The following is a 55563-nucleotide window of genomic DNA, read 5'->3' as shown; positions in this document are numbered from 1 at the left end:
ATTATTACATCAAAAACAAAATTTGGGGGTTAAGGAGAGAGTAACAATGTAGAGCTTTTGTATTCATTTGAAGTTAAGTTGTTATCATACTAAAATAGACTATTGTAAAATAACATGTTTTATGTAAAATTCATGGTAACTGCAAAGCAAAAACCTATAGTAGATACACAAAAGAGAAAGAGAAGGGAATCAAAGTGTACCACTACAGAAAATCGTCAAATCACAAAAGAAGAGAGCAGGAAAGGAACAGAGAAATTACAAAACAACCAGAACTCAATTAACAAAATGGCAATAGTAAGTTCACACCTATCAGTAATTACTTTAAATGTAAATAGACTAAATTCTCTAATCAAAAGACAGAGTAGCTGAATGGATTAAAAAAACAAGACCCAATTATATGCTGCCTACAAGAGACTCACTTCACCTTTAAGGACACACGTAGGCTGAGAGTGAAGGGATGGAAAAAGATACTCCATGCAAATGGAAACCAAAAGAAAGCAGGGGTAGCTATGTTTATATCAGACAAAATAGACTTTAAACCAAAGACTGCAATAAGAGACAAGAAGGTCATTATATAATGATAAACTGGATCAATTTGTCAAGAGGATACGACATTTGTAAATATTTGTGCATCCAACATGGAAGCACCTAAAGGTATAAAGCAAATATTAACAGATATGAAGGGAGAATTAGACAGCAATACACTAATAATAGGGGACTTGCATACCCCACTTTCAGCAATGGCTAGACCATCCAGACAGGAAATCAACAAATAAACATTGGACTTGAACCATACATTAAACCAGATGAACTTAGACATTTACAGAACATTCCATCCAACAGCAGCAGAATATACATTCTTCTCAAGTGCACATGGAATGTTCCATGCGTACCAGGATAGATATGTTAGGCCACAAAACAAGTCTTAACAAATTTAAGAAACTGAAATCATGTCAAACATCTTTTCCAACCATAATGGTATGAAACTAGAAATCAATTAAAGGAAGAAAACTGGAAAATTCACAAAGGTATAGAGATTAAACAATATGCTCCTGGATAGCCATTGGGTCAAAGAAGAAATCAAAAGAAAAAAAAAATGAGACAAGTGAAAATGGAAATACAACATCCAAAACACATGGGACGCAGCAAAAGGAGTTCTGTGAGGGAATTTTATAAACACCTACATTAGGAAATAAGAAAGATCTCAAACAATGTAACTTTACACCTTAAGGAAGTAGAAAAATAAGAACAAACTAAATCCAAAGAGAGCAGAAGGAAGGAAATAACAAAGATCAGAGCACAAATAGATGAAAGAGACCAAAAAGACAATAGTAAAGATCAATGAAACTAAGAGCTGGTTTTTTGAAAGATAAAGAAAATTAACAAACCTTTAGTTAGGCTAACCAAGAAAAATACAGACAGGACTCAAATAAAATTATAAATGAAAGAGGAGCCATTACAACTGATACCACATAAACACAAAGAATCATAAGACACTGCTATGAACAATTACATGCCAAAAAATTTGGACAAACTAGAAGAAATGGATAATTCCTAGCAACATACAACCTACCAACACTGAATCATGAAGAAATGGAAAATCTGAACAGACTAGTTACTAGTAAGGAGATTCAATCAGTAATCAAAAAGCTCCCAACAAGCAAAAGTCCAGGACCAGATGGCTTCACCAGTGAATTCTACCAACTATTTAAAGAAGATATCAATACTGATCCTTCTCAAACTCCTCCAAAAAATAGAAAAGGAACGCTTCAAACTCATTAAACAAGGCCAGCATTACCCTGATACCAAAACCACACAGGGATGCTACAAGAAAAGCAAATTACAGGCCAACATCCCTTGTGAACATGGATGCAAAAATCTTCAGCAAAATATTAGCAAACCAAATTCAACAGTACCTTGAAAGATCTTATGCCAAGATCGAGTAGGATTCATTCCAGGGATGCAAGGATGGCTCAATATCCACAAGTCAATCACTTTAATATGCCCCATAAACAAAATGAAGTTATCCTTCATTGATCATTTCAATAGACGCAGAAAAATCATTTGAAAATTCAACATCTTCTCATAACAAAAACTCTCAACAAACTGAGAGGGAATGTACTCAATATAATGAAAGCCACATATGTAGGCTCACAGCTAATATTATACTCAATTGTGAAAAACTGAAAGCTTTTCCTCTAAGGTCAACAACAAGACAAGAATGCCCACTCTCACCACTTTTATTCAACATTGCACTGAAAGTCCTAGCCAGAGCAATTAGGCAAGAATAAGAAATAAAAGGCATCCAATTCAGAAAGGAAGAAGTAAAATGATCTCTATTTGCAGATGACATATTACATAAAGAAAATCCTAAGGACTCACCAAAAAACAGAAATAATAAACGAATTCAGCAAAGTTGCTCAATACAAAAACCAATATACAAAAATTAGTTGCCTTTCTATACACTAATGACAAACTAGTAGACAGAGAAATTACAAAAACAATCCCATTCACAACTGTATCAAGAAGAATAAAATACTCAGGAATAAATTTAACCAAGGAGGTGAAAGACCTTTACACTGAAAACTATAAGACACTGATGAAATAAATTGAGGAATTCACAATAGAAAGATGTTCCATGCTAATGGATTGGAAGAATTAATATTGTTAAAATATCCGTACTACCCAAAGCAATCTACAGATTCAATGCAATCCCTATGAAAATCCAAGGTAATTTTTCACAGAAATAGAACAAACAATCCTAAAATTTGTATGGAACCACAAAACACCCGAATAGCCAAAGCAATCCTGAAAAAGAAGAACAAAGCTGGAGTCACAGCACTTCCTGATTTCAAACTATGTTACAAAGCTATAGTAACCAAACAGTATGGTACTGGCATAAAAACAGACACATCAATCAATGGAACAGAAAAGAGAGCCCAGAAATAAACCAATATATATACATATATATTAATTGACAAAGGAGTCAAGAATATACAATGGGGAAAGGATTGTCTCTTCAATAATTGGTGCTGGGAAAACTGGACAGCCACATGTAAAAGAATGAAACTGGTCCACTATCATACAGCATGCTCAAAAATCAACTCGAAATGGATTAAAGACTTGAACATAAGACCTGAAACCATAAAACTCCTTGAAGAAAACATAGGGGAAACTCCTTGATGTTGGTTTTGGCAATGATTTTTTTAATTTGACACCAAAAAAGGCAACACAAGCAAAGAAGAAACAAGTAGGATTACATCAAACTAAAAGCTTCTGCACAGCAAAGGAAACCATCAACAAAATAAATAGGCAACCTGTAGAATAGGAGAAAATATTTGCCGATCATGTCTGATAAGGGGTTAATATGCAAAATATATAAGGAACTCATACAACTCAACAACTTATGAGCAAAAAAACAATCCTATTAAAAAATGGGCAGAGAAACTGAAGAGACATTTTTTTCGAAGGTGACATCCAAATGGCCAAGAGGTCCATGAAAAGATGTTCAACATCACTAATCACCAGGAAAATGTAAATCAAAACCACAATGAGGTATCACCCCACATCTGTTAGAATGGCTACCATCAAAAAGACTGGAGATGTGTTACCAAGGATGTGGAGAAAAGGGAACCCTTGTGCACTGTTGGTGAGAAAGTAAATTGGTGCAGCCACGATGGAAAACAGCATAGAGGCTCCCCAAGAAATTAAAAATAAAACTACCCTATGACGCAGGAATCTCACTTCTGGGGGAATATATCCAAAGGAGATGAAAACAGGATCTCGAAGAGGTGTCTGCACTCCCATGTTCATTGCAGCAGCATTCACAATAGCCCAGATTTGGAAACAACCTAAGCATCCATCGATGGATGAATGGATAAAGAAGATGTGGTGTATATATATATATATATACATATACACACAATGGAATATTATTCAGTCATCAGAAAGAAGAAAATCTTGCCATTTGCAGCAATGTGGATGGAACTAAGGGCATTATGCTAAGTGAAATGAGTCAGAGAAACAAATACTGCATGAAATCACTTATATGTGGAGTGTAAAAAAAGCCAAACTCATAGAAACTGAGAGTAAAAGGATGGTTACCAGGGGCTGGCGGGTAGGTGAAATGGGGAGATGTTGATCAAAGAGTACAAACTTCCAGTTGTAAGATGAATAAATTCTGGAAATGTAATGTACAGGACGGTGATTATAGTTAACAATACTACATTGTATACTGGAAAGTTGCTGAGAGTGTAGATTTTAAATGTTCTCACCACGAGAAAGAAATGGTAATCATACGACAATGGAGGTGTTAGCTAACGATCTTGTGGTAATCATTTTGCAAAATGTAAGTATCAAATCAACAGGCTGTCACTTTAAATTTACATAATGTTATACATCAATGATATCTCAATAATTCTGGGGGAGAGATTACAAAACAAGAAGTAACCATCATCTTCCTCCTGACAGATAAGGTCGTGGAACATGTGGTTTCTCTTCAGCAGCATCCTGGTGCCTCGATAAAAAGATAGAGATTTTGAGTGTTGAGAGTTAGTTTTGAGGGCAGGAGCACGGAATTCGGGGTTCTCGTGTCCGGTCCCTGGCTTCATGGTGTAGGGAGACAGTTCTGACAGCAGCAGGGGCTGGTTCCTGATGCCTGGATTGCAGCCTGATGGTCTATTCTTCAATTCAGAATATCCCGGGCTGCCACAGACTACCATAGGGCCCCGCCAGCATCCCCTGGTTCCATCTCACTGCCTTGGCAGAGGTCAAGGTGGTCCCAATCAGGGCTTTTGTTCTGGAAACCACCTCTGGAAGCCCCACCTAAAGTTCACTTCTCCATCCCCTCCAACAATTTTGTAATCACCTAATTCCCAGTACTGAGTCCTTTTCTGCCTAAAATAGCTAGAGATTTTTTTTTTAAAGATTTTATTTTTCCTTTTTCTCCCCAAAGCCCCCCGGTACATAGTTGTGTATTCTTCGTTGTGGGTCCTTCTAGTTGTGGCATGTGGGATGCTGCCTCACCGTGGTTTGATGAGCAGTAAAAATAGCTAGAGATTTTTTGATTCCCTGAATGATACAGAGGGACTTTTAGTGTTTGCTATTTATATCTCACAATTGGATAGTTGTCAGAGAATATTCTGCATGATATCGAATCTTTGAAATTTGTAAAAGCTAGGCTTGTGATCCACCACGCGGGCAATTTTATTAAATTCCTTATGTTCTAAAAAGAAAGATGGGTATTCTCCAGTTGTTCATATATGTTCTTTATGTAATGCTTGCTCATCGTGCTGTTCAAATCTCATGTCTTACTGATTTTTGCCTGCTTGATTCAAAACTTATAGAAAGTGATGTGTTAAAATCTTACACTGTAATGATGGGTTTGTCACTTTCTCCTGGTAGATTTATCATTTTAAGTATTGCAATGCTGTGTTATCAGGCACACAAAAGTTTAGAATTATAACAACTTCCCAGTGAAGTAGGTCTTTAACCATTATGCAATAACCAGCTTTTCTATCCTTTGACTCTGGACATTTTTGTGTCATTTAAAAGTATGGTTTTATTTATTTTTAATCCAGTCTGACATTCTTTGTCTTTTACCTAGATTATAGTCCATTTACTTCTCTCTCCCCGTTTTCTTTTAATGATTACCCCCAGAATTTTTAAGATGCATATTTTTAGAGACTCAAGTTAATCAATATCTAACCTCCCAAATAATACAAGAAGGATAGAATATTTTAACTCCAATCACACACTTATAACTTATAAACTATTTTTGTTCAGTATCTTGGTTCCTATTTTGATTTGGCTCAGCAAATACACACTTATTAACATCATTATTTTAAGGGGCCAACATTAGTTTATGTATATCCACAGATTTACCATTATCTTTGTTCATCATTCTTTTCTGCATGTCTGTAAACTTTCCTCTCTTCCTAAAGTTTATCCTTTAATTCGCTTCTGGTGAAGGTTTGTTGGCAAACTCTCAAATTCTGTTTCTCTGAAAATCTCTTTGTCCTAATACTTGAGAAATAATCTGTGAATATAGAATTATAGCTTGAAAGTTATTTTCTACTAGCAAATTGAAGCTATCATGCCACTGTCTTCTGGCTTCCATTTTTGCTGTTAAGAATCGGGCTTGGGACCAGCCATGACCGAGTGGTTAAGTTTGCACGCTCCACTTCAGTGGCCCAGGGTTTCACCAGTTCAGATCCTGGGCGCAGACCTAGCACCACTCGTCAAGCCATGCTGAGGAGGTGTCTCACACAGCACAACTAGAAGGACCTACAACTAGAATATACAACTATGTACTGGGGGGCTTTGGGGAGAAAGAAAACAAAAGATTGGCAACAGATGTTAGCTCAGGTGCCAATCTTTAAAAAAAATAAAGAATCGGGCTTCTCTAATTGCTATTCCTTTTTAATACAGCTATTTTTAAGATCTCCTCTTTATATTGGCATCTATGGTTTGCTTATAATGTATCTGGGTGGATTTCTTTTTATCTATACTTGTGAATTTTTGAACTTCCTGAATATGAGGATTGGTTGCTTTCATCAGATTTGGGAAATTCTGAGCCCTTGTCTCTTTGAATGTTGCCTTGCTGACATTGATGGTGTCTCCTTCTAGAGCTCTGGCTGGCACCTGTTCGATCCTCTCTCTCCTCCAAGTCGTGTCACCTCTCTCTTTTCTTGTCTTTGTCCCTCTGATCTGCATTATGGGTAATTCCTTGAATTTATTTTCCAGTTTGCTATTTGTCTCTTCAGCATCATCTAAAATCTGATATTTAAACCATCTTTGGAATTTTTATTTTTAATTATTAATTTTTTATTGCCAGATATTCTATTTGCTTCTTTTTCAAATTTATTTGGACATTCCTTAAAATCTCTTTTCCAATCACATTTTCAATCTTCTTTTATTTAAACACATTAAATATGTCTTTTATAGTTTGTATCTGATAATTCCAATACCCAACATCTTTAGGATCTGTTTCTGATATCTATTTTTTCAATTGGACTTCAGTCACGTACTTCCTTCCTTTCCCCTTTTTGTTTTTAATTTTTGACCTTGAACCACTCACTTACTTAGAAGCAAAGAAATTCTCTATAGAAAATCTCTGAAGCTGCTGCTGAGGTTGCATTCCTCCAGAAAAGGTTTATGTTCGATTCTGCCATTTCCCTGGAGGCGCTACCAACGGACAACCACTCTAAATTTAATTGTGTTTGAGGGTTTTTTCTTAACCGCACAGGGTACATAAATTTGGACCACAACTCAGAGCCAGCTTGTCATCACAAATTCTCAGGAGAGATTTTTTTATTCCCTTCCATCTGGTGCCAAGATTGAAACAGTCAGGTCTACTTGTCGGCCCCTGCAGCACGTCAGGTTTATAGCCTGTTGGGTTCCCATCCTTCTGCAGAAGGGTCTCCTCGCATAAACTTCCCTTGGGCATGCCCTAGACTTATCCCCTACCCCTTGGGCTCCCTGCAACTATCGACAAGGAAGCTCAAAGTCTCCACACCTTAGCAGAAACCCTCTGTGCAGAAACCAGTTTTGTCATTCAATTACCTTACAAGATTCCTGCTTCCCTTTCATTTTTTTGACCTCTGCAGATTTATCTTAGGGAAGCTCGACAACACATTTTAAAAATATTTACCTAGTGTTTTGGTGTCTTACAACTAGAAGATCATTCAGAGTATCTAACCTGCTATATGAACAGAAACAGCTATCCCACCCCATGGAGAGGGGGTGACCAGGAGCGTAAGGGGCCTTTGATTCTGGGTCCACAAGTCTCCAGTGCCAGAACAAGTGTGGTGTTTCTGGGGCCAGCTTGGGCTTTGCAAAGTCCTATGAGAGCTGACTGCTAAGGGGTCAGGCTTAGCATTTGAGTCTCCCAGGATTGGGAAGGATGTTAGCATTACCTTTCTGTAAAGAACCACGGTCATGGGAAAGCATCTCCTTAAAGAGGTAGTCTAACTAATAAATGACATGGAAAAGAAAGGACGGTTTCAGAATATCATTTCACAAGGCCCAACAAATTAGTGGATCTAGGCATTGATAACCACTGGCTGCTAACATCACACGTAAGAGGTTATGAGATAGAAGAAGCCTCTTGCCTAGCGTCTTGCCAAAGGGTTCAAACCCAAGTGTGATCCAGTCTCTGGATTCGGCTGGCAATCTGCAGGGAATACCGAGGGCAGAGGAACACGAGAGACAACACACACACACACACACAATCACAAGATCCAAACCACAGTCAAGTGCCCGGGTCCTCAACCAACACATTTTAAGAAAGAGAAAGGGATGGAGGGAAGCTAAAGATTAAAAATGGCTTGAGGGACATATCAAATCATTTTTACTAGGGGGAGACACTGCTAGAATACAGTGGCTAGAATCACACACTTGGATGACCAGCAAGAAAGAAATGCAAGGAAGAAACTGCTGTATAAGAACACTGGTTTCTTGGGGCTAAGGGAGGCCGTCGGGTCTGGGTGCTGCCACGAGGTGACATTCACCTCATAATGATTCATTAAGCTGTACTTTTGTGTAGTTTTCTTAGCTGGTTTAAGTTTATAAAAAGATGAATAAGGTGGGGAAAATTATTCATATCTCAAGATATTATCTCAGTGCATGGTCTTTATTGGTTCAATCCCATATGAAACATTTGTTAGATTTCCAGATTCGTCCCTAGGAAACCCAAGGAAACTTTATACCATTCTTTTAGAAACATATGGGTACAGATATATATAGGTCTTTCATACTTGTGTGTGTATATATATATGTACATAGAGTTAGAGTGACAGTAAGTGAATTCAGTTTATTAACCACGAACTTCAAATAATACCAAAACCTAGAATAAAGAGGAAAAGAAAGAATAAATTCCTGCCTGCCTTCTCCAGCTTCTTCCTGCCCCTCTGTATGTGCTCTAATCTCAGGACACCCTGGACCACTCCCGGATCCCAAACACGACCCATTGGAACACTCACGCTTCCTGCCGGCCACCTGCATTTGCTGCTTCCCCAAGCCCTCCCCTGATAATCTGGCTCTCCTTCCTCTGAGCCCCATCACTGTCTGGTACTCTCTTCATGGGATTTATCTCGATCCGTCTTATTTTATAATTACTTCCCCTGCCCCTGGATGAGAGGATTATAAACTCGCTGCAAAGAGAAAAACCGTTCAGCACATTCTCTGTGTCCCTCTAAGGATGAGCAGGATATCTCGGGTAGTACAGCCTCAATAAGCATTTTTTTAAGTACAAGAAATTGGGCTTTTCTTTCTCAGTTGATCATTAAGTTCAGTTGACTGTCTTTATCAGTTGCTTATTTGACAGTCACGTTGCTCATTCTGTAATAGAGCATTGATTTTACTTAGTACTCAGTAATAAGTCACAAAAGTCTATAACTTGCTCATCAGCTTCTCTCTGTTGTAGACCAAAAAGAAGTACCAAGAACTGGCCAAGAGCCCTAGAAAGCTCTGAGGAGCGACTGTAGTGATGCTGGCAGCACATTCCAGCAGAGGGCCGAGGGAAGGGCGGGGACCTGCTGCGGTACTCCAGAAGGCATTTCCGAGCTGAATTAGGGGCAGTTGACCCAGGGAAATGTCCCATTTCAAGGCAGAAGGTTTCCAGAGTTAGAGAGAATTAAGCAAAGCTTCACAACCTCTTGGATCTCAAAGCCCTGATAAGGTCTGCACTTGTTCAGAGTTCAGACCGCTGCAGGGGAGGCAGCCAGAGGGGCTGCCAGAGACTCAGTTTCCTTTGATGGAACCTCCTGAAGAGACCTTCCTCCCACCTCAAAACCGGCCTCCTGTGAAACCACCTTCCTTTTGAACACGTTTCTTCCCAGGAAGTCCCTGAGGGGCAGCTCCCCACCGTTCTCTGAGAGCGGGGACAGTCTTTGGAGCAGCCTTATCTTTTCCCCTGTGGACTGTCCCCTCCTTACTTAATTCTGGTCTGGTACAACAGGACTCACCCAGCCCGCAGGTGAACAATTCACTAAAGAACACCCCCACCGACGAAACCTGGGTTTATAGCTGTCTTTACCGTACTCACCAGTGTGAGTCAGGGCATCTCAAATGAACCGCAGGAGTTTTCACCTAGTACCGAAATCTGAGTTACCTAAAGCCTAGGACCTAAATTCTGAGGGAAAAATGACCCCCACCCCAAACCCACACTGATTGCTGGAAATTAAGTCATTAGAGGTCCACCTAACGGCAAACCCCAGGCACTGCATCTGGTGGGTTCACTCCCCAGTCGGGCGTGTGGGGAGAAGGGAGTCTGGCAGGTGTCCTCACAGAGGCAGGCGCTGAGCTGTTCAGACTCACGTTCAATGCCACGGCAGTTTCAGTGCCTGTGGATGTGCGCCCTGGGCTGCTCAGGCCCCGGACTACTAAATGTCAGCTTGACGGTGGCTCCACTTTACGCTTTGGTCAGCTTGCTCTCAGAACCGAGGGGGCACTTCACTTGTACCCACACACGCTTCCCTCACCAACAGAAGAAAGTCAGCATTGCACACAGGTGGAGATGGGGGCTGGGAGGGGAGGGAGACACACAGAGGGTTAGCATTGCAATCAGTGTTCACTGTTACAACTACAGCACGCGAAAGCCCTAAATGGGGAGGGATCTGAGTAACAGCATAGCAACTACGTGTGTAAAGTATGACTCAAACTCCTACATTTATAGGTGCCAGATCACCGTCTACACAATCAGCAAACTCAGGGAAATGCTCAATATTTTCTCTCCTAGAGCCACATCAATGTCTCAAAAGGACTTCAGAGAAGACCTGTTTGGGTCCATTTCCAGAAACGAAATGTCCAGCCTCTCTGTGCTTAGATTTTACCCTCCTTTCAAGCTAATAGGTTAGCCGGTTGCTGTTTCTTGCATGCTGCCAGAAGACAAGGGATGGATCAGAGACTAGAGACTTTATTATGCAGAGCATGGCACCCAGCATGAACACCAGCGTCTCTGGTGGGGCCTCTTGGAGTCTCAGGGGAGCAGCCGGATGGCATAACCCAGAGGGTGACCACACAGGCAATGAGCTGAGGATCTTGGAGCTGGGGGGAGCCACTGCTTTTATAGCACGCAAGCCTGCTCTTTGTCCAGGGGAAGACAGTCCCTTGTCCCACAAGGTCACCAGCTGTGTAAACAACCCCGAGAACTGGCTGAGATAAAACAGTGGTTAGGATTTTGCATTCTTGGCACACACAGCAGGACGTGAGGGACCCAGGGAGGCTCTCTCCCGACAGGGACCACCTCTGTGGCTGAAAAGCCAGAGCCACACAATTAACTGGCCCGCCAGAACTGTGTGGAATGGGAAGGCAGCAGTTCCCAAAGGAGAGGGTGCGGGGCTAAACAAAAACGAAAACATAGCAATGGCAACAGCAAGAGCAGCACGTGTGCACCAGCCTCCAATGAGCCAGAGGGGGTATCACCCAAACCAATGTACTCACGTGTGCACACAGCAAGTCCTGCCGGGAAACAAGTGTCCGCCACTTTCTCTTCTCCTGCTCTGGCTGTCTCCAGGAAAACCCGCCACCAAGGCCTTCGCTCCCACTAAGCTGTGGAAATGTGGCTTCTGGGGCCACAGCAGAGCAGCTGTTGCCTGCGTCCGAGGTGCTCCATAGACGCCCAAGGACGAGTCTTCCGGGCATGTGACATTCTGAAACCACAAGTGTCCTTCTCCCCAGAAAAGAGGGAGCACCCACCTTTTTCTTTGTGTTACGGTCCATTAGATGTGACCAAAACAGAATTCTTCCTATCCATGGTGACAGCTTTCAAGGAGCATATTTTGTCATTTTTACTTCCAGATCTCAGGCCTGCTCCCATCTCCAAACTGGACGCAGAGATGGGGCCTGGGGTGAGGAGAGGGCCGGGGCTGGGGCAGAGCAGCTGACGGACCTCCAGCCTCTGCAAGGCCTGTGGAGTGGCTTCCCCAGGCCAGCTGGTTTGTTGTGTTCTTCCCTAATCTCTTAGCTCCTGTGTAAGGACTCAGGCTGGTCCCTGATCGTTAGTGGGAATTGCCCAAACCTGACAGGGTGGACTCTATTTAGGTTTATATATTTAAGCATATATATATGATACATGCTCAGCATATATAAACACTTTAAATCTTTCAGACCATGGTTTTCCCTCAGGCTCTGCCTTCCTTTTCTCTTTACCTCCTTTATCAGCTCTTACTCCTTTTCTTCTTTCCCACTTCCGATGGCTGGAGCCAAAGAGGAAGAGATAAGGGAGTGTTGTCACAGTTGGGAATTGTCAGGACGGGGAGAAATACACCATTTCAGTTCCTTTCCCAACTACTACTTCAAATCTTTTTTTTTTTTTTTCCTTCTTCTTCTCCCCAAAGCCCCCAGGACGTAGTTGTAGATTCTAGTTGTGAGGGCCTCTGGTTGTGCTATGTGGGACGCCACCCCAGCATGGCCTGATGAGCGGTGTCACATCTGTGCCCAGGATCCGAACCAGCGAAACCCTGAGCCGCCAAAGCAGAGCACACGGACTTAACCATTGGGTCATGCGGCTGGCCCCTCAAATTTTGAATTAAAAAAAAAATTCCTCTTAAGAAATCCGAACATGTCAGCAGAGATCCCCACGGCCCCCTTGGTGATATGCGGCATCTTTGCAGCCCTCTGGTGGTGGAGGCCTCGGGGCTGCTGGTGTCACCTGTGCTGAGGAGCACCACAGCCACTTGGAGGCAACTAGCAGAGGAGCTGAGGGTGGAGTGGACCCTGCTGACCATACTGTGTAGGACATGGACTTCAGGTGACCAGTTTCATCCACATTCACTTCTGGGCCCTTCTGACCAATGGATTCGATTTCTAAAAAGCTAGCAAAGATTAAGTACCCACAGAAGAAAGCAAGGCCAAGCTTGACTTCATTAGCACAAAGAGGTATTCTCCAAAGTCTAGCCTGACTTGAGAGCAGGGATACCAAATGGTTTTTTTGTTTGCTTTTTTGCTTGAGGAAGATTTGCCCTGAGCTAACGTCCATTGCCAATGTTCCTCTACTTTGTAAGCGCGATGCCTCCACAGTGTGGCTGATGAGTGGAGTAGGTCCATGCCCAGGATCCGAACCGGCGAACCTGGGCTGCCAAAGTGCTGTGGACAAAACTAACTACTTGGCCACAGGGCCAGCCCACAAATGTTTTACCTTTCATTACCAACGCACACTTGACTACCTAGAGCAGGGGTCAGATTTCTTGCATTTCTGTAAAGAGTCAGATAATAAGTATTTGGCACTTTTTGACCTAAAGAAAGTAAAACGGCCAGTAACTTGACCAACAAAATGGGTTTATTCAGGAATAGCAAAGGAATTGCAATTGAGGACAAGCCAGCTATAGCAAAAGCCACAGGCAAGTCCAGCAAGCAAAGGAGAGGAACGTTATTATGTAGAGAAAAAGGAGGAAGTTGGGAGTGGTTGTTTTGAAGAAAATCCACTGTTGGAAAGTGAGGGTTCAGGGCTGTGGTGGTTTCTCATTGGCTGTGTCCAGGGCAGTCGATTTCTTGTTGGGGATGCAATGTACATCTCTTCCTGTTGGGGTCTGTCATTGAGGATGCTTCCTGTTGAGGACTTCTTCCTGGTGAGGTCTGTAATTGACAATCCTTCCTGTAGTTGAGGTCGAGTAGGGGCACATGAGGGCTCTGCCTTCTGGCCCCCCAACTCCATTTTAAATGAGGTTTCCCCTTATTAATTTTCACAGGCTTTTAGACTGTATGGTCTCTGAGGCAGTTAATCAGCTCTGCCACTGGAGTACGAAATTGGCCATAGATAATATGTAAACAAGTGAGTGGAGCTGTGTTCCAATAAAACTTTATTAATAAAAACAAGCGGCAGGCTGGATAAGGCCCTCAAGGCACCGTTTGCCGAGCCCGGACCTAGCAATCACTGCATTGTAATGGAGTATGAGAATGCCTCCAGGCTCAGGGGGAGCGTGGTAATCAATTAGCCTTGCCTGCACAGCTGCTGTAAGTGGAGTAACAGATTCTAGATCAGTGGTCCACAAAGTGGGCTGTGCCTACCCCAGGACACGTACAATGTGATCTATTGAGATATGGGGGAAATCATTAGAATTTCTATTAATTTCTGTCTTACCTGTTTTCATTTGAGACTACTGATCTTGTCCACCCCACCGTGGATCCATGGAATTTGCAGTGAGTCAGTCCATCTATACTACTCAGGAGTCAGGCTTACAAACCTCTGAAGAGACCATCACATCAGATGCACCCTGGAGTGGCAGTATCTGCTGATTGCCTCTGCCCGCTGGTCTGGTCTGGGCTCTGTCTGTCCCCCAGGAATGCCCCCAAGAGGAGAGCAGTGTTCCATAATTCCTTGCAGGCAGTTTCTTTGGGGAGTATGGTGGACTTGCCAGACTAGAGGAGTCTTGGACTCATAGTTCTGTCTTGACTCTGATCAGTGGCTCAGTTATTGATCAGAACCCAAAGAAAGAGAATACACCCTCCCACCCCCTCAACCCCCCCCCCCCACACACCCCCCATTCACAAGAGCATTGAACAAGCTGTGCTTTTCTGGCCTCTGGTGGCCTGCCTCTCCCTTGGTAGTTCAGACCTGCTATGTACAGGTGGACAAATTGTACGCTGCACAAGGGTGCCGTATCTAAGGAGGCATCGTTCACATTGTAAACATGGTAGACTTATTGCGACAACTTTCTGGTATATAGCAGCACCTTGTTCTAACAAAATCAGTACATGATGACAATTTCTGACCAACGGATGTAAGGTATCTTGAGGAAGGGGTGCCTTTTTAATTCCACAAGGGCACACCATGGGTTAGCAACAGCCACAGCTACACGACACCTCTAGTAGGTAAAGAAGGGAAAAGAAGGAAAATGCATGGAGTCCAATAGATTGGAACTCTTCTGGGGCAGAGATGTCTTGTGCACGCCCTTTACGGTGTAGGGAGACTTTTCCAGAGTGAGGCAGTGTTTGAGTGCTGAATCAATAGCATGAACCTATAAGAGCAAGGGCCAGAGCTGGTGGTCAACCCTCCAACAGCCACCTCTACCGGTGACTGGAGGTGAAGCGGCAGAGGGACAGAAACGATTTCCCTCCCCACCCCTGCCACTCTCCCTTCCACATGGAGGAGGGGAGCTGGAAGAGGCAGGCGGAGCAGAGAGATGTTAAGCCACACACAAGCCACAGAGAAGCAAGTGACAAAGTGGGACTCCCCCGGAAGAAAGTGAGTGCTGTCTTGTGGCTGCCCAACATCCGCTCCTCTCCCTCCTGATAACAGCTCCCCACTTGTCCTTTGGGAAATGGTTGTGCCCCACTGTGCAAAGGCTCCGACACTGCCAGATAAATACCCTGCCTTCTACTTGCCCAAAGGACAGTCCCGTGACTCAAGCCAGGCCAGCAGGGCCCTCCCTCCCCATCTCTGGGATGGTCCATTCTATGTGTCAGCTTGACTAGGCCATGGGGTGCCCAGGTATTTGGGCAAGCATTATTCTGGGTCTTTCTGCAAGGGTGTTTTTGGATGAGATTAACATTTCAATCAGTGGAGTAAAGATTGCTCTCCAAATGTGGGTGGGTCTCATCCAGAATAGGACAGAATAGAACAAAAAGACCTATCCCAGGAATAAGAGAGAATTTTCCAGCAGACTGCCTTTGGGCTCCATCTGCAACATGGCTCTTCCTGCCTGACAGCCCTCCAGCTGGAACATAGGCTCTCCCTGGGTCTCCAGCTCCGACCTGCCAGCCCACCCTGCACATTGGGCTTGCCAGCCTCCATAACTGTGTGAGCCAATTCCTTATCGTAAATCTATGTGTGTGTGTGTGTGTGTGTCTCCTATTGGTCCTGTTTTTCTCTGGAAAACTCTGACTAATACACTCTCCTTCCGGATTTTGACTCATGAGTATAGACACTCAAAAATATAGGAATAGTCAGAGAGCTTTCATTCCAGTAGCGAGGTCCTGCTGACTGTCATGAACCAAACCCCTCCAGAGATGCTCTCAGCCTCTTCATTTTCTGGAACTGGCTTCAGTCTTCCTAACAATTCTTTGATCACCCTATATCTTCTTTTCGTCCACAAACATTTACTGAGTGCCTACTATCTTCAAGCTTCTGTTCCACCAGAGAAACAGTCGTGAACAAGCTGGCCCCTGCTCTCATGGAACTTAATTTCTAAAAAGTGCTCTTCTTCTTAAGTAGGTTAATTCTGATTCAAAGAGTTGATTTCTGTTGCTTGCCACCAAAGCATCCTGACTGACATTAACATTCTCCCTTCAGAGACTCTAGCTCTGCCCCTTCTCTGGGTCATGTTGGATAAGCCGGGTACCAGGACTCCACAGGAGTCAGAGGAAAAAGTCTCTGGCTCTGTGCAATTCTCAAAAGCCACTTCTCTATGATCACCCCAAGGAAAACCTGGGACCCCACCAGCAGACTTGTGTAACATACTCACTTTAGGATAATGAACAGCTCAGCAGGAGCACCTTCATCAGGGTGGCTTCTCAACAGGATGCCCTCCATCTAAATCATCTTTGCTCCCCTCCTGCCTATGACCTGAGAAGACACATGACAATGAGCGTTACATTGCTTGTGCCTCATTATGACTTGTTTCAAGTTTAATCATCTTCACCAGAAGCCTGTTTAATGCCCTTCCCCAAGCCCACAGGATTTATTCTGGGATTAGGCAGGAGACAAGATGAGAGACGCTGATTGAAGTGGATAGACACGGCTTTCTTATCAAGTAGCGCCAGACAGGTATTTAACACAATTGAAATTCTATCTCGCAGCAAGCAAGCGTGCTGTTTGTTTCAGTTGGGGTTTCAATGACTACAGCTGGGAACTGTCACAGTTTAGTTCAGCACTCCTGGCAGACTTTGGAGCCAGCTTGCATAATGCAGTGTCTAAGGAACATGATTCCAGTCGAACAGAGCGTGTTTGCGCTTAAAAACAGAACTCGGTCCCATAACAACTCACACATAAACCGTGAGGCAAGGGGAGGAATGAAATGAAGTAATAGTCACTGGGGGCTCCTGAACGCCTGCCCCAGTCACTCAGAGCCCACGATCTCTGGGAATTGCCAGCACACTGAAGCCAGCCCTGCTCGGAAATCAAATGGCAAAAATAACCGCACTGACCCAGTTAAATCAAGAAATATGAGCGCACCTTGAAGCAGGCGGCCATTCAGGGGGCCTCTCCAGGCCAAGCCTCCTGGGGGATTTAGCTCTGTGTCCTAACAGAATTAACTGTTGTAGGTCCAGTGGCAGATGCGCTGGGTTTACAGCTGGGTTGAAAGCTGAGCCCGAGTGAGGTCTGAATTCCACCTCGCTGACGCATCCTCAGTGCGTGTGCACGTGCTCTGCTCTGTACAGAATGCACCAGACGTGGTCCCCAGCTCCTTCTAGATAGATAGGGGGGTCTCAAGACCCACTGCTCGGGATTGCAAAGAGCTAAGAATCACAAAAGAAAGATTTGGGTTTCCACACCAGGAGACACATTCGAACAGTAGTACAGGTCTAATTGGAAAGGTCGGCCAGGGAAGGAGTAGAAATCTCGTGCCTGGGTACATGGAAAGCTAAGCCATCGGAATAAGTGATACTGTAATACACTACCAGAAGGAAGGATGTGGGAGGACAAAGAAAAAGAGGCTGCCTCCTACCCCAAACTTGCCCTCACCAGTCCTCTGGCCTGGAAAATCCCTTCCCTCTCTTTTCCTTTCTTCCCCTCTTTAAAATTGGTCTACAATGCCCGTCTCCCTTCCAAACTCACCAAAACGGTCTAAAGTTCAATTGGACACTTGGGCCAGTTCTTTATTTCCAAGTGTGAAATTCCAGAGCATAATACCCTCTGTGCTTCACCATCACCTGGGGAGCTTATAAAAATTACAGTATGTGGTCCACGCCCCGCAGAGATGCTTGGGTGGTGGGTCCCATGCACGGGTCGATGGAAAAAGACCCCCAGGTGGTTCTAAGGTGCAGCCAGAGCTGAGAATCATGAGCTATGATGGAGAAAAAGCGCTCCACCGCTTCCCTAGGGAGTGGGCAAGATGGAAGACACGTGGATTCTCCCACTGACATCCCCCACCCCTCTGCCAGTCAGTCAGCAAGGGAATGAGCTAAATATCACAGAAAGGTGGTTGAGGACTTTCTATTATTTTTTATCACAGTAAAACTCTCAGTGTATTATGACCTTTATCTCAAAGAAGTTTATCTTCTAGGATTGACTCAGGACTGGAGCATTCGTAACCAGCTAGGGGGCTTTCAAGCCTCGGCCTGGGCTGCCGTGTTCAGAACACGCCGCTGCCATCACACCCAGCCGGCAACGCTGCGCCCTCTGCTGGGCCTAAGGTCATAGGTCGTTCCCAGGAAGGGATGACTTGGTGTTAAGCACTCATTCTCCCATCCAGTGCCAGATTCAGGGCAGAGGGTCCAGAGAAAGTCCCTGCTGCCTCAGCGCGGGTTGGAAAGTCTGGTGTTTCCCCTTCCCGCACTGGGCTCCATGCCCCCCTGACTAACGCCTTCCTTATTGTAGCTTTGCGCCAAGGGTCACTTGTGGTTCCCACTGGTATAAGTCCTGGAGGCCCCACTGTCCATCCTGTGTGCCCTCCCCCAGCCTGTGGTTCAGTCCTTTGCCCTTGAAAGCACCATATGTGCTCTGCTGTGTTGAATCAGACATTTTCAAAGAGCCGGAAACCTTGAAAGAGAAACCAAAGGACACAGCAAGGTCACAGAGTAGAGTGGTTAAGAGCTGGCGGGCGAACCAAACAGGCCTGGATTTGAATTCTGTCTCCATCACTTACTGTTATGCATCTGGGACAAGATACCTAACCTCTCTGAGCCTCAGTTTACTCAACTGTAAAGTAAGTTCAGTTACAAACTCTGTATCATAGGATTGGTATGGGGATCAAATGAGATGTACCTGGCACCATGTGACTACCCCAAAATGTCAGCCATTATTACCACTGTTATTATTAGTAAAGTAAGAGTGAGGGGAGCCTGATGGACAACTGGCATCTCCTGAGACTCAGTGTGAATTGTGAAGCAACAGGACTTGGGGCCAGAAAACCTGAGTTTAGAGGCATTCCCTTGCTCTATGATTTTCAACAAGTCACATCACCTCTTTAAGCTTCAGTTTCCACAGCTACAAAATTGTGATGATAATATAATAGTAATGTCTACCTCCCAGGATGATGGGGAGGACTAAATGCAATAACGCACGTTAATATGCTTGGCAAATGACAAAGAACCATATAATATTAGTAATTATTATTCACACCCAGTTCTCAGCAATTTCTGAGACTGGTCCTGACAACTGATGAAAGGAATAAATGGATTCTCTAAGATTAGAAATGGAAGAAGATAAGGCTCAACTCTCTCGCCTTTCGTCTGGCAGCTCAAGAAAGTCCAGGCCAGAGGGTGAGCCCCAGAGAGAGGAGGAATCTGATTAAAAGGGAGCATCTGGCTGGGCTACTGCATCCTTAAACGCTCCCATCCTTTGATTCAGGATGCCTACTGTTTACTTACCACGCCATCTCACATTGCCTTACATTGACATCCTAACATTAGCCAAAGTTATTGATTTTCATAAAAGATGACCTTCACAGAAGATGGCCCAAAACCACGGGGCAAAAAAAAAAAAAGAGGCAGAAAATATCATAGTACGTGTTTCTTCCCCCAAGGAGCCTTTTTTCTTGGCTCGCAAGTTTTTTATTGTTCACCTTTTTTTTAATATTGCATTTTAGGTGACATTTTTTCTGGTATTTAATTTTTTTGTGGGTTCGCCAACCTCTGCTAGTTCGCTAACCTATGCTATTTTCCATTGCTACCATAAACAAACATTTCTAACTGGAAAGTTACAGGCAGGAGCAGCTATGTGAGCAAGAGACGGGGATTTCAAGGTCGGAGTATTGCTTACCACCTGTAAGCAGGTCCTTGACGCCCCTATTAAAACGGAAGCTGCAGGAGCTCCCTGTGGGTCCGGAGCTCCCTAATTACAGCGTCTCCTCCTCCATCCAGCAGCTGTCAGAGCCTCCACTGACCCAGGCTGCCCGCCATTCACGGCAAAGAGATAGAAGACCCAGGACAGCTTAAAATGCCAGTCCTCCAGTCCATTGATCTTTAAGGAACAATCAAAATTGAGCCAAAGGAAAGGAGTTCCGATAGTAGAATTCCAGGCTTCGCTCTTGGGGGCCCAAGAGGTATTATGGGACCAGGCAGAAGATCATTTCTCCAGTGACACTTTAAGTCAGGAGTGTGAAGTCTTTAAATGACTTCCTACTGCTTTGCCCATGGCGTACTAGAAAGAAACTGGGGCCAACTGGACCTGTGGACATAGGAAGCGAGCCAGGAGGGGGAGGCCAAAGGAAATTCGCGAAGAACGTGCCGGAGTGCTGCTCCTCCAGAATTTTTTACATGCTTGTGGATGCCACGGGGTTCACTCAAAGGGAAGAGAGGAAACCTAGCGATTAGGAATGCTGTCGTGAAAAGGCTCTGAGGAGGAGTATCTTGGAATTGGGTCATGTGTAAAATATGTACTAATCACAAGGAGAGCCCCTTTTGAGAGCTTCTTCTAGCCCCCAAGTAACTTCGTTTTACCTCCAAATTAGAATGCAAATTAAGAACAAGAAAGGGAAATTTTAAGTCACTCACCTAAATCTACGAAATTAAATCCTCCACCTACACAACACTACATTTCACCAGCAAAATAGCAGGGGCATTTATTGCAGTCCCTGGTAAGTATTCAAACACAAGAGCCTAGGGAGCTGCTACAAAAAGCACTGGCACTTGATCGTATCAGGCAGGCAAATCAGGAAATGGACATTCTTATATGACCGAAAATTAAATTGATGAATTAAAGTGGTGTCTATCAGCTACCAAGAGCTCAGCTGACCTGATTCCCCTTGGAGGGGCCCTAAACACATGAAGGAATGACCAGGTGGACAGGTGGTCAAGGCAGCAAGTCATAAAGGGGTTGACACATCCCTGAAATGAACTGGAAATCTGCCGTTGGTGACCTCGGGTCCCCATGCCCAACTCCTGACACACCGGTGAAAGGTGGTTTTGTCCTGCTGGGACCAGCTCTGCCCTCAACCAAAATAAATATTGGAAGACTATCATTTTGAGGGAGTGGCAAATTATTTGCCTGCTTGAAGCATCTTTGTTTGAGATGCCTCTTTAAACCCAACTTTTTCAAACTAAGAGCACAGAGGAGAGGTACAGCCCCAGGACTGTCGACGTTGGGAAGGGGGTAAAAATTGTTCTCGTTCATCCTTTACCACATGGCCAGTGCCTTCGTCTGCCCACGGTCAGGAAAAGGGTAGGATGGGACGAGGAGAAGAGAAGGAGAATGAAGCCAGGCCTGCCCCTCACCCAGTACTGTCTCAATTATGTTTCATGGCATGGGGTAGAACAGAGGTGAATATCGGGTTTTGAAGACTTCTTAGGTGCCAAAGACTCTGCTGGTCGCATTATGTACGTGCTCTCCTTTGAATTCTCACAACAACCTCTGGAGGTAGTTACCACTATTCTCGTATTCCACATGAGGTTCAAGAGGATTTAAGGGACTTATCCAAATTCACATAGGGATTCAAACCTGGGTCTGACTCCCAAGCCCCCCCCGCTCACACGGCACACATCTTATGCACCTCTTAGCTTCCTCAGTGCCATTTTGGCCTGGACCCGCAGCTACCAGCTCTGGCTCAGTTGCCTCCACAGCCAGGAACTTACTCCCCCAGGGACCAACCAGAGTCTTGCCGGGAGGGTCAGGGCCTTCCCTTTGTTGCTATTGCGCAGCTGGGCTGATAAGCCATGTGCCCTGAGATTTCTGCTTCTCCCACCACTTGTGGACTTGGCTAAAACACAGCCCCTGAGATGGGCTCTCCCCAGCTGCCAGCAAAGGGGGCCAGAGAAGCAACGCAGAAGTGGTGCCCGGGGAACCACCTTCCCTTGGAGAGACCCAGTGTAACAATTTTCCTCTCCCTCCTCCCTCCCAAGGATTGCTCCAAGGCACAATCTCTCTGAATACCCTCCTGAGTATGCTCCATGTGGCTGAAAAGGCTCACCTGCCTGTGTCTTCAGAGCTCTTCAGGAAGCAGCGCTGAGGCATCCTCTGCCTTGCTCCCCGTCCTTCCCTGCCTCCCTTCACCTTTTCCCTCGCCATCATTGTGCTGAGGTTGCCCTTTCCGAATGAAGCACCAGCTTCAGGCTGTTTCCTAGGCAACTCTGGCTTTCTGGTTTTGTTTTTACTTATTTATTTCATTAATAATGAGATAAGTACCTGTAAGCCTACCATCCAAAACCAAAGCTAGAACCTCAACATAACCTTTGTCTAACCAGTGGTCCCTCATACCATTCTCAGCCTCTCCCCACACAAGACAACCATCACCCAGAATTCTTTGCTTTTATTGCATCCATACGTACTTCTACAGAATATATTCTTATATTCATTATTTCCTCCTCTATAAAAATTATATCCTGTCATACACATTTGGGGCATTTACTGTCTTCACTTCACGTTTTATTGTTTCCTTGCTAGGATTTATCCACACTGGTGTGAATTAGTGTAGTTCACTTCTTTTTGTTGCCATATAATATTCAACCATGTGAGTATATCACGGTTCCTCCACCCACTCTCCTGTTGACAGGCATTTGGTGAGTGTCCAGGTCTTGCCCTGTGATCAGTGCAGCTGAGAACATCCATGCACATGTCTCCTGTTGTATATCTGCACGAATTTCCCTTAGGTCCATCCCTTGTTGGGTCATATGGACGTGAATGTTAAACTTGAGAGAGAAACCCAAACTGCTTTCCAAATTAGTTACACAAATTTGTGCCCTTTCTATCATACTATGAGTGTTCTCTAAAATCCAATTTTTATGGTTCCCCTTGTTCGGATAGCTGCCAAAAATGAGAGTTGCTGGTTGACAGAGAAGACATTGTGTCTCCTCTGCGTATCTGCCTTTTTTAAGGGGATGCTTGACGAAGCTGTGCTTTTAATCCAAAGCAATGAATTTCTCAGGCTGGATACCTCAGGGCCCCTCTCTCTACATTCTACATCACATTCACTCATTCAGTGCTTCGCTGAAATGCTTACCGAGTTCTGGGGCTGAAGGTCCTATAGCGGGAGACACGGGCCCTGCCTTCAAGCTTCTTAAGATCAGATGCGTGAGAAAGACAAGAAAACGAATTCTGTTGGACTTGGACGCTATCTCAGTCTTCCTACTTCTTCTTCACTCTTTTCACCAGATGAATTGGGTAACTCAGGTTGACCTGAGGCAGTGGGGGACACAGGAATGCTCTGGGGAGAGCGGGCAGCGATAAACTAATCTTGAAGTCACCCAAAGGCCAGTAACTACAGGTAGGCCCAGCTGGCTATTTGCTGTCGTCAGTCTCCTTCCACTGTAAATTTCCCGGGAGAGCTTGGCCCCTCTTGACAAGGACAGCTGGTTCCAGGGTGAGTCACAGCCCTGACTGCCCCATTCTCAGAGGCTGGTAGAAACCTGCCCTTCTACTCAGGCACATCCACACAAGGATCCCTTAGAATGGATACAGTATCAGTTAGGGCCTCTCTTCCCCACTCCCTACACACTGCGTGCCTCTGCTTGGCTTCATCTTCAAGTTGACTCCACGTGGCAGGAAGATGGACTCCGGCTGCCCCCAACCTCTAGAGTTCTTAGAGCCTATGATCCTAGAGAAAGGGTATTTTTCTGGATAGCTGATAAAATATCCAGAGAGACTTCTGACTGGTCCAACTTCTATCACATACTCTTTCATCAACTAATCACTGTGACTAAGAAGATAAAATCCTCTGATTGACTGAGCCTGGATCACATACCCCTCCTTGGGCCAAACCAGCTGATCGGGAGTACTTTAGAATGAGGGTGGAAGATGTGTTCCCCCAAAAGGATGCTGGGCAGACAAAGAAACGTGTGCCCACTCAAAGGCCCACGAAGACAGTAGTTTTACTCGATTGCTCTCGTTCATTTTCCTCATATTACCTCTTTCACTAGCACAGATGTGAGAACAAGGCAAAAATATATTTTACATTGTTCTTCAGTGTTGTATTAACTATAGCACAATTATCCTTGTAATGTACAAATAACATAAGTCACCTACTGACTTCCTATTTCCAATGGCCGTCGTAATCACTTACAGAAAAGAATGTTTACGAGCATGCATGCAGCCTCTCATAGGACATATTTACAGTCCCCCTTTAACAGCAGAGCAAGCAAGGACCTCAAGTGGCTCCCCACACGCTACCCTTAAGTTTAGAATGAATCCTCTTCTCCACTTTGCCTCTTCCCGCTACCTGGGTTACTGATCCAGAACTGCTATGACTCACTCTCCTACTTGGAGCATTTCAGTCAGTTTTCTTGTTAGCTTCGTTCTGGGGCTCTGGGTGTATTCCTTAGTCCTCTCTCTCACCAGCAGCTCCACGACTAATCACCTTTCTCTGTTTTCTTCTCCTGAGGCCAGTCTATTAGAATTCTTAACCCTGGAATTTCTGGAAATGTAGCCGAGGGATGGGCATTGTGTTGGGGGTGGAGGGAGCACACAGCAAGTAGGTCTTAAACCTCACAGGTAGCGGTCAACCTGACCTACTCAATTATTAGAATTGGCTCTGAGGAGCCCCTCAGTGTTTAGAATACTGAGTCTACAGAATTCCAGAGTTCTGGGAGTGTCATAAGATTATCCCTAGAAATCCTACATAGGATTTCTTACATAGGATCTAACTTACTCAGGACCTCAGTCAAAAGTAACTGATTATATAGATTACAAAGACTACGGCCATTACCAGTTTATCTCTGTTTTACCACAGATTTTGCAGGGTAGTCAAATTGTAGAGCAGAAAACAAAAAATATAGAAAATGTATGTTTTCTTCATTGTACATATCACAACTTGAAAATATATTTCTTTTTTCTTCTTTTGGTTTATCTTTCCTTTTAGAATGTAAACTCACTGAGGACAAGAATATCTTGTTCAGCTTTGCATGATTAGCACTTAGCAAAACACCAAGTCCGTATGAGTGATCAATACACATTGGAAGGAAGAGTTCTCATTTCAGGTCTCTCTGAAATTGAGTATGCTGAGAAAATCCAGTTCTCCCAAAACTAAATTGTGCAGGAAGCCACACTTACTTTATCTCTGCTTCCCATTTTCCTTTTCTTCCATAATGAGCAGCTTCTCCAACATACTTCCCAGGCATCCAGCATCCCTTTTGCAACTTCTTGGCAGCCCAGAACTTCCTCCTTCGGGTAAGCTTGTCCCCCTGGGATGGTGCCTCAGATTCTAAGATGGCCCCTTCTTTCCTACATGCCTATGAAAACTCCCATTTGTCTCACTACTGGAGAAAAATAATCAATTTTCCATTAAGTATAGTGCTGTAATAGACCATTGAATGCAATAATTCTCCAGGGTGTTTGTATTTTCAAGCACACAGCAGCTAACCTAAGATAGAGAATGTGTTACGATGGTCTTTCAGGATCTGTGTTACGGCGCCAGAGGATGGATGAATATTTCCACAGGCAGGTGGCGGGGTGCTTGGGGTTTCCCTCATTCTCTCAGGGTTAAGCCTCAATAACAAAAAGTCAATAAATTCCTAGGCTTCTCATCATTTGGTCAGTCTAGGAAATGAAAAAAAAAAATGAAGAGAAATAATAAAGCAGAGGAGTTTAAATACAAACAAGCAAAAAAATCTTGCTTTTCCTTCTAAGAAAATAACAAGAATAATCAAATATTGTTTCAGAAGGCAAAGACCAATTTATTTAGCTTGTAAGAAAATTACAAATGATTGTTGCTTTAAAAAAAAATGGGGTGGACAGAGGGTATAAAACATACAAAGCTATGAAGCATAAAGAACGATCATAAGGATGTTCTCCAAAAGAATCCTTTAAGTGGCCAACTCCGAAAGTGTAGTTAAAGTAAACATCCATTTACATTTACAGTCAACTTTCTAGAAACCAAGCTACTGTATAAAACAGCTTCTTCTGCCTCCTAGAGAAATTGTAAACAAACTTCCATTGCCATCATTTCATCAGCATCAGAATTTTCCCTGCCAGCTTCTACTCAGGCATTTCTTTATTTCTCTTCGTCGTATCATTTTAGAAGACTGATTTTTTGTTGTTGATAAGATTACAGACTTCCTGGGCATGTGACTGGTCAACAGTGAAAGGGATCATCTTTGGTGATCTGTTCTCTCTTAATAAATGCTACAGTGTCCCTCAGAAGATCATGGTGGTTGGGCCCGGCCCGGTGGCGCAGCAGTTAAGTGTGCACCTTCCGCTTCTCGGCGGCCCAGGGTTCACCGGTTTGGACCCCGGGTGCAGACATGGCACCGTTGGCAAAAGCCATGCTGTGGTCGGCGTCCCACGTATAAAGTAGAGCAAGATGGGCATGAATGTTAGCTCAGGGCCAGTCTTCCTCAGCAAAAAGAGGAGGATTGGCAGCAGATGTTAGCTCAGGGCTAATCTTCCTCAAAAAAAAAAAATCATGGTGGTTCCAACACAAAATCTACAGGGACAGAATCAGGAAGGAAGGGCTGCCATGCATTTTCTTGGGTTTCCTACATTCGACACAGGAAGTTCAGATCCTGGGGTGGTCCTGTCCAGCATGCTAAAAACAAAGCATGAAGATCCGCTCCGTTTACTTTCCCGGATTGCTCACACCCTGTTCTCTCCCTGGCAGGAAGTCAGGGTTCTGCACTTGCAGAGAACAGAATAAACAAGCCATCCATACAGTACTAGGGACATTTTGTTTTGTTTCGCATCAGACTTCCAGAGAGAGCCCTGGGTACAATGCAATGTTAAGCTTGAAATCTCCGTGTAAATCTTTTGGGCCCTCTGCTTCTCAGGGAGACAAAACGTGGACTAATTTGAATAACTATTATGACAGAAGCAGCTCAAAATTGGATTCTAAAATCTCCATATCCACCCAGCTACGTAACTTAGGCAGTCAACTGAACCCCGAACCCCTGGATAAGATTCTGGGACCAGCTAAGACATCTTCACATTTGTCTTCATTCCCAAGTCCTGATGTGTCGTTGGAAGTACTCCATTGGTGTTAATTAACATATACATGAAATTGGTGACCTACAAACACTCTCATTACACAGGCGTAAGTCAAAGGAGATGAAATGGTAATGCTCCAGGAAAATTTGTAGCTCTGACAAAACCAGGGCGGGAACCAGCGGTTTCTGAGTCTAAATCTCGTGCTTTTGTTGCTGGCAGTATTGTGCTGGTAGTGCCACCCTGGCTGTCTACTCTTGCTCATTGTCACCACATCTGGGACCTGAGATTGCAAGACCAACAGGTTTAGAAAATATCAGCTATCTTGAACCCACCTGCTAACAATCTTTTGAGTTCGCCTTCTAAACTACTGCCACAGGGATCTTCCTAAACTGAAATCTGATGTTACTCCCCTTTGCCTCCAAGCAACTGACTGCCAGAGAATCCAGTCCGGAGTCCCAGCTGGCGTAGAAAGCCCTGCCTCTACACTGCTCCCCTTACCCAAAGCATCAGACATATTGAGGAAGTTAGTCCCACAGAAGAACCCCCCCTCCTCTATCACCGTGCCCTACCTCCTGCTGTACCTGTGCCAGGAACCCCCTCCCCCCAACCCCCCCCCCCCCCGTGGAACCCCCTTCACATCTCTCAAGCTTCAGGCCTGTGTCATTTCCTCTATGAGGCCTTTCCTGATAAGCTTTCTTCTTTCTGGGCTTCCCTCTCAGCAAAACACGCACCATAATTCCTACACCCTCCCTTAACTCAAGCATCACGTGAAAAAAATGACTACAGAAGGTCTCTGAAAGACGCAAAACACTCTACAAACTCCAACTTATTTGATGATAAAAGCTATTTTACAAGAATCCTCTTTTCTTTAGAAACCTAATCACAGTACTTGTGAGATTATTATAAAATTAACCTCTCCAAATTAGAACATTTTCCTCATTGATTCACTGCTTACACGTGAGCTAAGCTTAAAATCGTGATGAGAACTCTGCTCACTTTAGCCACAAATAGATTAAAATCAGAGCCAGGTGAAGAGGATTAGCATGAACTTTGCCCCACATGCTTTCAGTAGTGAAAAATTATGTTTTCTTTGCTTTCTAGAATTCTATTCCCAACTTTCCTATTTCTTTCCTTTTACCAGTGGGATGGTCGTCCTTATAACTCTCTCTTCCAGCCAACAAATCAAAGTTTGATTTCCTTAAATGACTTTGCTCTGGCATTAAGTGTTTGTTGCTTCTTGACCACCCAGTCAGGAGATTGACCCACCCTCTGCTTCTGGGACACAATGATCATAACGGGTAATGTTTACTAGGTGCCTGTTCTGCACCTGGCACTCTTTTATATGATATCTGAAAATTACAAAATTTAAACCTCACTACAACTCTCATTTCCTCTCTGCAAAACGGGAATGAGAGCATGGAAACTTAGGAAGGTTAAACCCCTCGCTGATGGTCACAAAGCAGAGGCAGGATTTCAGCCCAGGAGACGTGGGAGAACACAGCCCTGCTGCTGAGCAGTGAAACTGACCGTGGCTGTAAAGGACTGCAGAGCAACCAGAGGGCTCTCTTGCTCTCCAGAAACTCAGGCTTAGTGCAGTGGGGGTGGGGCCCAGGGCTGTGAGAGCAGACACCAGGCTTCAGGCCAGCACCTGAGTCAATCATATGCCACAGTAAGTCGCAGCCACAAATTTGGACACAAAAACCTAAGGGAGCCGATAGGGGGCAGGTACTAACACCCAGACAGCAGTCACAGAGCAAGGGGCCCCTGGGTCAAGGCAATTGGCCATATACTAAATCCTTCTCGTGCATTTCATTCGGTTTTCAACTGAATGGAAAATGATTCTGTCTTGTTCATTTCCCTCCACTCCTCAACACCCCTTCAAAAACGATCTCGTTAGATTAAACGTGGTATGCTGGATTGGATCCTGAAGCAGTGAAAAGCCATTAGTGGACAATTGGTGCAGTTTGAAAAGTTCTGTAGTTTAGTTGATAGTAATATGCCAAAGTTAATTTCTTTGTTGTGACAATAGCATCTAGGTTATAGAAGATGCTAGCATCAGGGGAAACTGGGTGAAGCGTACACAGGAACTCTTCGTACTCTGTGACTTTTCTGTAAATCTAACATTATTTTAAAAGCTGAAAGCTAATTTAAAAAGACCTCAGTTTAATTATTTTGAGATTAATTTATGGTGCCCACTGAGTCAATATATTGCACAATTTAAATAAATTTAGAGTGATTTTTAAATTTTTCTAAAATGATCGTTGAATTCATCAGTGAAAAGACCTGTGTTTACAGGCAAAACTCAGGTTTTGAATGTATTGGTATTAAACACTATCTTTTCAGAAAAAAAAGATAAACATTGCTTGAGAATGAGTTACAAAGTCTTATCTTCCCAATACAGTGACTAGAACTTTGAGAAACACAGAAGAATAGAGTTAGGCAAGGATATGATTTCCCTAAACACAGCTTCCTTCTGACCTCTTTCACATCCTAAAATTCCAAGTACCACAACCTGGAATATGTTTTATAAACAGCAAAGAGAAGTTTAAAAACGGCAAATTATGTAGGTAACTTAGCCATAATTATACTAGCACGGATAGGACAATTTTGCGTGACAAGTATTATTTTCCATAACAGCCTAGTAGGGAGTGGAACATGTTGTGCCCAGAGCTTCTGGCTCCTTCCTCGGATTTGAAGAACAAATTAGAAAATGACCAGTGTTGTAGTCAATGTGATACAGCTATCTGAACATTCTTCCCAGATTTGGAACAATTGTGCCTTCAACGAGATGCTATTGTTTAAACAGTCTTGTTTTTCTGGGATTAAAAAATTCACAACTATCTGGTTGCTAATCAGATTGCACTTGCTCCACCAGCCACTACCAGCTCTTTCTCCGGAAAGTGGGAGCTCCCAGAGCTCAGCTGACTGGCAGAGCAGTGCTGGCCAATATATCACTGAAGGTAACAACAGTGGCTCACTCTTGCTTTGCTTTGCCCAGGCAGATCCTGTGAATGAGTTCTGACAAGTGACCAGATAACTATTCTTCTGCTCACCATAAGTGGTCGCCATCTTTTACAAAACCTAGTGGCACACGGCCAAAGAAGCGAACTTAAAGTTCAAGGTGCGTGCTCTAGCACTAAAGGTTTCCTGAGGCGAAACAACCATGCCTTCCGCTGCTGGGGATGAACAAGAAAGAGAAGTGAAAGTGAGGAGAGGCAGAAAAGAGGAAAGAGAAAGTCAAGCTTCTGAGAAGGTGAGAATGGGCTCAGCCAATGCCAATTTCTGAGACCTTCAAAAAACGAAAAAAATGGAGAAATGCCAAAGCTGGGTTACTAAATTACAGTGTATTTCAGATTTTTCAAGTTAATAAATAAAGTTGCAAAGTGAACAGTGTTTTGATCTGTCAGTGGCTATCTCCTTTGGAAATAACATCAGAGTCTAATTTGAATCTTTGTGAATATGGAGCCCAAGCCAGTAACAGCACTACTATCCACAACGCAGCCCCAGGTGCCCACCGAAAAAGCCTCAATAGAGTGGGAGTAAAAGTTTAGAAAAATGGACTAAAGAGGATACAAAGAGAAGAGTAGCAAGGAAGCCAGTAAAGAGATCACTACCTGGGGGCTCCAATAACTGGAAGCCAGGGGAAGAGGTGCAGAAACAAAGTAGAAAAGGAGAAAGAAGAGGAACCAGGAAGACTTGGAACACTGTTTACAGTGGATTCAGGTGCACTGGGTACCACTGCAACGTCATCTTCCACCGATTCAGCCCTGATGGGCATCTCCAATGCCTTCTTGTTTAGTAAGAGGAGTCTACAATCACCCACTAGGTGCCCACTTAGCATAAAGCACTGTTCTGGGGACTGAGGAATGGGAGTCAGGATAAAAAGAATAAGATTGTCTCTGTCAACAAGGAAACTGAAATATGTTCTTCGCATTCTCTGGGAAGCCAACAACAATCAGGTGTCAAAGGAGAAAGGGTTAGCTTCCTAGAAAGATGTTCAGTACGTTGTCAAACCCTTCTAGAATAACTTCAGTGGCAAGGAACCTGCTAATTCATAGCTAGGTGCTTGGAAAATCAGTTAGTATACATAGGTAAGTACTTGGAAGTTGGGACTGGATCCTATTGTGCTAAACTCCTTTCTTCCTTAATTACTTAAGTGTAACATGGTGTTAACCACCCTACCATACATGCCAATAGGCCATCATTCCAGCTATCCAAGAACTTTCAAGATGCTGGGTAAGCCAGTAAGGAAATCAAGACTTCGGGGCTCCGATACTCCGAGGCCAGGAGGGAAGTTTCACTTAAACCGAATCTTGAAGGGGCAGCGGCAATGAGCCTTCTGCAGAAAGACACCAGGGTCGCCCCAAGGACAGGACGTGACCAACAGGTAAGAGAGACGGGTAGGTGGGTCAGGAGCCTGTCCAGCCAAGCTTTTTCTATTCGGTATAACCTTCCTCCTACATCCTTCAACTCTGGCTCCAATTTGACAAGTTTGACCAAAAAAACACCTCAATTTCCAGAAGAACCTTTGGGGAATCACGCTTCGGACATACCCTACGGCAGAGACGCCCGAAATCTGTGGTCCTGCAAGAACTTTCCAGCATTTTCATAAAAGGCCCCGAAGAGCAGCCCGGAAGCGCGGCTTCGTCTGTGTAGATGCTTTAGACATCTACCTAAGAGCGGGGAACCGCGAAGGGCAGCGGCGGAGGCTGCCGGCCTGCGGGAAAGCCGACAACCGCGCAGGCAGAGCGCGCATGCGCGGGAGGAGCCGGCGCGCCGGGCTTCGGGGCGAGGGGCGGACGCGCCCCCGGCAGGGGCCCTGCGCGAGCAGGGTGCGCATGCGCGAGAGGAGCGGCTCTCCGGGCTTCGGGGTGAGGGGCGGAGGAGCTCCCGGCTGAGGTCCCGGCGCGGGCAGGGGGCGCATGCGCGGCAGGGGCCGGCGCGCGGGGCCGGGCTTCTGGGAGGGGGCGCGGCGCTCAGCATGGCGTCCAACATCTACGTGGTTCGCCAGCGGATCAGCCGGCTCGGCCAGGTGCGCCCCGGGGCGGCGCCGCCCCTCCCCGGTCCCCGCCCGCTCGCCCGCCTGCCTCTCCGCCCCTCCCCGGCCCCGCCCCTCCGCCTCGGCGAGCCGCCCAACCGCCGCCCCGCCCGCCGCCTGCTCTCCGCCCTTCCTCGCCCGGGCGCCGGCCGCGTCGGTCCCCCGCCTCCTCGGCCCTCCGCGCTGACTCTCTCCCTCCTTCCTTCAGAGGATGTCCTCCTTCCAGCTCAACCTGAGCCCGCTCAAGGAGCCGCTCGGCTTCATCAAGGTCCTGGAGTGGGTGAGTGCGGCGGCGAGGAGGCCCGGCGGGGCGGGGGGTGGCGGGCGGCGGGCCCGCGCGGTTCTCTGCGCGCCGGGAAAGGGACTTCCTGCCGCGGTCCAACCGAAACCGGCGGCCGGCCCGGGCCGCGCTCCCTTCCCCGCCCGCCGGCCGGACGGCCCCGGGCGGCCCCGAGCCCTCCGCGCCTCCTGCGCCGCTCCGCTTGGCCCCGAGTTAGAACCGGGTAAAAATAACCCGTGGGTCAGGGCGGCGGGCGAGCGGGCGGGGTGACGCGGTCTTTTCACGAAACGCATCTGGTCGGTGCGATCCCCCGAAACACGTGCTGGGAGTCGCCGTGGACTCGGCTGCGGGTGTGTTCCCGGCGGCATCCCGCAGCCCGCTTGTGGTCCCTTCCCCGGGCACGCTCAATCATTAACATAAAAGAGACTGATTCCTGCGACCTTGGCCGCGATCTGTCGCCTGCAGGGTTCTGCAGATCTCCTCCGGCCTTGGCGCCTCGTGCATGTTCCGGGGCCGGTTTGGGGGCCCGTGTTCGCGGTTCGCGGGCAGCTGGCCCCTGCCTGGCGTGCAGCAGGTTGTTTTGATAGCCAGCGACATGTACATCCGTAACGCTTGAGCCCTGTGTTTTAGAGACAAGGTGGTGAAGGGGCAGAACTTCTGATTTCCTGTTTGAAAGACCCCGCCGAGGATGTTTTTTTAAAGTAGCACAGAAACTGAAATTCTCAGATGGGCACTCGATCTGATTTCCTACCCACGCCCAAGGTTTCTTGCCCTTTCCCTGCCGAGTTTTACTTGGGGTTTTCTGAAAACTGTAGTAGTGCTGATTTCACACAAGTGTTTCCTTTAAAGACACGTAGATGTATTTACTTAGGGTTCTGTCAGCCTAGGTCCAGATTTAAATATAAAGAACATTATTATTTGAGTATATAAAAATTTTAAATTATAGGAGGAACGTCACATTTCACTAGGCTAATGAAATATAAAGGTTGAGAAAAAGGCTTATACCTCCTAGCTTGAATTTCGTTGAGGATTATAATTAAATTTTCAATTTTCACTTAAATCAGTGAAGAGGCAGTTGTTTATGTGTGTGCTTATATTATTTGTCCATCTTTGAAAAAGTAGACAACTTTTTTCCTTAATGTTTTAAGACAATGGTAAGTTTATTAGTGATCAGTGGTCTGATATATTTTGAAAAATACCCTTTTTTAAGCTTCTTAAGGAAGTACTACTTTCAGTTTGAACAACTTATTACACAGGAGAACGTTTTATGAAAAGACTCTTCATTGTTGATGGTGTAGTGAATATTTATTCAACAAATATTTGAGTATGTGTTATATACTGGGGCTGTGCAAAGCGCCAGCCTACAAACACGAATAAAACATGGTCATTTCCTCAAGATCTGTTGAGAAAGAAAGACATGAAAGCAAATAGGAAAACGCCATATGAAAAATACTATAATAAAGGTACAGGCAAACTGTAGTAGGAAGGAGAAACCAGCGGCCTGGAGAAGTCAGAGAATTTCCTAGACGGAGGAACTCTTGAAGGAAGAGTGCTTGCCCTCTTGGGAAGTGGGTGGGGAGTGGCTTTCCAGGCAAAGGGGATCTTCTGTTCAGTGGTGTGAAAAGTCGAAGCAGCATGCCCTAATTCAGGACTTAAAGTGGCTGGGGTTGGCTGGAACATATACTGGGAGGGAGGGTGTGGTTTGAGATGATTCTGAAAGATTTTGAAGGGCTTGCAGAATGGCTTGGAGTTTATCCTATGAACCAATGATTCTTAACCTTCTGGGGTTAACCTTTGATGAGCTGGCTCCTTTCCTTAGGAAGATACGTATGTGCAGGGTACAGAATTTTGGGTTGGTGATTGGATAGCTTCCATTTAAGCCCAGAATTCCGACCCTATGAGGTGGAGACTCACTCGTTGAAGGGTTTTAAACAGGTGGCTAATATAATTTGATTTGCCTTTTAGAAATTTTCATTTTGTCAGCAATGTAGAGAATGAATTGGAAAGGACATACATGAAGGAAGGGAGACCTGTTGCTTGAGAAATTATAAGGGCCTAAAATTAATTCAAGTGGAATTAGAGAAGAGAGGTTTAGAAATTAGAATATGCTTGGAGGGTGGAGAAGAGGGAGGGCTCTAAGGTGACCGCCGCGTTTCTGACTTGAGTTGGTAGTGGTGCCTCCACCAGGATACCACTAAGGAGAAGCTGCAGTGTTTCGGTGGAAGATCAGTAAGGTTTTGGGTGTATTGAATGGTCTCTTTAGATCATATAAGTAGAAGTATGCTATAGGCAGTTAGATATATGGATCTAGAGTTTAAAAGACATGTATGGGCTGGAGATTCAGCAGATAACTGCCAGCAAAGGAGAGAAGGAACGCTTAGGAAGATGGAGAGAAATAACATCTTGGCATCGCTATTAGAGAATTTCAAGAAGCGTGCTTAGTAATATCCGGTGCAATAGAGAGGTTAAGTAAGATAAGGACTAAAATGCATCCCTTGGCTTTGGTAATCAAGAGGCTCCTGGTGGCTTTAGTAAGAGCAGTTTCAGTGAAATCAGGAACCAGGTGGTAGTCAGCTGAATGGAGGGGTGGTAGGAAGGTGGACAGTGAGAGTAAACTGCTAGTTGACTGTGAAGAGGGCCAAGCTTTGGTGGTAGCCGTCCCAAAGCTGGAAAGACGGAATGTGTTTGTGGGTGGTAGAGCAGAGACTTGTGAAGAGACTTGTTGGAGGTTAAAAACAGAGGCAGAGAGGGGGCAAATGCTAAAACAAGGTTCTGGAGGAGAAAGCCCCATAGGAGGAATTTTTAAGTGTTTTGAATGAATTGTTCACGTTCATAGCCAGTGATGGAGGTCTAAATATAGTCAGTAAATAAGGTAACAAACAAATCGAAATCCAGATAAAGCCTGCTTACCATCTGTGTAACTAAAAGAATAATTCCCCACATCAGCTTATCTCTAGCAAGGTTCTAGAAGACCTTAGACTAAGGTATACCCTAATAACATGTAAGCTTCAAGGGGTTCCGAATCTGAAGGCCTTACAGACATGAAGGCAAGATGCCCAGTAAATATTTATTGACAGAATAAAGATACAGCCACCGAAGCAGAAGCACTTTACTTCTAACCTGCAGTCACCATGTTATTTTTATTTATTTATTTATTTTTAATTACTCCGGGCCCGAGGTATAGTGCCTAGCAGTGGCATTGCCCTAGTTCTCTTTGTGTAATTCGTACTCGGTAAAGGTTGACTTTTTGTTGCCCTCATGTGGGAACAGCAATAGTTCCAGGGCTGTCAGAACGACTGAGTTAGTACAGAAATGTGTGAGTGGCGACGATGTGCTGGAACAGTTCTTAGTAGCTTCTGAGCTGCCGCGTAGAAGCAAGACTAGACCCCGACAGTGCCTCGCATGGAGCCCTGTAGGCTGACGTGCTTGCCTCCTGGTCCTTCAGGATCGCTGAGCTCTCTACTACATGTTTAAACTTATTTGTCCCCGTGTTTCCTGCCTTGAGCAGCCTATGAAGGTGACAGTAGGAAACTTAGGTAAGAATAGATGTCCCATGTGTAGGAGTTGAACACTGGAAGTAAAAGTCAAGGATTAATTTGATCTAAGCAGCTTTTTTTAAAGTATTTAATATTTCTCTGGTAAATTTTAATTTGGGTCTTTCTTTATAGTCAATTATCCCTGCTATTTAGATCAAAGTTTTTCATTAAAGTGATTTGATCTCCTTTTAATGTCGAACATTGCCTTTTGGACTTTCTAGCTGCTGTCTTGCATAGGGTGGGCACTGAGCAGATGTTTAGCACTTAGTGAATCGAAGTAATGTGCTTTCCTAATGCCACACATATAAAATTGTAGAAGGGATACTGATTGGGGAGTATGTGAGGAATTTCAGACTAACTTAAGTTGAATGTTAGAATTATTAACCATCTCTGAATGTTTTTGTATTTGCTGATCGAGTTTATTCTTAGTATTAACAGGAAACATTTATTGACTGTGATGTATGTGCTAGGGCTCTACCTGTATTTCTCATTTAATCCTGACAGCCTGGAGTTGTCATCTCCAGGTCCCATGTTACTGCTGTTGTCTCCATGTTAGCAAGGCGGAGGGAAATTAAGTAATTTGCCCGGGGCCCCATGATTGTGATTACTACATCCATGCCTCTAACTGTCTGTTCTTAGTCATCTTGATAACTTACCTTTCTGTGTCCAATTGGTCTTTTAACAAATTAATGAAAATATTACCCAAAATTTCAAGCTTAAAAAACAAAAACTTAAGGTATCTGAAGTAATTTCTTTCTTATTTGTTAAATGCATGCTTATAATAAGATCTTAAAAACAAGTAGAGTCTTCTAGATTCATTTACAAGTTTGAATGTTTTTTTCTGACTTTATACTTATAATTAATGAGTATATTCAAAAGAACCTTTAAAAACATTACTTTGGAGTAAATTATTATCCAAGAAAATTAGTGTGAAAAACAATAAGAAAACCTGTAACCCTTTGAGCATCACATATGTCAATTTTTTAAACAAACTGTCAGAAATGCATAAAAGTTTATATAAAATACTTAAAGTTTAGTCATCCCAAGTAGATTGTAAGATTTTTGCAAACAGGGACCATGTTTTATCCTAATCTTATGGTTTATAATGTGGCACGGAGGAGCACTCCAGAAAATACAGGCTGTTTGCGTTGTGGCGGGTGGGGCATGTATAGAGTGATGTTTGTTTCATCCATTTGCTTAATTTTTACATTTTTAGGCTGTCAGTCTGTGATAGACTACTTCTTGGGAAACTTACCTTTCTCCTAATTCTGTCATTTGCATTCACTTTTTTCCCCTACTGTGGAAAGGGGAAAAAGATTTCAAAGACTATTTTGTGCCTCCCAGGACTCTCAACCCTTCAGGTTTGTTATTAGACTTACTGACTCACCCCATGCCTCTACTCTCTGTTTCTTCTCCCTGAAATCCTCTCAGTTTCTGTCGTCAGGCCTCTCACGGGTAGATCAGATGTAATTTTCCTAGAGAAAGCATATATGGCCTCAGTGCTTTCAGAATGCACCAAAAACCTACACACACGTACACAGTCACCCCGCACGGAAATAGCATTCTCTGATAAAATATAAAAGAGAAAATTAAGGTAACAGAACCATGCTCTAATACAGTGGTTCTCAAACACGGGTCTCAGAACCCCTTTACGCTCTTAAATATTGAGGGCCCCCAAAGAGCTTTTGTTTGTGTGGGTTGTATCTATTGGTATTTACCATATTAGAAATTTAAGCTGAGACATTAGAAAAACATTTATTTGTTTAAAAATAACAATAATAAATCACTTGAAAGCTTGAGTTACATCACTGGCAACAAATGCTGCCAATTTTCCTTAACTTTGTTCCTATTCAAGAAAATTATCTGCCAGATATCCAAGTCTGGAAAACTGTATTTTGTCTATTATTTATTCTTTCAAGTAAAAATGATGTTCTATGGGGGCTGGCCCCGTGGCTGAGTGGTTAAGTTCGCGCCCTGCGCTGCAGGCGGCCCAGTGTTTTGTTGGTTTGAATCCTGGGCGCAGACATGGCACTGCTCATCAAACCACACTGAGGCAGCGTCCCACATGCCACAACTAGAAGGACCCACAACGAAGAATATACAACTATGTACCGGGGTGCTTTGGGGAGGAGAAGGAAAAAATAAAATCTTAAAAAAAAAAGATGTTCTATGAAAAAATTTACTAGTTCAGCATACACCTCAATTGTTTCAATGCTTTCCCTGTAGACAACCATTGTGTTTTGGTATGGAGTAAAAGTCTTTATTTGCAAATCCTGTTTCATCACACAGTATTAAGAAGACTCAAAGGTCAGCATTTAATAAAAATAATTTTTACTACTTCATCAAAGACAGTTTTAAGTGAAACTGTTTTTATTTTTTTAACTGCAAGTGCATGGCAATGAAATAACAGTTTGATGCCATTGCTGATTCCTACTAAAGCCCCGCAGTGTTACCCACCAGAGCTGTGGCTCAAATCAGCGAAAGTGTCCACCCAGAATAAAAGGCACATGACGTCTTAGTAATATTATGAAGATATTTTTTACCTCATATGGTACTCCACAGACCACACATTGAGAATTGCTCTTCTAATACAAGGTAAACATCGTTGGGGACCAGAAATGAAACAGAAAATAAGGGTGGGGGGAAGAATGTTTCCTGATCTGGGAAATAAATCTGGAAAAAAGCTTCGACCTATTGTCTGGATTTATGACGTCCATAGAGCTGAGTACTTAAAGAGGTGGAAAGAGAGAGAGCCTTCTAACAAAGCCCTGCATCGTCTGCCTGCCAGCTTAACATCTGGATTGGTGCTGACTTGAATAGTCTCCTATGTTGGTGGTTTGGAGGTCGGTCCATCATGAGATGAGGTGTTTGTGGGCTAGGGGACTCGGACGGCCAGGCAGAAATCACCGTGAAACTACTAGAGAGGGAGATGACTATAAAGCCACCAGGCAGGGATAGAAAAGAGTGGGAAACAAACTCTCAAGTTGAGCCTATGTCAGATACCCTAAAACACATGAAGAAAACTAATTTTCACTGAACTCAAATTATATCAGTGGCAACAAGTACTTTCAGTTTTCCATGAAGTGACAGACTCACTTCAAGACAGCCACCAGACCAGCCATCAGGACATCAGTTCACCCAAAAAACGTAAAAATAATACAACAGTCTGAAATGATTTTAAAATAAGTATATATATTTAGGTTCCTCAAAGATTTCTAGTTCCATACTCAGCTTAACGGTTGGTTAAGAATAAAGGTGACATAAAGATGTTTTCAACATATAATAATTCTTAGCAGGGAACTTCTAGCTCTTATTTCAGCAGGAACTCAAGTTTACTTCTCGTGATCCAAATTCCTCAGGCTCATGGAACTGTACTAGGCAGGCTATTTAGAACTTTCTGTGCTTGTACTTTACAAGCAGAGGGAGATGGTAGAAGAGGGAAACTGAAACACTTTGTGACTGGCTTCACTGCTCAGTGCACAGTAGGAATAAACTGAAATATCAGGATCAATAACAAACCATTTTAAAAAATGAATATCGTTAGCAGGTGTTTCAGACCTTGACTCATAAAAGTCCGTGCTGTGGCTCTCGGCGTCAGATCTTACTGATGTAAAGGCAGACGTGCTGTAACAGTGCATTGAAGTACTGACTGATCATTTGATTCAGTAAAATGGCATACATTTGGTTTTTCACATAAACACTTAGACGCAGTGTACTTTTCAGTCTATTTCTGAAGATTTCAATTATATAATTTTCCTGAATAAACCTCGGATGAAAAGAAATATAAGTAGATGACATCAGATTACTGATGAAGCCAAATAGCAGTGAGGACCCTGCGTCTAAACACATGTGGAAGACCCCATAAATTACATGAGTGCCACGTTCCCCTGGAGAGCCCTCAGTGAGTTGAGCAGGGTCTTAGACTGAGAGCCTGGCCTGGGACTCTGGCTGTCGCATAAATAACTCCTTGAAAATACCAGGAGTTGCCAAACTTTTTTTTATCATGAATCCCTATCTGTAAGATTTTATTCACAGAGCCCTAATATGCATCTAAGTTGCAGTTATTTTGCTATGTCAGTACCTTAAGGCATATTATACACTCAGGGTGAATTTCGTTCATACTTTTAAATCCTTATTTTAGATAGTCGCCTGATAATTTCTAATTCTTTTTTTTTTTTGCCACCTTCATGTGATCTGATTAAGTAGAATATTTTTATCTTGCAATATGGCTAACGAATATAGCTCATGTCGGGTGTTAGTGCTTCTGTTTCCTCTTTTGGACGTGAGTTTTTGTATTATTTGTCTAGAGTTTCCATAAAGACATTTTTAAACCACCAGTCCATTTTGTGATGGTTCGTTTAGTTAAAACTAAATCGTTTATTCCATAAATTCACTTAGCCAGGCACACTGTCATTGCATCTGTGAACACTGACAGTGAAAGAAGAGGTGGACGTACTGCTGCCCGTCCGTCCGTGTTATGAGACCCCCCTTCCCTTCAGGGTCCCCAGCACACTGTACTGACACAGGACTCTCTGGTTCCAGTGGTGTATTAATTTCAATAAAGCTCTAATTCCTTGCTGAAGTCTAAAAGTAGATCTCAAGAGAAGTTCAAGGATCTTCTTGTACACCAGTTAATTGAGTGCTCCAGTCTGTACAGGAGAGTATCATAGAGGACCCGGGTGTCACATTAGTGTCAGAGGTACAGCTCTCGAAGTTGGAAAGGCGTCTGCCCTGTCTCTGGCGTGGGTCTGGCGGGCCGAGAGATAAGTGGAGCTGTTTCTCCAGGAACTTGAGGTCTCGTAATGAATATGGAACCTTTTTGACCAGAAGCAGCCTGCTGTCATCCTGGCCCTGGATTCTTACTAGTTACTCTACAGATGGGCTTTCGTGTCAGCAGTGTAGTCATTCTGCATGAGGGAGAGAGAGGTGGGAAAATGAATTTCACCAGCAGCAAGGATGTATGGGTCAGCATAGCAGTACTCCTCATTTTAGACTAGGATACAAACCGAAGTGCTCGTAGGAACCACCCTCACAAGGTAAATGAGTGAAACAAGCTTTTGGGAAGACAGTCCATTCATTGGTTACTGGTAACCAACATGCGTGAGGTTAGCTGTTGAGACAGTAACGTGGAGGCAGTCTGGAAAGCACATGCCCCCGTCTGTGTCACCTGTCGCTCAGTTCCTTGTGATTGTTGCTGCATGGGAGTGTGGGTCTGAGGTTGCTGTGGCATCAGTTTCCCCACACCCACTCAGGAAAAGCAGGACATCCAAATTTTTATGTGAAGTATGCTGATATTGAAGTATTGACAGCAGATTCCCTTTGTTATGAATACTGAGAAGACCATCCAAATATCTCCAGACCAGGTTTCACCCACGGGCTGCCAGTATATAGCTACTGCCTTTTTTTTGGTTTTTTTTTTTGAGGAAGATTAGCCCTGAGCTCACATCTGCTGCCAGTCCTCCTCTTTTTGCTGAGGAAGACTGGCCCTGAGCTAACATCCATGCCCATCTTCCTCTACTTTATATGTGGGACGCTTACCACAACATGGCTTGCCAAGTGGTGCCATGTCCACACCCGGGATCTGAACCGACAAACCCCAGGTCACCAAAGCAGAACATGCACACTTAACCACTGCGCCACCAGGCTGGCCCCTATAACTTCTATCTAAATCAAAATAGCAGTGGAATATGGGAACAGGTGAGATGTTGGATAGCTTACATTTAGTAAAAAGGGCATACCTTGTCCCTTTTTTCCGTAAGGTAAAGACCAGAATCGCAAATGTGACATTTATTCATCCTCATAACAAAAAGACACCTTTGAAATGATGGTTTTGTAAGACTCGAAATAGGGTTGTATTTGTAGATTATTGGGAATTGATTTTTCCCTTTAATTGAGCAGTTATTGAGAGAGATTCGCTCTGTGCTGGGCCTTCTGCTAGGCAGGCTCTGCAAATCCTGAATAAGACGCGTGCAGAGCCGGCAGTCAGCCACAGGAAGAGAGGCCTTGGTCTGAAGGCAACAAGCTCTAGCACTGTCTGCGGTTGCTTTACTCATTTTCGTATTAACTGGGAAGCTAGTTTTTGTTGTTTGTTTTTTGGGTTTTTTTATAAGGCAAGATACACAAGAAGTGTGCCTGTAGTTGAGTTAATGACCCCAAGTCTGGCAGCCCAGGAAGCAGAACAGTCCGCTGCAGAATTGGGTAGGGCCTTACGGATGGCGAGAGCTTGGAGCGGGCAGGCACAGGGGTGGGGCAGCTCCTGGCAGAGGGGACATAGACATCCAAGGCCTCAGTCCCTGGCGAGCTTGAGGAGCAGTAAGTAGGACAGTGTCACAGTCACAGTACCCGGCAGGGAGGGTAGCGAACAGAAACCCAGGAAGATAGAGGTGAGGCTCTCCCAGCTGTGCATCTTAGGCTAATTTAAGATGTTTGAGGTTTGTTTTTTGTTTTGTTAAATTTAGGTCTGGAAAGCCATTGGGGAAATCCCTTTAAACAGAGGAGTGACTTGACCAGATTTCTATTTCACATGCATGTGCCGTCGTCACTCAACATAGCTTTGTTAGGTAGAAGCACGATGCCGGCTACAAATGTGAGCCACAGAGTAATTTTTTTTTTGTTTTTGAGGAAGATTAGCCCTGAGCTAACATCTGTGCCCATCTTCCTCCACTTTATACTTGGGTCGCCTGCCACAGTATAGCTTGACAGGTGGTGCGTAGGTCTGCACCTGGGATCTGAACTGGTGAACCCCGGGCCGCTGAAGCAGAACGTGCGCACTCAACCGCTGCGCCACCGGGCCGGCCCCCAGAGTAATTTTAAGTGTTAGCCACACTAAAGACATGAGAAGAAACAGGTGAAATTAATTTTAGTAATTTATTTTACTTAACTCATTATTTCCAAAGTAGTATTTCAACAAGTAGTCAGTATAAACAATTGTTGATGAGATATTTTACGTTCTTTTTTTATACTAGATGTTTGTAATCCATTGTATATTTTACACTAACAGCCATCTCCATTCAGACTAGCCATTTTTAAAGTGCTCAGTATCCACGTGTGGCTGGTGGCTACCTTAGTGGACGCTGCGGCTCCAGAGCCCACACTGTGAAAGACGGGTGGTGGTGGGAATGAGAGGAAGTGTCGCTGGGCTAGTCCCGGTGAGAGATGGTGAGGGCCGGAGCCAGACATCGGCAGGAGTGAGCTAGACGAGGAAACCGCTTTCACAAGAATGGCGTCATACTCTCTGTAGTCTTAGGCAGCTCTCTTTCTTTCCACTCACATTAGATTTCCATGATTCGTCCATGTGGACGTGGGTCACTGTAGTTTCTATATCTTTATTGCTATGTAACGTCTCATTGTAAGTATGTACTACCATATTTTATTCATTTTCCTGTTGACTCCCCCCCGTTTTTGATATTGTAATATCACTATGAACATTCTTGTATATGTTCTGTAGTACACATGAATTTCCCTTAGATCTATATAGTAGTAGATACTAATCTCTTGTGACGTTATTTTCACCTAGTTTGTAGCTTGTTTTACATTCAAAAGCTGACTTGATTTTAAAAAATTATTTTTCTGTACTTGAGTTTAGTAATCTTTTATGGTTAGTGGGGTTTTTTTCTTTTTCTTTTTCTTTTTTTATCTTAAGAACTTGTGCCCTTCTCTGTGGTCACAGATTTTCTTTTATGTTGTCTTTAAAAATCTTAAAGACTCACTTTTTACATTTGTCTCTAGCGCATCCAGACCATTTATTGAGCAGTCATTCCTCGAGTTAGTTATCTATTGCTACGTAACAAATTACCCCAGGCTTAGCACTTCAAACAAGACATTTATTAACTCAGCTGCTGTGGGTCAGGAATCTGGGAGCAGCTTAGCTGAGTGGTTCCGGCTCAGGGTCTCGGAGGTTGCTGTCATCTCAAGCCCTCCGGCTCCCTCACGTGGCTGTTGGCCAGCCTCAGATGAGACACTTCCAAGGCCTCTCACACGGTTGTTGGAATCGTCGGTTCCTCCCCACATGAGTCCCCTTGTAAGTTGCATAGTATCCTCCTGACATGCTTTCCCCCGGGGGCAGTGATTCAAGAGAGCAAGAAAGGAAGACAGAAGGCCATTGCATTCTTTCCACCGTATTCTGTTCACTAGAAGCGAGTTACTGTGTCCAGTCTGTGCTTGAGGGGAGAGAGAAACCGGTCTCTGCCTCTTGAGGGGAGGAGCGGCAGAGCAGACACTTTTAAACCCCTGCACTCCTTTCCTTGGTGATACGCAGTGCCCGCTCGTAGAAAGGATTTGTCTGCACACAAGTCTGTTTCTGGCCTCTTGTTCTGTTCCGTTGGTTCAATTTGTGTATCCCATTTCTTTTTCCTAGTCCTAAATGTGGGTGTATATGCCCGAGACTCACTTCCTGGCCTTCTGTTTTCAGCCTGTGTGTTGGTGCACATCGGTGCGGAGAGGGCATCCATTCTTCTCCCTTCCCCTGGTAACTCTTAACTAGAGACTGCCCACTGTGTGCCGTACATTACCTCAGTCTGCATCACTGTGACCAAGCTCCCTTTCGTCTGTTTCTTCTTCATGGAAACAAAAGCCCGTGATCGTTTTTGATCCTGATTATGGCCTGATTCAAGGCCCTGGATTAATCCATGGGAGGCATTATTCAGTGTTCAACAGTATAGGCTTTGATATCAGACCTGCACTAAATTTTATTCATTTGCTGGATGTATGGTGACCTTGAGCAAAGCAAAGTCCCTGCCCTCTTTGAGGTTACATTTGAATACAAGCAAGTAACTAAGTACTGTCAGGCAGTGGTTATTACAATGGAGGAAAAACCGCAGAGCGTAAAGAGAATAGATAGTTTGGCGGGGGGGCATTGTCATTTAATAGTGTGTGGTGGGGAAAGCCCTCTCTGATAAGGTCAGATAAGGTCAGATTGGAGCGGGCATTGTGAGGTGGCAAGTGAACTGTGTATTCCAGGCCCAGGAGCGAGCCAGCACAAGGGCTGTGAAGGAGGAGCCTGTCCTTGTCTTTACAGAATAGCAAGGAGACCATTTTGTGTAAAGAGACTTGGCAAGGGAAAAAGTAGCAACATGAGATCAGAAATCTCATGGGAGGAAAGGATCTTGTAGACCATCATATGAACTTTGGTTTTTATTCAGAGAGAACTTGGAAGCCATTGGAGAGTTTTGAGCAGATGATAAAGTTTTCTGCCTTATATTTTTAAAAGATCACCCTGGGGGCCAGTCTGGTGGCGTAGCGATTAAGTTTGCCTACTCCGCTTTGGTGGCCTGGGGTTTGCCGGTTCAGATTTCAGGCAGACCTACGCACCGCTTATCAAGCCACACTGTGGCAGGCGTCCCACATACAAAATAGAGGAAGCTGGACACAGATGTTAGCTCAGGGCTAATCTTCCTCAAAAAAACCCGCCACCCTGGCTGATATACTGACCTGAGACTGAAGCAGGGGCAGAGACGCCAGCAGGAGGGTCAGTTCAGAAGGCTGTCAGCGTGTAATTCAGGCAAGAGGTAGTGGTGCTTTAGATGAGGGTGTGGCCATGCTGTAAGAAATGATCAGATTCCACATAGACGTGTTAAATAGAGCCATTAGCATTTGCTGCAGGATTGAGCTCGTGCTCACTATACCGTATCGGGCTTTTTGTTTTATTTTGTAGAAAATTTAGAAGATGCAAATAGATAAAAGAATTATCTTTTACTTTCTGTTCAGAGGTGACCACTGAAAATTTTGATGCATAACCAGTCTAGGTTTTTGTTGTGTGCGTATGCATAGATGTAATGTAGACTCATGCACAATGCTTTGTTTAAACAAACTTTATGAGTAATGAACATTTTTCTATGTCATTAGATATTCCCCAACATTTTATTGACTGCATAATGTTCCATTGTATGAATTTAATTTGATTTGACTTGATTCTCTTTCACTATTTAGGATTCTTCTAGTTTTTTGCTGTTGTAGTTAGCACTTGAGAGAGCACCATTTTGTTATTTAAGCATTTGCATGATTAGGAAAACAAATTTCCAACTACTTTTTTGAGACCCGGAAATACCCACGAGCTCCTGAAATAGCGTCTCCTCTTTGCTTACAGTCTCTTGGCTTTACACTTTCCCTTGGGTTCCAAATAAAAAGACCTCCCATTCCCCCTTTTAATTTTGATACTAATAAATAAGACTTCCTCTGAATTTCATACTAATATTTAGTAGACACACTGGAGTATGAGCAAATGAATTGTTATATGGGTTGGTATACTAATTTCTATATTGTACTCAGTGGAGAATAAAACTGCATTTGTTGAGAGTCGCAAATAAAGTTTTAAATGTTTTTCAGCACTTAGGTCTAATTTGTAATTAAGGATTCCTAGAATGTTAGCCGATTTTTAGTAATCAGTATATTTAAGGTTTTAATGACCCATGTTTTGGGCCCAGTAATGCTTCTTCCTTTTTCTTTCTTTTTTTTTTTTTTTGTTCTCACTTTGTGTAGATTGCTTCTATCTTTGCTTTCGCCACCTGTGGAGGTTTTAAGGGCAAAACGGAAATTCAAGTGTCTTGTCCTAAAAATCCTGAAAATAGAACTATTACAGCCGCTTTTGGTTATCCATTCAGGTGAGTTATTTGTTTGTTTTTATGGTTTAACAACTCTTTTTACTTTTATATTGACTCATTCAGCTTTCCAGCAATTTATTGATCTTAGGGGGTAGGAAATTTTAAGTTGCATGCTCATTGGTAAGTACTGACCAGTGCTACTCAGACTGTGGTGCATAGAGCAGTGCTGTCTGCAAGCTGCCTTCCTCGTCTGTGATGAAATAACTGCAGAAAATGAAAGTAAGCATTGAAATGCTTTTCTGTGACATGGCCATGACATTCTTATTCTGTCATCCCACAGTGGATTGGAAATTTAACAACAAAACAAAACAGAGACTGCTCCATCCCCCTAGTGTGAGAAACCGTGATGTGTAAGCAAGTACGGCTTATGAAAAATCCAAATTTCTTTTGTATTTGCAGTTGCTAAATAATAGTGTTGTTTATATAATTTTAAGACGTGTATTTATATAAAGTGAAGTGTTCATGTGTTTCTTTCACTAACATAAAACTTATTTTCTTACTCTCAAACTGAAATGAATATTTTGTTTGTGAATTCATCTGTTTGACTTCAGGAGTCATTGAAAAGTTTATTGAATGTCCTGTGTTGAAGCCAGGGTGTGAATCTTTTTCCGCTTACTACTTTGACCTCTCTAGGACTCAATTTTTCTGTCCAATAAATTGGAAATAGTACCTGTTCAGGCTGTTTTGATGATTAAGTAGAATCTCAAAGATATGTCAGATAGCAAGTGCTCAGTAATTAGTCCTTGCCTCTCCGTCTCCCACCCCTTCTCTTCCAAAGTTGCACAGCATCGCTAGTGGTAAGTGCTTTTGCCATTTACAGATGGGGAAAATTAAAGACGGTGTGAAGTTAACAGCTAATTAATCCAGGGTTAAAATGGGAGTCATTATAATTGGCTCTCCTCGTGCTGGTGGCGTGGACCTGGCCTCCTAGACGGGAATATCGTGTCTCAAATTGTGAACTTTTCGTATCAGCCCTCTTAATCTGCTAAGTTTTTATTGCAGGAAGAGAGTATCTGGATGGGGAAGTGTTTAATTCAGTCTATATTCAGTCTATCATAGACCAATTACCAGGTATAATTTATAATTAATGTACATTTCTCACAGAAATTTTAATTTACTTAAATATTTGAATTTTCCCCTTTTTTTCTCAAAAGGAAAGTGTTTATAATATATTTGGGGAGTATTTTTTGAAATGGCATTTTCAATATTCTGCCCATGTCTTTCCATCTCTGTTGGAAGAGTCTAAGTGGTTCCTAAACTGACCTGAGCCTTTTCAACTAGGTTGAATCAGGCGGCGTTCCAGGCCCCCCCGGGGGTGAATGTGTGTGATGTGGAGTGGAGAGACCACGTGCTCATCGGGGACTACTCCTCCTCGGCGCAGTTCTACGTCACCTTCGCCGTCTTCGTCTTCCTCTACTGCATGGCCGCGCTCCTGCTCTACCTCGGCTACACGAGCCTGTATCGCGACAGCCGGAAGCTCACCATGACGGTAAGCAGCCACTCGCTTTCTGGACAAAAGTGCTTTGTATGGGAGAAGTGTATGTTACATTTGAAGTTAAAAACAGATTTTCTCACACTGGAAATAAAAAGCCTTGGCGTGAGCCAGTTCAGCGTATTTTGCCCTGTGTTTACTCTGAGGTTGGGCTTTCTCCCCTCGTCATGTTTAACCAGTTCTTTTAGCCTGTTTGCGCCGCTTTCTGTGTTCTCCAGGGAGTCCAGAGGTTCGTTGGTTGGTTTCTAACTCTATTTTAACCTGGAAAGAGCTCGAATATGTCATAGAGCACATTAGGTTGCAAGTAGCAGAGAAATTACTGCGTTGAATTTGACGAGTGGCTGCCGTTCTAGTAGTCCAGACCTGTGTTCCTGCTTCTGACCTGGTCCCCTTTCTCAGAGATCCCCTTTCTGCCCCTGCAGCTTCATAGTCCCTATCAGGGGTTACAGACTACGGCCGCACGCCAGTCTGACATGCTGTTGTTCTGTTTTAATTGCTTTGGGTTTTTTTTGATAGCTTTTTCGTAGCTTTCATGCTACAGTGGCAAAGTTAAGTAGTTGTGACAGAGATCAAAACTATGTACTGTCTGGCCCTTGCAGGAAAAGTTTGCTGACTCCTGGGCTATGTTCCCAGATTCCTTAACTTAAAATTTGATTTAGATAATTCTTACATTCAGCAGCAGTGGCATTCATGAGCTAATGTTCTGTCTTTGAGATGGCAACAAAGGGTTTGGGTTGGAAGTTCTGACACCTTTCTTGGCTTCAGAGTCTACTGAGCTAGGAATAAAAATAATCTCTGAGATTTAACTGGAAGAATCTGGCCTGGATTATTTGTGACAAGTGCAGAGATAAGCCGTGGTTTTAAGCTGGTCATCCACTCCAAAAGAATAACTGCAAAGTGAGTATTAGTGTTACTGACTTGAAGGGAGAACAGGTGTTTTTGTGATGCTGGTCATTTATATCTATGAGAAAACACTGGTGTCTGCTAATTATTTGTGAAGTTACATTAAAAGGAAGGCTATTTGAGTATGAAGAAATTATTAAATACAGTAACAAGTTTCAATTATTTACTTTTTTTTTAAATTTTTGCTGCCTGGATCATAAGAATACAAATGGTAAGTAAGGAATAAAACAACCTTTTATCATTCGTATTTATTCCATTTCTTATATCTGAGAAGAAATCCTTAAACCAGATGTTTTCATAAAATATTTCTTGGTTATTAGGTGCCCTTGAAAAAGATAGAGATCAAGTACTTTAATTTGCAAGGCCTGCTCAACAGAAATTACATACTAGGAATCGACAACTTCTGCAGACTTTTCAAACCTTATTTTAAAAAGAACTGTGATGATCAATAATTATATTTTGTTAAAATTCTTTGTAATTTAAATTCTACATGAAAACGTTTCTCGCCATTTTGTCATTATCCCAACAAATTTTTAAGTTAAATCTAGCAATGAGCCTTTTATTTCTCATATTTTGTTTAGTAAGCTTTAGAAATACCACGTTTTTAAAAGCAGCATTCAAATCTATTTTTGTTGAGGGTTTTTCTGTCTAATGAAACTGACCTAGTTGCATCATTCAGAAAGTCAAAAGTAATTTTCCACCTCAGAGTGATCAATTAGTGGTCATAGAGAGAGAATCCAGAATTAGTTCCTTAAGTGATTTCTTTTCGTTTATCTAATGGATGTTCTTGTCTGCTTCAAATTAAATTTTGTCCAACTTCAAATTAAATTTTGAATTCTACTTTTAATTGAACCATATAAATGTAAAATAAAATTTTCTTGAGATACTCAAATTTTTAAATATAGTCAAATATGACACTTTTTTTTAAGTACTGTTAATGAGGGTATGTTTTTAGCAAAGTTCTCAATTATCTGCTAAGATACTTCTAGGAGTATTTCAATTGTGACATTTTAAATCAAGTTTAGTTCCCTTTTTAAGTAAATACAGCACTTCTTTGTGTTAAGTAGTAGGAGTTTAAGAGTTCTGGGTCATGTGGAGAATCAGGAATATCATAAATCAAAGCCAGCCAAAGATAGGGCATCCCGAATCCTGAGAATCTGTTGTGAATCGTGCTCTAACTTCTCGGTAGGATCAGCACTGCCCAGGCGGCTGCAGGTTGTGCTTTGCAGAACTCCGGGTGGCACCTGTTCACATAGATGGCAGCTTAATTAGAGTCCCGAGTAGGACAGGACATCTGCAGGAGAGCCCACATGTCCCCACCTCCTCTTACCCTAGGGTTACTTGGGCGTTATTTTCAGAAAAGTACCTACTTTCGAAATATAAGAATGTCATGCCTTAAGCCAGCAAAGTAGATTTAAAGAGCATAATGAGAACAAGTGTGTTTTTTAAATAAGGAATTGGAAGGAAGAAACCTGAAAATTAAGTGAATTTGATGTATATTGCTCAAAGCTCTGAACTTGGCCCAGAGGGAACTTGTTTAACATGTGGTAACCTCATACTATTTATCAGTTCTCCAAAAGGCATTGGATTTCTAGCAGGTGTTTAGAAAATGTCTACCTGCAGCTGAAAGTATAACAGAGTACAGCAGCAAGAAGAGAGTCCTCCTACACTGCCGAAAATGTAGGCTCTAATGTTTCTGTCCTTTTCTCTTTGATCTACGTTGTTTTTAAGGGGACCACTAGCAGTGGAGAGCTCAAGTGCAAAATGCACATACCTCTGTGTTTGTAAAATTAGTAACTGTTTTGGCTTCTCTAATCACGAGGCATTTATTCATTGCCATCTTGACCAGGTGGTCAAGGTATATACAGCATAGCTTCTGTGTCTCCTAAGTGGTCACTGATGTTTATCCTAAATAAATGACTCAAAGCTGGTTGGCAAAAATAATTAAAAGCTAATCACATTTATTCAAGAGACAAAACACTTCTGTGATGAGCTCCAAAACCCATTTCTGAGCTTGGAGAGATTTTGCTGCAGGTGTGTAAGAACTCAGCTTTGGATGTACCCAAATGCTCAGAATATGTAATATTAAAAGATACAGATGTTTACATTATTCCCACTTTGGTCATTAATTTAAAGGAAGACCACACAAGGTGGGACTTATACTTTATATTATGCAAATGTGTATTTTTAAAAAGTGTTGTTTAGATCTTTGTAACCAATACTAGTTGACAAAATTTTAGTTCCCCGGCAGAATAGATTGAGTAGGGAGAATAAATGTTTTTTTCTCTCTTCATCTTATTAGTTCAATAAAAAGGTATCAAAATATTAAAAACTTCAGTCCTACTAGCCAGCCCTGTGGCCTAGTGGTTAAGTTCACACTCTGCTTTGGTGGCCTGGGTTCAGTTCCCAAGCACAGACCTATACCACTCATCAACAGCCATGCTGTGGTGGCAACCCACATAAAAAATAGAGGAAGATTGGCACAGATGTTAGCTTAGGGTGAATCTTCCTCAGGAAAAAAAAAAACCTTCAGTCCTATTCTTGGAAATGTAATAAGTAGCAAAGAATTTAGTAGAAAATTACTAGTGATAAGGTGTCTTAAGAGAGATTTTTTTTTTGTCCTTTTAACTTAATATAATGAGCATTCTTAAAATTTCATGGTCATAAATTTAAAAAGAGACGAGTCATCCTGGATATGTGCTTTTCATCATTTCCTTATCTATATCGTGGAGAATTAGATTTACCTAAAGTTACAGTTTTGCCAGAAGAGTGTAGAAAGCAGGAGAGTGGCGGGGTAGTTGAGGGTATATGCAGGGCAGCATAATGAAGGACCTGAGACTGTAAATTAGTTAAGGAGGGACGTGAGAGCATGAGTGAGGCTGACGGTAGAAATGTGCTGACATCAGACGTAGGTCCTGATGGGTTCACAGGATTTTGGGGCTGGGGCAGCAGAAGGAGTGAGCTAGAAGAAGAGCTGCCGTTGGGGAGTGGGGGGATTGAACAGATTATGTGGGGGTACAATTAGGTGACAAGGGTCTAAGGCACGATCCTGGGGCGTCAGTGGCCTGTGTAGGATTGTGGTGAGGGCTGCATCAGGCTTTGATTTCTAGGTAACATCTTAGACTCGTAAGGAGATGACTCTTCACTGCCATGGCCCAGGCCCTGGGCTGATGATAATAAACAGCAACGTATACTGTGTTGACGGTGGCCTTTTTTAGAAAGTATATCATGAGGGCCATTTCTCAGTGCCATAGCTTCAATGTGATCTCAGATTTTTCATCATGGCTTTGCAATTTAATACTTTTAAATTGACTGTTCATTGCTAACTCATTCTTATTTTTGTTGTAGGACTTTGTCGTTACTCTTGTTGCCACTTTTTTGTGGTTGGTGAGCACTTCAGCCTGGGCGAAAGCTCTTACAGATATTAAAATAGCTACCGGTCCCAATATTGTCCGAGAACTTGGACCTTGTAATCAAAGAGTGACGTGTCATTTTGGCTCTGTGACTAGTATGGGATCCCTAAATGTATCTGTGGTATGTATGCAGTATTTATAAAATATTTTATTTTACCGATTAGAAAAACCTTACCAGTAATTTAAAGAAACAATAGCTTTTAATAAGTCTTTTGATGAATAAATTGATTTTTCTTTCTACTAAGCTGTCAGAATCCTAGTTTTATCGTCTAGCCTTTACCTTTATAACAGTGAAGAAACGTTTGTTAAGGAAATTATTACTCATAAACAGGTTAGAACACGATCACGATTGAGTCTTTCTTTTCATTAAAACTGACTAGGCAATACGCTCATGTCGTTTTAAGTTATTCAGCAATCCTAGAGGATGTGGGAGGTGGTGTTGTCTTCGTCTCACAACTGGGACGCACTAGCTGGTGTGTTCATTTGCCCGAGGTGACGCAGCCAGTAAGGGGGAGACCCCGGTGTGAACCAAATCTGACTTTAGAGCCTATTGTCTGACCTGACTTTCTCTGAATCTATGCAAGTGATACACTTAGGGCTTCTCACATAATCTAACATGTTTGTCTAGATAATTTATATGTGATATAGGATAGATGTATTATTAAATATATCATTGATATACTGAGTATATTATATTTAGAGAGGTCTCGTGTCTATTCAAGAAAATGTTTTTCCAGTGGGTGAAGTCAGCAGTGCCTTATAAAGCAATTTGGCCAAATGTTTGTTTCATAACTTGTAATTTAAAAGTCTGTTGCTGGCGTTTATATTGACAGTGATCAGAAATGCGCAGGTTCAGAAATGTTGTTTTCTATGCAAATACACACAGAGCTATAAAGCCCTGGCCTTCGGTAAGATGATGGGACTCGGGCCTCTACCCCACGCCTGTGTCCTGAGTCACTGTTCGTGTCTGCAGAAGCTGTGAAGTGGGGCAGCTTCAGCCTGTTCACCTCTGAGGCCTTCGTCTTGTCAGAGTTGTGCTGGGAAGACTGGCTTCTTTTAGCTTGACTAATAGGGGTGTGAAGTAAAGTGGCTCTGTGACTGCTTTCTCTTCTGGCTGCAGCTGTTGGAGTGGGGAGCTGGTGGTGGGCTGAAACGGGGAAACAGGGAAGGATCCACAAAGGCGGTTCCCAGCCCTTCAGATGGGAGAGAGCAGAGCCCTCGGAGAAGGAGGCCTGGGGCCCCGCTGTTCCTCCACCGGAGCACTGCAGCCTAAGCACAAGTTGTGAAAGGAGGGCTTGGTTGCTGTTCTCAAATTTAACCTCATCTTTTTGGTAATAATGAGCATGCAAAATAAGATTTGTTTTAGTCATGATAGTACATGTTAAAGATTTGGAGATTTAGATTTATTTCAATGGGAATAAGTCATTATGTATCCAAATTTGGCATTGAAATGGAAAGGTTGCCCTTTTTATTCCACTGTATATCTGGTTCAAACTTTAAATGAAGTTATAGTATACTGCCTGAAATGTTAAATATTTAAAGGAAAACTAAGATGGATATGAATTTTTAAGTAGATATTAGGTTTTCACGTTTATTTTTCTCTTTCTCAGATCTTCGGCTTTCTGAATATGATACTTTGGGGAGGAAATGCGTGGTTTGTGTACAAGGAGACCAGCTTACACAGTCCATCAAATACTTCTGCTTCCCATGGCCAAGGAGGTGTTCCCCCTCCTTCCGGGATCTAATGAAAGGGAAAAGTACACTGTATGAAATACGGGGCTCTACTATGACCTGTTGCCAACATCTTGAGAAGCATTATTGGTTTCTAATAAAAGTAATGGCCTTTTCAATAAATTGGTGGGTTTAAAATTTTGCTGCTTTTTTACATAAAACCTGTGCCTTTCCTAGAGATTTAAGATGTAAATGTATTCCCACGTGTAAATTTGAAAATTCAGGGGCCTATTATGAGATAATACACATTTTTAAATGAACAGAAATTTCTTCACTAAGTTGTTTGCCTTCCAAAGTGTTTACTCCTTAAGCCGTAACATATATGTTGTCTCAGAAGAGTTCTGTTGTCACGTCATAATAGGAAGAAGATCTCTACTTAGAATATACACTACTGAAGTTTGTATATAGCTCATAGACCTAAGACCTGTCTTTGTTTAAGAACTCCTTGATTACATAAATCATAGTTCAGAATTCATATCTGAACATTGTTTATATGTTATGAAAAATTTTTAATCACAAAGACTGGGAGTATGTTTTATTTCTGTTTTTCTAAATGAACTACAGTACTTCATAGGTGTACTAAGATTGTTTTGGGAGTGGGGTTTGGAAATTTCTAATAGACGTATGGTTTTAATTTAGTAATTCTGTTGCATGAGGTGTAAGCATCCATTATGCTGGTTGTTCAGTAGACTTGCTGTCTGAGTAGAAAGCACATGGTTCAACTAGAAGTTTGACATGTGTGGGCATGGCTCTTTAGTGGTGTGTGTTTGCTGTCCTTTCTTGCTTATGCTATTTAAGTGTAGGCTGAGACCTAGTCTCCTTGCAAGTGGAGTGAAGTAATCCACCCTTTTTGCAGACCCTATTCATGGGGTTAAAACAAAATTAAGATTGCCTTTTACTTTTGAAACACTTAACATTTAGATTCAATGAAGTTGCTATTTTGAGTTTAGCATTGATATTGTGGAAATAAATGTGATGTGGATTTCGTGTTTCTTAATGTTTATTCTGGGTGATTAGGAATTATGCATCGTAAACAGGAACCTAAGGAGTTGTATTATGGGCGCACTGTCTTTGTACACACATCTGGCTGTGTTCTGAATACAGGGCTTCTTCACATTTTACTTATATGTGAAGTGCATCTTGTTATTACCTTAATTTTGTTGCTTTTGTTCATGACAAGAATTGTCAATATGAGAATGTATATCTTTTATGCAACCAAGTTAATAAAGAAGTTAAAAGAAAAAGTGCACTGATCGTTATATTACAAAGAAACCTTCAGACCGCCCCAGTGGCATAGTGGTTAAGTTCAGTGTGCTCCACTTCAGCAGTCCGGGGTTCATGGGTTTGGATCCTGGGTGTGGCCCTACACCACTCAGTAAGCCATGCTGTGGCGGCGTCCGGCATACAAAGTAAAGGAACATTGGCAGAGATCTTAGCTCAAGGGCAGTCTTCCTCTAGCAAAAAGAGGAAGATTGGCGAAAGGTGTTAGCTCAGGGCCAGTCTTCCTCACCAAAAAAAGGAAAGAAACCATCATAAAGGCACAAGCAATTCAAAATGGGAGGATTTCCAAAGCCGGAAATAGAATATCACAATAGTTTTTTTGCATGTTTGGCAAGGAATAA

General features: G+C 43.2%; 1 protein-coding gene and 1 long non-coding RNA gene across 3 annotated transcripts; one reads left to right on the top strand and one right to left on the bottom strand.

Moving 5' to 3' along the window:
• Positions 1-13282: 13282 nt before the first annotated feature.
• On the bottom strand, positions 13283-32079 carry LOC124243746 (uncharacterized). Of its 2 annotated transcripts, none has more exons than XR_006889768.1 (3): positions 31504-32079; positions 16404-16504; positions 13283-13594 (listed from the first exon to the last, which is right to left on the bottom strand). It is a non-coding gene; the product is annotated as an uncharacterized LOC124243746 (long non-coding RNA). The 2 variants fall into 2 exon arrangements; XR_006889767.1 differs by lacking the exon at positions 31504-32079 and adding an exon at positions 19862-20185.
• A 30-nt stretch (positions 32080-32109) lies between these two features.
• On the top strand, positions 32110-55185 carry SYPL1 (synaptophysin like 1). The gene is made up of 5 exons (XM_046669686.1): positions 32110-32268; positions 46281-46402; positions 47684-47891; positions 52146-52331; positions 53821-55185. Exons 1-5 carry the CDS (start codon positions 32200-32202, stop codon positions 53953-53955), a joined length of 720 nt encoding a protein of 239 aa, XP_046525642.1. The 5' UTR covers positions 32110-32199; the 3' UTR covers positions 53956-55185.
• The last annotated feature ends 378 nt before the right edge of the window (positions 55186-55563 follow it).

This window comes from Equus quagga, chromosome 8 (assembly GCF_021613505.1).
Source record: "Equus quagga isolate Etosha38 chromosome 8, UCLA_HA_Equagga_1.0, whole genome shotgun sequence".
NCBI lineage: Eukaryota > Metazoa > Chordata > Mammalia > Perissodactyla > Equidae > Equus > Equus quagga.
This window is presented reverse-complemented; position numbering and strand designations above follow the sequence as displayed.

Excerpts from the sequence above, each read along its gene's own strand:
- SYPL1 (XM_046669686.1), top strand. The coding sequence starts at position 32,200 with ATGTCCTCCTTCCAGCTCAACCTGAGCCCGCTCAAGGAGCCGCTCGGC. Across the intron at positions 46,403-47,683 it reads GCTTTTGGTTATCCATTCAG|GTTGAATCAGGCGGCGTTCC; the intron begins GTGAGTTATTTG and ends CTTTTCAACTAG. Across the intron at positions 47,892-52,145 it reads GCCGGAAGCTCACCATGACG|GACTTTGTCGTTACTCTTGT; the intron begins GTAAGCAGCCAC and ends TTTTTGTTGTAG.